Below are 67,972 nucleotides of genomic sequence, written 5' to 3'. Positions count from 1 at the left end.
AAGGGAGACGTCAGACCCCATGCTTTCCCCACTTCCAAACCACGAGTGACAACATGCATTGCCCGCTCCCGTGGGTCCAGCCGCAATGGTCTGTTTCTCCAGCAAGCCCCCTCCCAGCAAGGTCTCTGGAAGACCCCTCCCCCGTCCTCTAATCTTTGTCGTCACCCTGTGTTTCCACCCAGGCCTCTGAGTCTCCAGGAACCTTCAGATGTGATCTTGCTGTGTTATCCCAACAGCCTGTGATATTGGACTATTTCCTGATAGATGCCGTGGTGAATCTTGGGCTGGGGGAGAAGCGCTTGGGGGGCAGGTAACGCAGGGCTGCTGTGCGGGCCTCGGGGCTTGGGGTCCAGGCGCCTGGTGGAGATTAAGTGAGTGGAGTCTGCTGAGTGGTGTCTCTCTCACACACACACACACACACACACACACACACACACACACACACACACACACACACACACTGCGAGCTCCCATGCGTTCACTTAGCCTCAGAGGCCGGGGTCCTGGCTGCAAGGGCGACCTCATTCCTCCACTTCCTGTGTCTTCCTCAGACTGGTGCTCGCCTGTGCTTTTCTTTGCCAGATTCCATCTTTATCAAATACGTCCTGCAGAAGGGGGTCCACATGGGCAGTTGGCCTTGGCCACACTCTTACTGCCTGGGGTCGGTTTTCACAGATGGAGACAGAGCAGGTTTTCACAGATGGAGACACAGCAATAATCCTCTCTTTCTCCAGGAACACTGCAAATAAATAGGGTCAGGACACACAAGTGGGCACATAGTAAAACGTCAACTCCTGGGCCGCACTCTGGCGGGCGCGGGTTCCCTGAGCTCTGCTCTCTGCCTGGAAGCCCTCCTGCTCTGGTTTCTCAGTCGACCACCACGTTCTTCCTGAGCCCCACGCTCCCACTGATCTCGCCGGTCCCCGCTGTTCCTCTGAGACCCAGTTTGGGAGTCCCGGTGGCAGTCAGACCCTAAGCAGCGCCCATTGTCTCCGCCGCCTGCAGGGCTTGTGTGGACCCCGCCCCTCGAGAGCGACGGGCCTGGTGAGCGGACGGGTTGTCACGTCTGCAATTAGGGCCACGTGAGATCCCGGCGCCCATCTCACTCATCGCGGTGCTCTCCCTGCCTCCTTTCGACGAAGGAAATGTCCGTGTTGGATGGGCCCACGTGGCAGGACTGAGAGTGGCCTTTGACCAACGACCCGCAGGGACCTGGGTCCCACCGGCGACCATGTGAGTTTGGAAGCAGGTCCCTCCCGGTCAGACCTTGAGACGACACCCCCTCCTGGCCGACAACTTGACTGCTGTCTGTGAGACCCCAGAGCAGAAGGGCCGGGGGCACGCCCGGATCCCTGGCCCTGAGAAGCTGTGAGATGATGCACTGTGTTGTCTACACCACAAGTCTGTGACGATTTGTCACTCGGCAACAGATAACGAAGCAGATGCTGTCGTCAGGACCCTCTTCTCGCCCGGCTCTTCACACACTCACTGCTGTAGCCTCGGTCTGCTCGTCTGCCTCCCCCCTCCCGCCCCGGGGTAGGGACCACGTTCTCGGTGCCTTTCTTCTCTGGGCTGGCCCTGTGCTTGGCTCACAGGGAGAGTTCAGCGTTTGCTTAGTGCCTGAGAGTCTAGAATCTCCTGAGCGGATGCTCTGGGCTCAGTCCAGTGGTCCTGGGGGCCGCGTGAGGAGGCTGGGGCCTGGGGGTGAGGAGGGGCAGGTCTGTTGTCTCCCACGTGGGCAGCGCACCTTCTCTCGCCAGCCTGTTTAGCCCAGGACATCCTGGAATGTTTCCAGGCCGGAACGAGGTCCTTGGCCATTTAAAAGCATTATCCGTAGGGCGGAGAAGACAAACTCCTTGAAAAAGATGTTCTCCAGCACAGCAGAGAAGACGAGCTACTTTGCTGGGAGCCAGACCAGGCACCGGACTCCTCGTGCCACCAGGCAAGGAGGACACGACCAGCAGCCTCCTGTGGCTGGTGTGACAAGTGACCACACACGTGGTGGCTTGAAACGACAGAGGTCCCTTCTTTCACGGCTCTGGAGACCAGACATTCGAAATCAGCACGGGGCTGATGCCGGGCTGGAGTCAGGGCGTCGGCAGGGCCGTACCTCGGACAAGCCTACGGACAAGAATCAGCCCCTGCCTCTTCCAGCTTCCGGGGTTCCAAGGGTCCTTCGGCTGTGGCCCCATCACTGCAGCCTCTGCCTCTGTGGTCACGTTGCCCCCTCCTCCTCTGTCTGTAATCCTCTGTGTACCTCTTCTTACAGACACATGGCAACTGTTACAGCCCACCCGGATAATCCAGGGTCGTCTCCACATCTCAAGATCCCTAACGTGGTCATGTTTGCAAGGTCTTTGCCACGTAAGGTAGTATTCACAGGTTCCAGGGCTTAGAATGTGGACATTCTGGGGGGCTATCATTAAGCCTGCCTGGAGGGTGTGCCCAGGAGGGAAGAAACTGAGGCACAGACCATATTCTCATATTCTTAGTATCCTATTCTCACCCAGCAAGTGAGGCCCGGAGTCTGAACTCCCAGACCGACTTCCCTGCTGCCAACGGCTGTCCTCACATGAAGGGAGGTCGGGACAGACAGGGCCAGCCCTGCCTTCCCGTCCTGGCATCTCCCTGCTGTCTGCCCCCCACCTCCCCTGGCACCTGCGTGGGAGGCCCGGCCGCAGAGCCGGGCTCTTCTTTTCCTTTCCCCGAGAGCAGCATCTCTCCCCAGGGCAGGTGAGGTAGCCCGGCAGAGGCGGAGGCTGTTAAGTCCCCCCCCAGACCGCCCACGCCCACGGGAACACCTGGGTCCTGGGCACATGCTGTGGACGTAACCCTCCCCAGGCCGGCTGATGGCTCCCTGGGCCTGGGCCTCTGCTCACGCATGCGATGCTGGCAGACGGCCCCAGCGCTGTTTCCTGAGGGACTTAGAGCTGCCCACCCTTCCAGAAGCCAGGAAGGGCGCGGGCGCGGCTGGCGGGGACCCTGGCAGGAAGGGTGTGCCCGGGGCACGTGCGCCTCCTCTTCGGTCACCACCAGCACCCAGAAGGCCTTTGTTCAGGACTGAACTCTGTCGGGCTCTGGGAGGAACTGTGGACCGGCTGGAGGGACCCATCCTGGCCCCTCCTGGCCCCAGAGTGGGGCTGCTGAGATCTGTTTGCTCAGCCCTCCCTCACCAGTGTGTCTAGGGAGCTGGAATGGGCATCTTCGGCAGACGGTAAATCCTGTGGAGATGACCCAGGGGACGCTGAAGGTTTCCAGCTGTCCCAGATCACTTTCCCTCCCCACCTCTCTGTCGCTGGATCCGCTGGGAGAGTTATAATGGTCTGAAGGGTGTGAAAATGCTTGGTGAAGTTGGGACACTACCCGCCATGGGGGCCATTATTATTAGTCTCCAGGAGCTGGACCAGGACAGCCTCATCTCCAGGTGGCTGGGGAGGCTGCCTGCTAGCACGTGGACCATCGTGACGGTTTCTCCGCTGTGTGGCTGGTGAGCAGGTGTCACGGGGCTTTCATAACTACCATCGTGTTTGATCTTCCCACCGCCTGGAGCAGAGATGAGCCCTTCTCACTTTGCAGATAAAGAAACACACTCCGGAAACTCTGGGTCATTTGGTCAAAATCACGTAGCGCTTGCCCGACATTGGGTCGGAACTGGGGTCTGTGGGCCGAGAACGGGCTGGGGCAGAGCAGCAAGGGGACGCCGGGGGTGCCAGGGAGCAGGGCCGCCAGGAGGAACAGTGACAAACACTGAAAGCGGGACCAGAGTAAAGGATGGGAGTTTGCGTCCCTGCCTGGGTGACTTAGGTGGGCGGCTGGGCTATAATTACATCTTACTGAAGGCTAACGAGGGCTGGGACTCTGCTGGGTGCCCAGCAAGAACTGTAAATAATTCAATTAGCAAAGCAGCAAAGGAACACGGGTGGAACAGAGGCTGTGAAGACAGGGTGGGAGCTGAGGTTTTCGGGAGGGAAGGGGCCGGGGGCGGAGCCACCACGAGGAACAGAAGTGCTGGCTGGGCCCCGTGCTGGGGTGGCCCCGGCGCTCCGGGGGCAGGCGTGCGGTGTGAGCAGGCCACGGCCGCTCGGCCTGGCCCCATGGCCCTGATCTGCCCTTCCCGGAGTCACACGAGAAAGACAATAGTCCCAGAGAGACTCCTTCTGGGGACAGGACAGGCGGTGCCAGGCTGCCCGGCAGGACAAGGAACCCTTGTGCACCCTCAGCCCAGATCCTTCTCCCCCCTCCCTGGCCTTGGGCGGTGGTCGGAAGTTCAGATCCTGGGCTGGTGGAGGCTGGGAGCTCACGCCAGGGGCCGGTGCTGGGCTGGGTCCCCTGGAGGTCTGGGCAGCGAGCCGGAGGGGCAGGGGCTGGGTCCTGGTGCGGCTCGAGGGGGCCTGCCTTGACCAGAGAGCGGCCTGATGCTGAGCTGTGCAGCCCTTCCTCCTTGGCCCTCACAATGGCCCTGGACACAAAGGGGAGGGAGGCTTAGGCCCACCTTACAGATGAGAAAACAGAGTTCAGAGAGGTGGAAGGCTCTACCCGAGGTCACCCTGGGGTTCACGCCAGCGCTGCTGCGGGGACAGGACCTGGGTGCCTGTCTGAGTGTATCCAGAGGCGGAGGCCATCTGAAGGTTGGGGAGGAAGCCCTCCTCCCACCCATGACTCCACCTTCCCTCTGCTTCCCCTGCTGCCTCCACCTGGCCAGGCTCGGCCTCTGGGGCCCAGGCTGAGCCTGCAACACCCCGGAGAGGGGGCCAGGGTCCCAGCCAGACAGCTCTCATTTACTCAGCTTTTCCTTGAAATTCCACACACTCTGGGCGTTTGGCGGGAGCCTGGAATGCTCTTCATCTGAACAATCTGTCTTTCAGGGCGCCTGCATCAATCACCCCATTGTTCCTCCCGTTTCCTGGACCACTCAGGCTGGGGGGCACCCGGCGCTGGCGAGGGGGGCGCCCCCTGGTGTCCCCATCTGCAGGCACTCATTGCAGTGCCGGAGCTGAGCTGGTGACAGCGGCCTGAGGGCATCTTCCGACCTCTGGGAGGGGAGAACCCACGACGCAGGCGGTCAGGAGCTTCATGAAGAAGGGGTGCAGCTGTGAGAAAGGACACTCCCGGGGTCCAGGGCCAGGGTTCAGCCTGAACTGCCCCCAACATCTGTGCGGCCTTAGGTGACTCAGCAACCTCTCTGGGCCTCGGGGGCCTTAGCCGTAAATGAGAAGCTATCCTGGGGCTGGCGCACACGGTGCTGCAGTCATGGGCGGGGCCTGGAGACAGTGCACATGGGGCTGCAGTGGTGGGCGGGGCCTGGTGCACACGGTGCTGCAGTCGTGGGTGGGGCCTGGAGACAGCGCACAGGGGGCTGCAGTGGTGGGCGGGGCCTGGGGCTGGTGCACACGGTGCCGCAGTCGTGGCTGGTCTGAATCCCGGCTCTGCCACTTGTTGGTCAGGTGTAGCCGTTTGCCTGGACGAGCCTCAGTTTGTTGCTCTGTAAAATGAGCTTAATAACAGCCACTGCTCATTATTTGTGGAAGCCGTATTTGCAGATCAGCCCACTTGCTAAAATTTATTTGTAACCCCTGATCACTACCCACGGGGCCTTTATGGTCACTCACGTGCAGGGGGGTGAAAAGTGTCACCTGCGGCACACGTGCCCAGCTGGCGTTAAGCAAGACGACGTCTGCCTCCAGGTTTCCGTCTCATACTGTAAACAAGTATCTGGTGCCGCGGTTTTTGCATATTTGTGATTTTGTCGGTGATCCCGGTGTTTAAAATGGCCCCCAAGCTGATGCTGCAGGTGTCCTGAGCTCAAGGAAGCTGGGACGTGATTTTTGGAGAAAACACGTTAGACGGGCTTCGTTCGGGTGTAAGATCTAGGGCTGTTGGCCACGAGTTCAATGTTAATGAGTCTTCGGTACATATTAGATAAAGTGTCTTTAAACAGAAATATACATAAAACAAGGTCATGTGTTGACAGGTTGGTGAAAACGCTGTGACCAGAGGCCCCCAGGAGCCCAGCCCTGTGTGTCCCAGGCGCCATGGCTCAGGGTTTGTCAGGTGAGAGTTCGGTGATGCTGGAACGACAGGGATCAGTGGCAGGTCCCGCAGGTCCCTGAAGCCCTGAGGCTTGGCTGTGTCCGGTTGGCCAGTAGCTTGGCAGTCATTACTGGTCCATGAGGCCGGAGTCCACAGGTCCTTCTCCTGACCTCTGAGCCTCCTGTGGGGTCAGCTGCCTAGACGTGGGACCACCCGCCCCCCACTGCCAAGGGCACACATGGGACCCCACCGCCGGCTTCGCTCTGGCCTGGAGCTTCCAGGCAATGCTTACTCCACCTGGTTTCAGCACGAGGCCCTCAGAACTCTCGATGCCCACAGAGGCTCTCCTCGGACGTTATCTAATTTCATTCTCGTGACAACCCGTGATGGCAGCCTTTTTAAAAAAAATTATTTATTTTTATTTTTGGCCGCGTCGGGTCTTCATTGCTGTGTGCGGGCTTTCTCTAGTTGCGGCGAGCGGGGGCTACTCTTCGTTGCGGTGCACGGGCTTCTTGTTGCGGTGGCTTCTCTTATGGTGGAGCACGGGCTCTAGGCACGTGGGCTCAGTAGTTGTGGCACGTGGGCTCAGTAGTTGTGGCTCGCAGGCTCTAGAGCGCAGGCTCAGTAGCTGTGGCACACGGGCTTAGTTGCTGCGCGGCATGTGGGATCTTCCCGGACCGGGGCTCGAACCCGTGTCCCCTGGATCGGCAGGTGGATTCTTAACCACTGCGCCACCAGGGAAGTCCCCATGATGGCAGCTTTGCAGTCCCGCTTTACAGACGAGCCTGAATTTCAGGGAGCCTAAGTGGCCCGTCCAGGGTCACCTGGTCGGTGGGTCAGTTCTGCAGAGTCAGGAAGTTCCCTCCTCCAGGCTCCCCTGTTAAGACTTCAATGCTCTGGGCATGGTCAGGGCCACACCTGCTCACGGACACTTTAGTGACAATGAAGGCATTGAGGTCCCCAGGAAACTGGCAGAGAGCCACGAGATCAACGTCTAAGCACCCCTCCCTATGCCTCTGCCTCCGCCCCGGGCAGGGGGCTTATAGCCTACCCAGGTCACCCCACGACTCTGCCTACCCTTTGCCTGCAGTCCTGGTGGGCTGAGTCTGCAGCCCCACGGTCACCACGGCTACCTTCCTACACGTGATGTGTAACCCCCATCCCCCCTCCCACCCACCCCTCCCTCCCACGCCTTCTCAGTGAGTTTAGTTTTTATCTGGTTAAATTAAAAGTCTTTACATAATGTGACCATGTAAATACTTTTCACAGCAGAGCCAGCATAGTGTATTATGATTAATATCCCCTTTTTCCAGCACCACGATTTTCTCTGAAGCTGAGTTCTGCCTTGTTTGCATTTGCTGGGTCGTCTGTGTGTTCACGACTAACGAGCTTCCGTTTTTCTGGTGGCAGAGAGAACTCAGTTCATTGGAACCCACAGGGGATCTGGGAACATTTCCTGCTCCCCTCCCCCTCTTTCCTTTTCTTCCATGACTCCCCCGCCCCGCCCCTGCTCTAACCTGTGCTGGTCATGCTGGTCCTTGGCCACAGCTGCTGGTCACTGGGTACTTCCTCCCCACCGACCTGGGACTTCCCTTTGCCTCTGCCCTAGTGACTCCCTGTTCCCGGCACCAAGCCCTCCCCTTCGGTGGGTTGTCCCTTCATTTTGGTGAAACCCAGCCTCCAGCAGCTTCTTGAGAAAACAGACAGAACTCTGAAGCTTCGCATATGTACAAACATCCTTCCTCGCCCTCCAGGTCAGTTGATGGTTTGGCTGGGCACCTGAGGCATTCTAGTTGGAAATCTCCCGTAGGATTTTGGAGGCATTTCCTATTGCATCCTGGTTTCTGGTACTGCTACTGAGAGGCCTGTAGCTGCCCGAGTTTTCAGGCTTCTGTGTGTGACCCCTTTTCTCTCCGGAAGCTGGTCTGGTCCTCGGGTGTTTGGCCCTCATGGAGCTGGGCTCATCGCTTCAGTTCTGAGAGGTGCGGGCTCAGCGTCTCTGGTGACTGACTCCTAGGCTGTCTGACCCTCCATAGCTCCAAGTAGTAAAATACTGGGCCCCCTGGATGGGCCTTTAATTTTCTTATCCTTCCTGATCAATTTCTTTTTGTACTTTCCGGAAGATTTCTTCCACTTCCCCATCCAGCCCGTCTACTGAATGCTTTATGGTTGCTATCGTGTTGCTAACTTCCGAGGGTTCTTTTTACTTTCCGAGTGTTCCTTTCCTTTTTTCTAAAGCATTCTCTCCCATTTCATGGGCACGGTTATCTCCTCCATCTGGTTTTGAAGTTTTGTTCCGTTCCTTGCATTTTGTGCTTTCCCCAGATTAGTTTTGAATGTTTTAGCTCCCTTCAAGTCAGCCGTTTTCCTCAAATATCTGGCGGTCCCTCAATGTTCATGTATACAAAGGAATCGGAAGCACTGAAAGGCCGTTGGAAGCTCTGTGTGCGGGTGCGGCTGGGGTCCTGCGGTCTAACTCCAGGGGTCCCGCGGCCTCACTGCAGGCCTGTCAGACGTCAGTGCTTTCCTCGGGATGGTTGCTTTTCCTGGATCCGAATCTCCACCCTCTTGCCAGGGCGTCTGAGGCTGGCTGCCAGCGTTTCCGGAGCAGAAGTGGGAGGGGTGGCTATTAGCCCTCCGTCTGTGAACTTTGCTCCGTCCTCTTGTTTTCAGTGTGATGCCCGTATCCTGAGCTATGCCTGCGCCTGTGTCATTGACTGTGCCGACACCCGCTGTCTTCCCTGCCTTCTAGGGTATCCTGCTGATCTCGTTCTACCCACATCTCTTTATCTCCTCCTCTGAATTCCTTCCCCTGCCTGCCTTTGCACGTCCGCCCCCTCGGGGTGTCATCCTCCCCCTGTCTCCCCCCTCCCCCTCTTCTCCTATCCCCACACCCTGCCGGTATTCTCCAGGCCTTCGCTGGATGCACTGGTGATTCCCAGTCTGCCTGTCCAGGTACCATGTCCCCCTGGATCTCTGCACCGGGATATCCACCCCCCCACAGCTACCGGCCAGGCTGCTGGTCCATCCCCTGAGCATCTTGGGTGCCGTCTGTCCAGTGTGGACTCGTCAGCTTCCTCCCAAACCAGCTCTTCCTCTGTGATGTACTTCTGCTTCCAGTTTAAGGCACCATCCTGTTGACTGAGCCGATTGGCCTAGATTCTTTCCTTCACCCCCCACGGCCTCTGCCCCTCACCTCCCAGCACACAGCCTCGACAGCTAGAGCTGAAGACCATCCTCCTGACGGCCTCTTGGATCTGTTTTGCTCATAAAGAAATGTTGTCTGCCATTCCGGTAACAGCAGCCTCTGCAGCCGGGCCCCCATCCTGTGCCCTGAGGGGACTCAGGATGGAGCAAAACAGGATACTGGCCCTAGCGAGCTGAGATGCCTATCTCAGGAATAATTTCAGTGAGCCCAGACTCTGGCATCTTCCCATCCATAGAAAGGTCCCCAAATATAACGTAACTCATAACTTTTAGGTCGTGTGGCTTTCCTCCGTCGAAGTCTCTTCTGTTTCACGGCACTGCTGCTGCCTTAATTCAGGTCCTCCTCGGCAGCCACCCTTATTATTATTATTGTACTGTTGTATTTTATATGACTTATAGTTAAATTTTTCTATATTTGTTTATTATCATTATTATTGTAATGGCCTCTGAACTGGTCGCTTGGTCTCCGATTCTTCCACCCTCGGATCCAGCTTTTATGCTGCAGTCTGCATGAACTTGCTAAAATTCACATCTTCCTGTGTCACCTGGAAGTTCTACAGCGCTTTAACAGACCTCTAGTGAATGCACGGAGTCCAGGCTCCTTGGCACCTGGGGCGCAGACCAGGTCTGGGGACTTGTCATCACCCCACAGCCACTCCCACATCACCTCCTGCTTGTCCCAGCTTAGTCCTTTACACTCTAGTGAGAGCAAGCTGCCTATATCCCCCACCCCACCCCCATGCATTTTCCTGCCACCGTGTCTGCTCAGACCACCCTGGGTCTGTAATGCCCTTTCTCCTTGGTTGCCTGACAAACTCCGATGTTTCCTAAAAACCCTGGTCTCCTCTCAGAGAATTCATCACACCTCATCAGTACTACAGTGAAGCACATATGGTACGGAGGGTTATTACAATTGTTTGGGGAGCTTTTTATATATTCGTGTGGACAACAAAGCAGGAGGTGAAGGCTCCCGTCTGTCTAGATTTTAGTCTGAATCATGAAGAATTCACATTTATGGAGGTTGGGGAGAGGATAATAGGTGAGGTTTAGCAAGTGTGCGCTTCACCCCGGGCGGGACCCCCTGAATTGTGAGGCGATTGTCCATGGGGGAAGGTGTTGGTGAGAATGAATATCATTTTGCCACAGGCTCTGAAATACCGTGGTTCCCTGGCCTCCATGCTGCTCTGGAACCTTAATATCCTCAGCGTAAAAGCAGCAGGAAGTTTCTTCATACCTTTGCGTCTTAGGCATCAGAAAACGCCCACTCCCTGCAGACCCCGCTCAGCAGCGCCCTCTAGTGCCGGCCCTTCCCCTGCAGCCCTTTCTCAGCATCACCCGGTCACCCCAGAGAGGAGCCGGGCGCAGGAGTCCCCTCTCTGGAAGGATTGTGAGTCCTTGGGGACAGCTGTGTACACACGACTGGATCGGACCGCCCCCCCCGTGTGTCCTAGACTGGGTTTCGGAGGGTCTTGGAGCCCCCAGCCTTGATGTGCCTGTGAACGTGGATGACTTCCGAATGACGTGTGTGAATGTTAAGGATTGCAAAACTTTCCAAAGGAAGTTCTAAGTCCCCCCAAAATAAAGAACCCCTTAACCACTTAGATCCTCAGGGGGACTTTTAGACGCAGGTACCCTCACGTTAAGGAAGGTAAACCACTGTCAAAGCAGCTACATGGGGGTCACAGTAACTGCACTGCAAACGTGTCTACCATAAGCTGTGTTTGTTGGTCTCCGGGTTTAGCGCCGGGCTCAGCCCAGCTCACCTGTGTGGACACGTGTGGACAGCAGGGAAGGCTGAGCGGGTGATGGATTCGGACCCGACTGGGGACGCCTGACTGTGTATCAGCGGGGTGGGTGGGGAGGGATGAAGTGTAGAGAAGGAACACAAACGACCGTGTGTACGTGGTCGCTGGGTCACGAGTAAGTCACACACACACACACATACACACACACTCACGCGTCCCGTTGCGCCCTCTGGTGGCGATGATGAGAACTAGAATTTAGGCAGTTTTCTCGCCCAGAAGGACTGAAGTGAAAATCCCAGTTTCATGCTGTTCCTTATCAAAGTCTCCCTAACTTTAAGGCACATTTTGTGAAACCACAAAATCCCCAGGTTAGCCATGGCCAATCCACACACAATAACTGGGATGTTAAGAATTTCTTAATTATTCCTGTTTTTGGCTGCCACTAGACAGGAGCAAAAATCATACTTCACTTTTTATTGATCATTTTTCTATTTTTAAGCTTTATTTGATAGATAAAATAAATTAATCAGGATAATAACAATAATAATCTGCTAAAAACAGAACAGTGGTTCTCACACTTTTGGAGCTCAAGACCCCTTTACTTTACTGAGGGCTCTAAAAATCTTTTGTTTGTCGGTCATGATTACCAATATTTACCATATTAGAAATGGAAATGGAAAAATATTTCAATATTGATTGTTATTTAATAATTATAATAATAAGCCCATCTTACATCTTATTATGTAAGCCCAAATAGGTTTACATAATAAGCCTGTGTAACATAAAATATTTTTAATAATGTTATAAATAACAAATGTATAAATACAAATAAAATATATTATCATTAGTTACTATAAATAATAATTTTAATAATAAAATTACAAAGCAAAAATATCTAATAAGGGACTTCCCTGGTGGTCCAGTAGTAAATAATCTACCTTACGAAGGCAGGGGACAAGGGAACTAAGATCCCACATGCCACGGGGCAACTAAGCCCGCGTGCCGCAACTACCGAGCTCGCGCCTCAACTGGAGCCCACGTGCCGCAAACTACAGAGCCCACACGCTCTGGAGCCCGCGCATCACAACTAAAGAGAAGCCCGCACGGTGCAATGAAAGATCCCGCATGCTGCAACTAAGACCCTACGCAGCCAAAAATAAATAAAATAAAGAAATAATAAATAAATCTTAAAAAATATATATCTAATAAAAAGAGTGGCACTGTTTTACACTTTTACAAATCCCTTTAATGTCTGCCTCAATAGAAGACAGCTAGGTTCTCATATCTGCTTCTGAAGCCAATCTGTTGCAATATGTTTTGTTTGAAGTTCACAAAAAGTATTCAGACTTCCACATACGTAGTTGGAAAAGAGAGAAGTAGAATATTTTAATCACCTTTTCAGAGAATTGTGAATACTCTACTTGGGTTACTGCATCAAAACTCAACAGGCGGGAGTTTCTTGAAGGTTAGTTCCAATGTGGAATCTGAAACCATATCAATGAAGTCTTCATTCTTCAACGAAGTTGCACGAAAACCCACGTTTATCCTGCACTTTGAACGGATCTCTGACCGGGGTGATGCTGTAACACTACTCATGGGTCATTTGGAAGACACGCAGATCTTCCCAATGTGAACACAGTTCACACAGTACACAGTGAGTTTGTAAAACCCACATTCTTTGACATCACTGCCAATCTTATCAGAGAAGTCTACGTGTTTGGGAAACTGTCGCGCTCACAACGGCAGATACAGATTTTCCCAGATTTGCATTTGCTCCTGAAAGCTTGAATTTGTTAATGGACAGCTGTCTCCCTCGAGGTGACAGGCCCACTGTGTTCCCTTTTGAGAGACAATCTACCAACATTGAAGTCCGACTAACTATAGTTTTCAATCAAGTGAAAATGACACGCGAAAGTGGCGCTTCCACGTCCTCACACCTGCAGGCAGGCAGAGGACCAGCTCCCCGTGTACCAGCTGGATGCAACAGAGCTCCCTTAGCACTTTCTTCTGCCTCATCAAGGGCACTCTCACGTGAAACTGGCTTTTCCCCAGTGAGCGCGTCGTGGGCAAACAGTCTGCTGCCGCGACCTGGATTCCTGCTGTGGCATCAGCAGGTTTACCTGTGCCTGCCTTTGCTCCACCTGTTCGAAAGTCCACGATGGGGAAGAGATGGGTCTGCCGGCAGGATCAGGTTCCCCTCTGCCCTGCTGGTTTCCTCAGCCTCCATCGGGGTGCAGGTCTGTGTCTGCAGCATCGTGTGCCCTGCTGGACCGGCCAGGAGCAAGGCGAGGGCAGGACTCTGGGCTGTGGACCCTCCTACACACAACCCCTCTGACAAGGAGAGGAAACATGGGTGGGGGCCGTGAGCGGACCTTTGGCTGGGTGTCTGCACTGGTGGGGGGAGGGACACACAGAAGGGGCCTCCGCTTTCCCGAGGCCGCTCCCACCCCTCTGCCCCAGTGTGGAAAGTGCGGGGCCCCCGAAGCCGGCCCCAGAAGGAGGTGCGGGGCTCTGGAGAGGTCATCTCGCTCTGGCTGGGTTTTGAGGGAACTTCCTTTAGAACCTCTGACCTTGAGAAGGCCCCTCTCTAGCCAGCTCCGCCCCAAGGTGCCTGCAAAATCCTCCTGGGGTGAGAGTGGTGGACAGAGAGAGTGCACGGCCCTCTGCTGCGTTGGCACCCGTGTCCCCGCGGCACTCCTGGCCCCGGCCTGGACGCGAGGGGGAGGGGGGTGGGCATAGCCCACGGTGACCTCTGAGGGCTCAGTTTCACATCCACAAAGGCCCAGCTGCCCAGCTGCTGTCTCTATGTCTGTCTGAGCTCATTGTTGGAGCGGAAAACGGTTCATCACCTGTGTCAATGTCAGCGAGAGTTTGCGGCTGCCCCTCCCTGGGGGAGGGGGCAGCTGGGGCCTGGACACTCCAAGTGCCAAGAGCTTGAACGAGAAGCTTCCCAGCCGACCCTTCCCCCGGGCCCCTGGCCATGGGCACTCCGACCATATTCCAGGACCGCAGGAAAAAGCAGGATCCCTCCTGAGCCCTGAGAGGCGAGTTCCTGCACTGTCTTCGGTCAGAAGGCTCCTCTCCGTGTTTCCGTCGGTCCTTTCCTTTGCTCCACGAGCACTGATTAAGCACCTACTGTGTGTCAGGCACTGTGCCGGGCGCTGAGCATACAAACAGGAGTACGACGTGGGGCTGACACTCAGGTTTCTCCAGACGATGAAACAGATGACGTCAACGGGCTAAGTGCAGGGAAAGACGGATGCACCGGGGCCTGGAGGAGGGCTCCTAGTCCAGTCAGGGTGGTCAGGGCAGGCTTCCTGGAAGAGGCAATGCTCCACTGATACTTAGAGGCGGGTGGGGTGAGAGAAGGGCCTTCTGAGAAGCATCTGTGGCTCCAGGAGCTGCGAGAAGAGGTGTGTGGAGGCGGGGAGGCTGAGAGGAGGCCACAAAGGGCGGGGGAGCCCCCTGCGGGGTTTCCGTTTCATCCTGAGGCCACGGCTGGAGGAACTGGGGACGGGACCGTGTCCTCATTTTAGGAGGGTGGTTCAGGTGGCCGCAGGATCCCGGAGAGGCTGCAACGAAGTTGGCAAAGTGGGGTGGCTGAGCAGAGACGGCAGAGGGCAGATGGGGGACTCCAGGCAGGGAGCAGGGCAGAGCTCGGAGCTCCGCTGACCGTGGGGCGGGGGCGGGGGTGGCCCTCAGGTTTCTGGTCTGGCGCCTGGGCGTGGCTATGACATTTTCTGTGCCGTGGTGACCAGAGGAGGCGCAGGGGCCGAGGGGACGTGTGGAATGGCCGCTGGGCACAGGGGCCTCACCTCGGGGCCCCCGGGCAGGAGACACAGGTTTAGTGCCAGGGAGGCTGGAACTCTGTCCCCACTGACTCACCCTCCCCTCTTAGCCCTGGGACTAAGTTCGTCCCTCTGACGAAGACGAAAATCATTTCTGGGAAGAAGGACCAGAGTGAAAGCGGTGAGGGGGGTGTCAGGGCACCCAACAGCACCCTCTAGGCCCGGCGTCAGTGGGGCAGGGCCCCAGGCTTGCTACGGAACCCCAGGCCTGGGTCAGTGCCTGGGGTGCAGGGGGCCTCCCGCAGGTATGATGAAGGAATCAACGAGCGAACGATGGTGGGGAGTGTGGGCGCCCCCAGAGCTCAGGCTTTGGAGAGTCGGGGGCAAAGGCAGGCGATGGGTCAGGGCAGTTCTCGGCTGGGCTGTCTGTGCCCGGCTCATGGGCTCTGTGGCGGGCGGCAGGCGGGCAGCACAGGCTGAAGTCCAGACCTCCAGCCCCGGGGTTGAGTCTGCCGGGGGGTGAGGTTGGGGTTGCCGACCTGGTTTACCTACGGGGGTTCTTCAGGTGTGGCCCCCAGACCTGCAGCTCTAGTAGTATCACCGAGACCTTGTTAGAAATGCAAACTTCCAGGCTCCACCCCGGATCTGATGAATCAGGAGCTCTGGGCCACGGACCCCACATCTGCATTGACCGAGCCCTGCAGGAGTTCTGATGCCCTCAGTCCACGGGGCCAGCGGAGGCGTGGGCTGCTGCACGCCACGCTGTGTCCTGAGGGGACAGATATAGGTTAGGAGCCCCATCCCTGGGGAGGGGGCGGGATGGAGGGAGTTGGGTATGGGGAGGTGACATGGGGGGTGCGGGCTCTGGAGGAGAGAGTGAGGAATGCTGACGTCCAGCTGAGCAGGGACTCACCCCCTATCTCCCGGCCCGTCACCGGCCCCCCAGGCCTCCCGGGAGGGGAGGGAAGGGCCCCTTCTCAGGCGTCTCAGCACTGAAAACTGTCTAAAACAAACCTCTTACGATTTGGTGGGAAGAGAACCAGTGGGTAATTCGGAACATCACTTGTGGTTTTCGTGCGGGAATGAATTATACGGGGCTTGGGAGCCCAGGGCTGGTCCGCTGCGGCCAGCACGCTGGCTGGGACAACACATTAAGGCGGTGACGGTGGCTCCTGTCTATCGCCAGACGTCGCAGGGCGGGGCTGGCGAGGGAGCACAGAGGCCTGGGCGCTGGTCTCAGCTCTGCTTCCGCTTCGCTCTGGGGCCTTAAGGGAGCTGCTCAACCCTCCTGGGCCCCGTCTCGTCATCAATAAGATGGGGCTCATCGCAGCCCCTGCCTCAGGCCGATCCTGGGGGGCTGCCATGAGAACATCCCGGCTGACGTTTGTTAAGCGTTTGCGAGGCCCTCTGTACAGACGGCCTCATTAAGCCTTGCAGGGACCCCCGAGGTGGGCGCTCTACCCCCGTTTCCCAGGTGAGGAAACGAGGTGCAGACACTACCCTGATGGGCGTCCACGTGAGTGGCAGAGCCGTCTGCCTCTGCGCTGCGCGTCCACTCACTGCGTCTCCAGTGTCTTGGGGGGAGCCTGGTCTGCGGCAGAAAATTGAGGGGCGACTCCTTTTCGGTTCTCCGTTCCTTCTGCCTCACCTCCTCTGAGCTGGCCCTGGGCTGGCGGGTGGGCTCAAGACAGGGGTGGGGGTGGGTGGAGGAGCCAGGAGGGGCTTGCGGGCTGTCCCTGAGGGGCCCCTGGCAGCAGGGAGGCAGGTGGGCCGGGCCTCGGCCCCTGCTAAGCTGGGCTCCTCCGCCTTGCAGACCACAGCCAGGCTGACGGGTGTCGGCCATTGAGGGGGGGGGCCATGGCCCCCACCCACGGCCCCACCAAGCTTTGCTCCCCTGGTCAGACACTTCCTTCCTCACCTTGTGGCCTCCCACCCTGGGGGACAAGAGCGACACTGGAAGACCGCGGACCGAGGCTGCACCCCCTGTGGGTCACCTCCCTCCCCCCGCCCTCCCGAGTGGCCCCTCCCCCTGGTCCTCAGCCCTTTGGTCTGACAGTTGGGCCGCCAAGTCACAGATCTGAGAGGACCCCGGTCACACAGGCCCGGCTTCTGGTCGTGGCTGCCGCGGACTCCCCCTGGACTTTAAAAGGAAGCCCAGGGGAGGCTGCCAACCTCACCCCGAGGATGCCAGGCCCGGCCCGGGCACCGTACATGGTGAACCCAGTTTATGGATGAGGAAGCAGGGGTTCGGAGGACCCCGTGCAGCTGGGTTTTAGGGTGTGGTGTGGACGGCCTGCAGCTGCGGGTGGGGTGAATGTTGGGGGGGAGGGAGCTGAGGCCCGCCGCCTACCCCGGGCCCAAGCAGGGGTTGATGAGGCTGGAGTGGGCACAGGATAAGCTCTGTTTCAGCATCTCACACAAAACAGCACAAAATGGATTTCTAGAGGGCAAGGGGCCACCTCGGGGGACCAACAGAGGGACGAGGTTCTAGGGGTCAGGACTGGGGCTGCGGTGTAGACGCGTGGATTTCTCACCTTGCGGAACAACCGGGCAGGCCTGAGAGGGGCCGAAACGCTGGGTACTGGGTGCAGGGTGGGGGGTGGGGGCGGGCGGGGTGCTCCACCCACAGGGAGGGGTCTGTGGACCGTGGAGTCGGTCAGGTTACAGCGTCAGGGTTAGAGGAGGAGGTGCTTGGGTCAGAATTGGGCTAGAGTTCAGGTCCAGAAGTGACCGGCTTTGGGGCAGTGTGACAGGAGCCTGGGGCTGGGGGTTGGAAGGCCTGGCCCCCGCCATGCAGCCTCTTTTCTCTGGGCCGCTGTCCGTCTCGGGCACAGTGACCGGGCTAGACGGTCTTCCATCCTACGATCCTCTCGGAGGTACCAGAGCTGGCCAGGGGAGGCCAGGCCCTGCGGGGGAGCTGGATTCTGGCTGGGAACGTGGGAAGTCACTGGGCCTGCGTAGGCTCTGCTGTCCGAGCTCCCCGAGCCCACCTGAACCGTGACCACGGGCCCTGCCCAGCATCCCAGAGGGTATTCATTTCCTATTTCCAAAGCCACACAAATTTAGTGTCTCACATTTCTGGAGGCCAGCAGCCCGAAGTCATTCTCACTGGGTGAAAGATAAGGCGTCGCAGGGCTGCTCCCTCTGGAGGCTCTGAGCGCGACTCTGTTTCCTGCCCGCCTGGGCTGCGGCCCCTTCCCGCTCACACCAGCATCCTCCCTTCTCTGGCCTCGGCCTCTTCTGTCGTCCCCTACCGCTGACCCTGACGCTCATGCTTCGTCTCCTAAGGACCCGTGTGGCTAAGTGGGGCCCCCGTGGACGATCCAGGAGAATCTCCCCGACTCAAGCTCCTTATTTAAGCAGATTTGCCAAGTCCCTCTTGCCTAGAAGGTGACACAGTCCCATTTTCATTAGGACATGACATTATGGTTTTTTGGGGGGCGGGTGGTGCATTGTCCAGCCGGCCACGGGGAATGCTGCCTGCGCCTCTCCAGGCCACGGACCCTGATTCTGGCTCTGTGTCTGGGGAGGCGCATCTGTACCAGACTCGGCCTCCTAGCCCCGGGGACGGCTCCTGTCCGCAGGCAGGATGGGAGGGATTGACCTGGCCCCTGGGCAGATGAGCTCTGAGGTGGGGGGACCTTTTGAGGACAATTTTAAGCAAGCGCAGGGGACAGGCTGCAGAGGCACTGGGACAGACAGCGGGGTCTTGGGGCTGCTACTTCCAGCGGGGGGCCTCACAGCTGGGTGTGGGCAGCCTGCAGCCGGAGATCGCGGGCCTGTGGGTGGGCTCCGGGGCCTCTGCGCCCACCCCACACAGAGGAGCAGGTGCCAGGGCAACAGGGCCTAACAGCCCCATGTTTGAAGGCCAACTCTGGGCAGAGAGCAGGAGAGGCCCGGGAGAGGTGGGTGGGCGTGAGGGCACGGGCTTCCTTCCCTCTGTGGCTGAGCGGGGCTGCAGGCCCGTGTGGGTCTGAGGGTGGAGGCAGGTGGGGTGAGGGAGGTGTGGGCGGAGTCAGGACACGGGGGCCTGGGACAGGGGTCCCCATGCAGCCTGAGGATGAATCGAGTCCCGCCGAGGCCGCGGTTCCTGGTGGTCCCTGCGGAGGGGAGTGTCCGCTGGGGGGGGTCCCAGTCACCATGTCTTTCTGAGATCATCTGCTCGCCTACTTTTTAGGTCCTTTTGCCCCTATTTCACTCTTCTATTTGTCAATCTGTTCTCTTCGTTTTTCCTTTTCAAAAAGCGGGATACTCCACGCAGACGATTCATTTTGGTTTTGCACATATTAAGGTTTTGTAGGAAAGTTATTGCAAACGTTATAAACCTAATAAACCAATGCAATTAACTCCCACAGACTCATCCCCAGCCCCTGATTCCTTCTCCGATCCCCAGCTGCTCCTCCGGTTTCCATCCCAGCCCCTCCGGCTGGGATCCTGTACCGCCCCCCAGCACCCCCCGCCCCCCATAGAACCTCCCAGACCCCGTTCTCCCTCCCTGGCAGCCTTCTTGCATGGAGGCTTCCCAAAGGTGACCTGACCAATGCCAAATCAAAGCAACTTCTGCTGGCCCAGAGGCAGGCACCTCTACCCCTCCCTGGCACTTGGGTATGTCCCCTGAGGACAGCCCTGTCCACGAGCTCTGTTCCCACCCGACTGACACTTGGCTAGAGCTCCCCAGCCTCTTGCTGCTGACAAGGCCTTTCCTGGCCTCCGAGAGGGGTCAGCGTCCTGCTTGTCCTGCCCCAGCCTGGGCTCCCGGCCCATGAGATGACCAACAATAATAGCGGCTGGATTAACATAGCAGGCATTGTCTTCCTCTGACCATAGGGTGGGTATTAGGTGTTCATCCCTCATCCTAAAAATAGCCAGTGAACAGGTGCGGCCCCTGCACACCAGCCCCCCGGATGCTGTTGGCATGTGGCCGGTGACAGAGGGTGGGCCAGGGGACAGAGGGAGTTAGTTTCACCAAGTTCCAGGCACGGGGTGCGGGGCGCCGTTTGGAACCTGGGAAACCCACCAGGAGAGGGTGCAGAGCATCTGCGGACCCTCAGACGCCACGAGCTTGAAGGCCAGCTCAGCCCCAGGACCCTCACTGGACCCCCTCAGCACTGTTTACGTCACCCCCAGGTCCAGGCGTCTCCCTGGCGCACGTGTACCAGAGCCTCAGAAGATGCCCGAATGTCAAGCCTTTTGCCCTCTTGGAGCCTGGGCTGTGGGGCCTGGTTCCCGCATTCCCTTGCGAGAGATGCAGGGCCAGCGAGCCGGCCCCCCTTCCCCCGGGCCTCCCGGTGCCCTGGCGCCATCCCTGCTGGGAGCCCCATCCAGTCTGCTATCCATTCCCCCTTTCCGGGGCTGCCGTCTCCTAGGTGGTGGCCGCTGTGTGCAGAGGCGCCGTGCCCTCCTGAGCCGGGCACACGTGTGTGTTCAAGCCCGCCGGCTGCTGTGCACGCTGCCGTGTCCCCTTTGTGAGGTGTGTGTGTGGTGGGCGGGGGGGGGGGAGCGGGGAGGCGGGAGGGGCTGCGTCTGTTCTATTTTTACCCGCCAGTTGCTGTGGGCCGTAGTTTTCATAGCTTCCCCTCCACTTGCCCCCTACAGTCTGCAGTCAACCGCAAGGCGAGACCATCTCACCCACGGAGACCCAGGAAGGTGAGTGTCCACCGCCCGGGCAGTGGAGCTGGGGCTCCGGACTCAGGAGCAAGTGAGGGCTCGGATGGCGAAGAAGATGGTCTTGCCTGTGCCACTGGGTTTGTTGGTGGACGGTCCTAAGACAGTCCCACAGCATTCAGTCCCGTAGGGCGGCCTCTGCCTTGCAAGACTGTGGCTGGAGGGGAGGCCCCTGCCCGTTCGGAGCCGTGAACAGGATTTTCCAGGCTGCCCAGGGAGCCCCCGGCAGAGCCTCGAGGATCGTTTTCACACCGCAGCCCAGCCGTCCCAGGAGGGAGAGGGGCGCGTTGGGGACCAGAGGGGGCAGAGGGGCTGCATTTGGAAGTTGAGGGGGAGCTTGGTGAGCAGTGCAGGGGGCGACGCCCGGGTCAGAGGAGGAGGAGGGAGCAGGGGCAGGACTCGGGGGCTGGAAGGCTGCACCTACGCCCGCGCCACCGACCAAGGAAGCCGTCCTGCCTCTTTGTTCTTTGTCTTTGACAACTCGCTTGGCGCCCTTTGCTGTCTGCACAGTGGACAGAGCAGGTGCGGGCAGAGCGCCAGCCAGCCTCCTGGCTCTGGCGCAGAAGGGGGGCTCTTGGGGGAAGGCGGGGGGACCGCACTGGGATGGGAGCTCGAGAGCCTGTGAGCACATCAGTGAGGACCCGAGGCGGGGGTGGGGCGGTGGAGGGGGAGGGTGGCGGGCGGGGTGGGCTCTCTAACGGGGGGCGGGGCCGGGAGACTGTCCCCAGCAGCTGTGGGCGGGCTTTCCTGTTCAGAGCTCAGGGCGCTGGGGGGTCCACAACTGCAGCCTTGGGAGCACAAGCCTTGTCAGCAGTCAGTCAGGGAGGACCGGGAGGCCCTTGAACTGAGGTCCAAGATGGGGGTGCGGGCGAGCAGGCGGAGGAACACAAGCCTGAGTAGCAATTTGTGGTCCCTTCCCTGCTCACACGCAGTCACGTACACACTCACGCTTACATCCCTGCTCACACGCAGTCACGTACACACTCACATCCCTGCTCACACGCAGTCACGTACACACTCACATCCCTGCTCACACGCAGTCACGTACACACGCTTACATCCCTGCTCACACGCAGTCACGTACACACGCTTACATCCCTGCTCACACGCAGTCACGTACACACTCACGCTTACATCCCTGCTCACACGCAGTCACGTACACACGCTTACATCCCTGCTCACACACAGTCACGTACACACTCACGCTTACACACACAGGCCCACACACAGCCTCAGTCTCGGTCTCACGGCCTGGCTGGCCTGTCCCACCCATGGGGCCTGGGGGAGGGCAGCCCAGGGACCCCCACCTCCCACTGTGGGTCCCGTTATCTCCCTCTTGCTGTTGGGGGCCGGGAGCGCGGCTCTCTCACCCTCTGAGCTGCCCACTCCATCCTGAGTTCTTATCTTGTCTCTGCTTGTCTTCCAGGGGACCTGTCGAGGGGTCCCGTCTGGTGGGTGTCAGCGCAAGGCTGGGACCCCTTGGCCTGGTGATTGTCAGCGGGCGGGCCGGGGGCGGGCCCGGAGCTCGGCAGGACGCCTGGCCTGGCCGGACAGGTAGCGGCTGTCTAGGGGGTGTGGACATGGCCGGAGGCCCCACCCCCAGCCCCGCCCCCGACCGAGGACGAGCACGTCCCTCCTCAGAGAGATCTGTGCCCCCGGGGACCGTGCTGCGGGGGCTGGGGGTGGGGAGGGCTCTTCCCCAGCTGCCCTTCCTTTCTGGACCTCCTCGGTGTCTTCAGAGGAGTGCGGCCCTAGAATAAACAGCTGGCGATAAAATCTAATTGCAGCCAAGCATCTCGGGAATGTGTGGACTGTTTCTACTCCCCTCTGTGCCCCAGGGTGACAGCTGAAGCTCTGGGTCACACTCCCTCCACCGGGCCTCGCCCTCCCCCCACCCCCGAGGCGGCGGCAGATGGGGCGTGGTTAAGGCTTTCGGATGGGAGATTCAGGCGGGGTGGCTGAGCCCCACCCAGGCTTCCCAGCAGGAGGGGAAAGGGTGGCGTCGAGGCGGAGGCGGAGGCGGCTCTGGAGGAGGTGACGGTGGCCACTTTGCACGTGTCCTTCAGGGTCAGCCTGCCCCTACCCACACCAGGCTCTGGACCAGATCCAAACCCCTGGCCCTGTGCTCAGCTCTCCCCTGGCTCCACCCCCTCCCTGATCCTTCACTTCATAACCCAGCTCGGGCTCCCAACCCCCGCCCGCACACCGGCTCCCACCCCAGCCGTGCCCCTCCCTCCCCGTGTCGTTGGCACAGTGCCCACCTCCTGCACTGGAATGCTGTCCAGCCCGGGCCAGAGGGTGGTCAGGCCTGGCTGTGGAGCATCCCCCTCTACGGCTCGAGGACCTCCTCCTCCGTCTGAGCCCCAGACTCTCGGACTAAAAGGGGTCCCAGGGTCACACAGGTCAGGGGGCTTCATACTGTGCTCCACGGGCGCAGGACCTCACGGAGGGGCATGGGGGTCCTGGGCTAACGCCCCTTCCACCAGGGCCAGCCGCTCTATTGATTGGACTTGCTTTGAACAAAGGGTTCAGGACCAAATATTAAATGGAAAACAAGTTCTCTAACCCCTGATTTTGCAGAGGGAAAAGCTGGCCCGGGGAGGGTTAGGGTGAAGACCAGAGTGGGACACGGGGTTTTGCCCTGACTCCTGGCCTGACCCCCCTCAGGGCCCCTCACGGACCTGTCCCAGCCCATCACCATCCCCGTGAATGGCGCCCCCTGGCGGTGTGCCCTGTGGTGGCTTCCTGTGGCCTGCACTCACTGTTCCAGACCCTGCCCTCTCAGACCTTCATGACCACCCACTGCCCACAGGACAGCCTGCCTCACCCTGTCATTCGAGGCCCCGTGAGCGAGCACCCACCCCCCCAACTCCAAACGCGTTTTCTGTGTATCCCATTCTGTTCCCCACAGGTGTCGGCAAATGTTTTCTGGAAAGGGCCAGCTAGGAAATAGTTTAGGCTTTGCAGGTTACATAAGGTTCTGTCCATAGTCTTCTTTGCTTTACCGTCTTTTAAGCGAACAGTCCAGTCCTGGCCTGTGAGCTGTAGTCTGCAGATCCTGGTCCTACACACCTGCCCAGCAGAACCACTTTTGATCCTCATCTTGTTTCTTTGCCTTTGTAAGGTTTCTCTCCCCTGTGAATGAGTGAGTAAATGAATGGAGAGAAAAGAGTAAACGGACAAGTATTTACCCCATCCTGACCCACTGGAAGGCGATACGTCTGATTTCTCCTTTCTGCTATCGGACCTTCTTTCCCAGGCTGGGCGGCTGACACAGCCCCACGGCCCAGCCAGGTCGGGGTGAGGGCAGGAACTGTAACTCTCCCTCATCCATGGTTCCTTCTGCCCCAGGTGCCGCCCCACCGCCGCCATGCCGGAAGTGTAAGTAGTATTGCCTCCCCCCTCCCCGCCCCCCCAGCCCCGCCCCGGGGCCCACCTCCCCGCCCCCTGACCCCGCCCCGGGGCCCACCTCCCCGCCCCGGGGCCCAGGAAGGCATGCGCCATTGCTGCAGATTTCAGACCATCTGTTCGGTCCCTGAAGCAGTTCCCCGGGAGACCAGATCCTAAAACAGGCACAGTCCTGAGAGCCGGGGTCCCCAGGGTCCACGTGTCCTCCCAGGCTTTGGGCAGAACTGGCTCTCAGTTTGTTGCTGGAAGACCCTCTTGGCCTGTGTCTCAGAGTTTGTTTGCACTGATCAAATGGATGGATCACAAGCCCCAGGCCATGATTTAACGTTACCCAGTAGATGAACAAGCTTTGGGGAGGTACCTACTCGCCCGGGAAGGAAGTTTTCACAGCCTGGGACCCCACCTTGAGGGTTCCATGCTCCCCAGTGTACAGTGGCTCGTGTCTCCCAAAAGGGCCCCCAGTAGCTCACGGGGCCTGAGGGTTTCTGTTCTATTCTGCGTGTGCTCGAACTGGCCCCCCTGCACGACGTCTGTCTGCTTTCTTTCTGGTGTGCTGTCACCGCGCCCCTCCCCCAGCCTGTCCACACGGTCTGCTGTCGCACGGATGCTGTGCACTGTTCACACTCACTCTGTCTTCTGCTCTCCCCCCCCCCCGCCCCCCGCCCACCCTGGCCTTCCTGTTATGGATGCCTGCAGCGAGGTGAGTAAGACTGGGGGTGTCTCTGTCCTGGCGGACGTTAGACAGGTGGCGGTAGGGTGGGCATTTGAGGAGAGAGAGCTTGGGTCAAGGTCTGGGGAGGGGTGCTCAGCGGCTGCGCAAATTCCCTGGAGAATATAAACCTTGGGGGAAGATTCTGGACTTGGGGCTCCTCAAGGTCCAGGGAGGAGGCGCCCCAGTGCATCACGTCCCTGGAAGGTGGTCCTGGGGCTGGGACCAGACAGAGGCGGTGCGACTCTGCACCCATGCTGACCACCGAGCAGTTCTCCCTCACCGGGTCTGAGAGCGCGTCCAGCTCTGGGGGGCCGTCCTGTCCTTGCAGATCGACATTGGAAAGGTGGGAGGGAATCATCCGTGGGTTATTCCAGCCCTGCCCACCACCGGACACGGAGGGAGGAGCAACAGGATTCTTGCCCTCCCCTCGGGTCTTAGCCCTGCCCCCGATGCAGCCCAGGTCTGTTTAGACTGCTGAGGACACACACAGCCTGCGTCCCGCCTCGCCCGGGGTGGGGACTGCTGAGGACACACACAGCCTGCGTCCCGCCTCGCCCGGGGTGGGGACTGCAGCTGGGCAGCTGTGGACTCAGGACTGGCAGGCTGGGAGTCAGCAGCACGGATGGAGGGGACACTCGGCAGAGATTCTGTTTTTCCATAGTCGTGTGAATCTCTAAGTTTCACTGAGGCTCATATGAAAGTGAGTCCCTGGTGACTGATGGGCAACGAGGTGGCCAAAATCTCCCCCGGTTGGTGGGGAGATGGTGAGACATCTCCGTGGGTGCATGACAGTGTAAACCGCGGCTGGTGAGGCACATAGCAACAGGCCATTCCCTCGCAACCACGCGGACCGGACACACAGCAAAACCCTTGGCTTTCGGAGAGGAAAAGACAGAGCACCCTGAATAGCTGGATTAGAAGCAGGTTCCAGGCACGAGAGCCCCTTCGTTTTCTCCCACAGGGACGGCTCAAAGCCGATTGCTTCTTCTTTACGCACAAGAATAGCAAACCCAAGCTGTGGCCGGGGCTCTGCAGAGTAGCTGCAGGTGGGGGATGGGGGGCGTTCACCAGTAGCTCGAGAACTGACCGCCTGTGTCCAGGAGGAGACAGGAGCCCTCGGAGTTAGGGATAGAGCAGACCCCTCTCGCTTCCCTGGGGGACGCTGCCACGGGGCCAAGACCTATTAGGACGTATCTAGTCAGCAAGAGATGTCAAGCATGTTTAATAAGAAGAGAAAATATTGTCTGCATAACTGAGAGCAATTTACATGGATTGTGTTGATATCAAGAAGAGCTTTGACGTCTAAAGAGATGGAGCGTCTTTACTGAGGGAACTCAGGGCTTACTCTGGTGACACAACGTTGCCCCAGCGCGCCAGGCCGCGTGCCTCCGGCACGCTGTTCGAAGCCGGTGCTCACCCACCATCTCATTCTGTCTGTAGTCCCTCTGTGGACCGGGTAAGGTGGGTCTCAGCATCCTGACTCACAGATGAGGAAGGGGGTGCCCAGACCCTGTGACCCACGCAGTGTCTTGCAGGATTCAGCCCCTCGGTCAGGGAGCTGAGTCTCTGAATCTGAGGGGTGCAATCACAAGATGAGCTTTTAAGGGACCCTGAGGTGAGGATTCTGGGTTAGGATGGTGACAGGCTGGCGCTCATCCCGGCCTGGTCCAGATTTCTGGTTCTATAGCCGCCACCTCACCCATCTCTCCTCCTCTTTCTCCTCAGAGAAAACCCAAGATTACTGCCTCCCGCAAACTCCTGCTGAAGGTGAGCGGGGTCCTGGCTCTGGGGAGGTGTCCGGAGAGGTAGAGGGGTGCAGTGCACCTCTCCGGGGGAGGGTCATGAGAGGTCAAAGAGGAGGGAGACCAGAGTGGGGAGGAGGTGGGGGATGAGGAGAAGGGATGGAGGATGAGAGGGGATGGAGGAGGAGGGGATGGAGGACGAGAGGGGATGGAGGAGGAGGGGATGGAGGAGGAGGGGATGGAGGATGAAAGGGGATGGAGGAGGAGGGGATGGAGGAGGAGGGGGGAAGGAGGACGAGGGGATGGAGGACGAGAGGGGATGGGGGAGGGGATGGAGGAAGAGAGGGGATGGAGGAGGAGGGGATGAGGAGGAGAGGGGATGGAGGAGGAGGGGAAGGAGGAGAAGGGGATGGAGGAGGAGGGGATGGAGGAGGAGGGGATGCAGGAGGAGGGGATGGAGGAGGAGGGGAAGGAGGAGGAGGGGAAGGAGGAGGAGGGGACGGAGGAGGAGGGGACGGAGGATGAGAGGGGATGGAGGAGGACGCGGCAGAGGGAGTCTGGCCAGAGCCTGGAGCCTGTGGTCAGAGGGCGGGAACCCGGAATTCTGGTCCCGGCACCTTCCCAGGGCTTGGCAGGAGGCGGGGCCATGTTCAGGGTGGGACCCCTGGTGGGGGCAGAGGGCTTGCTTTATTTTGGTAAGAGATTCTTTCTTAGGAGCTCTGGGGCCCAAAAAGATGAGAAATGGTAAGAGGAAGATTGAAGGACAGTAAGGTCCGGGGTCCAAGAGCGCGGGTGCTGGTGTGTGGTCCCCCGGGCTTTGGCGTCACGGGGCCGCGCACACACTCCCACTCTTGGCGGCTGCCTGGGCGGGGCCTCGTCCGGGGCCGGGCTGGCGGTCGGGGGCCCGCCTCCCCTTCGGGCCCCGCTGCCGTGGGGGGCCGGGGCCGCGCTCACCGGGTGTGTCCTGCGCAGAGCCTGATGCTGGCCAAGGCCAAGGAGTGCTGGGAGCAAGAGCACGAGGCGCGGGAGGCCGAGAAGAGTCGCTACCTGGCCGAGCGCATCCCCGCGCTGGAGACCCGAGGCCTGTCGCTCAGCGCCCTGCAGGTGGGCATGGGAGAGGGGCTCCCGAAGCGGCGCGCAGCCCCGCGGCAGGGGCTCAGACTGGCTCGGCCCCAAGCTCTCTCATTAGTCTTCACAACCCCGTGGGGCGGGGGCGGGCTGGGGTGGGGCGTTGGGTCCCATTTTACGAACGGGAAGGGAGCCTCAGCAGGGAGGAGGGTCTTGCTTGCGGGGGGTGGGGGGGGCTGAGCAGGGACCAGGTCGCGTATCGGAGCAGCGTGCAGAGCGGGGAGCTGGCCAACGCTTGGGAGGGCCCACTTCTCCAGACCTGCCCGTCCTTCCCCTGCAAATAGGCCTTTAATGTTTTTATAACATTGATAAGAGTTTAAACACCAGTAACTGCAGAGTGAAGGGCCCGGAAGGAGATACAGATCTCCTTTGACTTACGATGGGGTTAAGTCCCAAGAAACCCATCGTCAGGTGAAACTGTCGTAGGTCCAAAGTGCACTGTCTACGCCTCACCCAGCGCACATCACAGCTCACCTGGCCCAGCTTAACCGTGTGAGGACCCCACTCACGGTAGCTGAAAGTTGGGCGAAATCAACTAACAGAAAAGCCTATTTTATAATAAAGAGTTGAATATCTCATGTAATTTACTGACGATGAAAAAGCAGATGGTTGTCTGGTACATAAGGGTTTTACGTGTGTGGGTGGCCACCCTCACGAGCGTGGGGCTGCCTGGGAGCTGGGGCTGCACTGCCCAGCACCGAACATCACTAGCCTGGGCAGGATTAAAATTCAAAATTCCAAGGATGGTTTCTACTGAATTTGTATTGCTTTCTCACCATCATAAAGGCAAAAAAGATCATAAGCTGAGCCATCGTAAGTCAGGGACCATTTTTTTAAAAAGACATTTATTTAATTATTTTGTCTGTGCCAGGTCTTAGTTGTGGCATGCGGACTTCTTAGTTGTGGCATGCATGTGGGATCTAGCTCCCCGACCAGGGATGGAACCCAGGCCCCCTGCATTGGGAGCTCGGAGTCTTACCCACTGGACCACCAGGGAAGTCCCACCATTTGTAGACCAACATGTCACCGATGGTTACCTCCAGGCGGTAACCTATGTTATTACTGCCTGGTGGTAATAATTCCTATTTTATTATTAATTAAATAATAATAATTATTATCACTAATTATTCCTATTTTTTTATTATTAGTATTTTTTTGTTTGTTTAGACTGCACCGTGCAGCATGCGGGGTCTTAGTTCCATCGAAACCATGTCCCCTGTATTGGGAGCACAGAGTCTTAATCACTGGACCGCTAGGGAAGTCCCCTTATTTTATTATTTTTGCTTAATATATAATTTTCAAAATTTCTACAATTAACTTACATTCTTTTTATCATAAGAAAACTTTTTAGTGATAAGTACATTCGGAAAGGACTTCCATTCAGAGCGAAGGGGTCTATCAGCCCCTTCCACAGCTCAGGTCTTGCCGTGGTGGAGGAGGGGCCGGGCACCCGGCTGGGAGGTGGAAAAGGGGGGCTGGGGGCTGAGCGGCTCCCTCATCTCCCTTCCTGACTCCCCTGCTTCCCCAGGACCTGTGCCGGGACCTGCACGCCAAGGTGGAGGTGGTGGATGAGGAGAGATATGACATCGAGGCCAAATGCCTGCACAACACCAGGGAGGTGAGCCGGGGCTGGGGGGTGGCAACACCAGGGAGGTGAGCCGGGGCTGGGGGGTGGCAACACCAGGGAGGTGAGCCGGGGCTGGGGGGTGGCAACACCAGGGAGGTGAGCCGGGGCTGGGGGGTGGCAACACCAGGGACGTGAGCCGGGGCTGGGGGGTGGCAACACCAGGGAGGTGAGCCGGGGCTGGGGGGCGGCAACACCAGGGAGGTGAGCCGGGGCTGGGGGGCGGCAACACCAGGGAGGTGAGCCGGGGCTGGGGGGCGGCAACACCAGGGACGTGAGCCGGGGCTGGGGGGCGGCAACACCAGGGAGGTGAGCCGGGGCTGGGGGGCGGCAACACCAGGGAGGTGAGCCGGGGCTGGGGGGCGGCAACACCAGGGAGGTGAGCCGGGGCTGGGGGGCGGCAACACCAGGGACGTGAGCCGGGGCTGGGGGGCGGCAACACCAGGGACGTGAGCCGGGGCTGGGGGGCGGCAACACCAGGGACGTGAGCCGGGGCTGGGGGGCGGCAACACCAGGGACGTGAGCCGGGGCTGGGGGGCGGCAACACCAGGGAGGTGAGCCGGGGCTGGGGGGCGGCAACACCAGGGAGGTGAGCCGGGGCTGGGGGGCGGCAACACCAGGGAGGTGAGCCGGGGCTGGGGGGCGGCAACACCAGGGAGGTGAGCCGGGGCTGGGGGGCGGCAACACCAGGGACGTGAGCCGGGGCTGGGGGGCGGCAACACCAGGGACGTGAGCCGGGGCTGGGGGGCGGCAACACCAGGGACGTGAGCCGGGGCTGGGGGGTGGTAGGGGCACAGCTGGAGCAGGCAGGCTGGCTGGGACAGGGTGGTGTGTGAGAAGGTGGGCGCAGCCAGTGCAGGTCAGGTGGGTGACGGGTGATGTCTGGGGGTGTCGGGTGGGCACTGACGTGGCAGTTGTGGACCAGGTCCCCCTCCCACTGCCGGGTCTGGGGAGTGGCACTTAGGAAGCTCTGGTCCCTGCACTCCATCCCCCAGGGCTGGAGTTGGGCAGAGAGAAGGTGATGCTTTTCACACAGATGAAAAGCACAGACTTCATCCAACCTATAAGGTGGGCTCTTCAATGGAAGAGAAGCCACCCCTTTTATTCACCCACACAAATAATCGTAGCCTGTTAATAACACCTTACCTTGCAAACGGCTTTCATGTGCCTTGTCCCTTTGATCCTCCCTGCACGCCTGTGGACGAAGTGGGTGCTTTTGTCTGCACCTGACAGATGAGCACACAGGTTCAGAGAGGCTGAGAAACTCGGCCCCGGTCACACAGCAAGTGGACCTGGGATGGGCCTGGCCTCGGACCCTCACTCCAGTCACTCAGCACTCCCCCGGCATGGGGCGCGGGGCGTCAGCTCCACCCAGACCCAGCTCTGGTGCGGTGGGCAGAATGCGGAGGGCAGGGCTCCTGCTGCTGGAGTGGGCGCCTGTTCCAGCAGAGGGGTGGGGAGGGACTAGAGCCACTTCCCTCCTTCCCACTCCTCCCCAGCAGGAATGACGGTCTGTGGGTTCAGGGATCCCCCCAGAATTTCCTCCTGAGGTTGCACCCTGGAAATCCCCCAGGGGGCTCGGACATGGGGTTTATCCATCCTGCTGGACGAGGGCTGTGCCCTCAATGACCTGCTCTGAAGGCTCACTGGGAAGGGACTGGTTAGAAGCGGGAATAAGAGGAAGTGGCCCGTCCCACTGCAAACAGGGCTTCCGAATGACACTTCTGTCTCTTCCCTGCATGGCCGCCACGGCTAACCGAGTTCCCTCTCGGAGTCCCACTCACCCCTGTACCAATTGAATAGGATAGAACGAAGGTGGCTGTTTGCAAGGTGACAGATAGTGGATCTGGGCGTCCCCGAGGGCCTGGCCTGGAGCCTGGAGAAGTGGGGCCTGGCTGGGGCCCGGAGCCCTGAGCTGCCCCCTCCCCGCAGATCAAGGACCTGAAGCTCAAGGTGCTGGACCTGCGCGGGAAGTTCAAGCGCCCCCCCCTGCGGCGCGTCCGCGTCTCGGCCGACGCCATGCTGCGCGCCCTGCTGGGCTCCAAGCACAAGGTGTCCATGGACCTGCGCGCCAACCTCAAGTCTGTGAAAAAGGAGGACACGGAGAAGGTGAGCCCCCGACCTCACCCGACGCGGCCTCGGCCAGCCCTGCACCCCCCACATGAGCCCCGCCAGCTGGCAGCACGTTCCAGGACCCCTGTTCTGGGAGGAGGGCTGGGATGTCCCCCCTCTTAGGGGAGGCTGACTTCCCATCACCCAGCCGCTCCCGCGCGGGGAGGGCCTGGTGCTAGGTGTCCCCTGTGTGGCCGCCCACAGGAGCGGCCCGTGGAGGTGGGCGACTGGAGGAAGAACGTGGAGGCCATGTCCGGGATGGAGGGCCGCAAGAAGATGTTCGACGCTGCTAAGTCCCCGACCTCCCAGTAGAGGTAGGCGGAGCCAGCTCCCCGCTCCCAGGCCCCAGCTGACAGGGCCGCAGGGACTCCAGGACGGCGGCTGGCGGGCTGGGCAGGGTGGGCGGGGAAGAGGAGCCCTGAGGTGGCTCAGTCCTGGTCCCCCGAGACCGTAGGCACATCCTTCCTGCTTCGGGGCCCTTCACTCCCTCACCTGCAGCATGGGGTTGCGTCAGCTCCGTGATCCCCCAGGTGTATCGCCTGGGGCGCAGATGATCTGGCCCCTCCCAGGCCTGCTGGATCCGAGCCTCTGGGGTGGGATCAGCCCCTGGGTGACTCTGATGCCAGAGCTTAGAACCCCTGGATTCCATGACCCCCGGGGCCTTCCAGCTCTGACTTTCCAAAAGTCTAAAGCACTTTTAACTGCCTCCTGGGGAATCCTGCAAAGTGCCCAGCACTGGTCGGGGGGCTTCCATTCAGAGGAGACAAGGCCACCCACTCTCCGAGGAAGCTGCTGGAGAAAGCAGAACGTTAGGACACGTGAAGCCCTCTGTGGGCGTGCGGAGGGCACACGCAACAGGGCAGGGTCTGTCCGACAGCCCTGTCCGTCTGAGAAGCCTCCTGGAGGGGCAAGCTCTCCGAGGATGTGATGGGGTTGTGGGTGCAGGAGGGCGTGTCAGGGGCTGATGGTGCAACCAGAGCTCAGAGGTGGGGATTAGCCACGCGTGGGAGGATGCCCAGGCGGACGGGTGCGAGGAGCCCCGTGGGGAGGAGGGTGGGGAGAGCTGAGGCTCGTAGGAGCTCCTGTGGACAGCAGTCCAGCCTGGGTGCCGGGGTGAGAAGGGCTGGGAACTGAGGGCTGCTGCCTCTCTGTCCCGCAGGCAGCTGGCCAAACTGTGCTCCGGGTGCCCTGCCTGCTCCTTCCTGCAGCCCCGCCCGCCGGCCTCTCAGCATACCCCCCTGCACTGCAGAGCGCGTCCCCTGCTCCCACGTCTCCCCTCCAGCCTGAGCGCCTTCCGGCGGGACTGGGATTAACAGACACAGAGGGGAGGAATGGCAGCGTCTGAAGACATCGCCTGGCTGGCGGGTGGGCTCCCTGGGGCTCCAGCCGCTGTGGGGCAACCAGGCCTCGAGGAGGCATGCACCCTCCACTCTGTATGTCAAGCGCCCACGGGCGTCACAGCCTCTCCATTAAAACCAGTGTCCTGCTCACTTCTGCAGCTCTGGCTGTAAACACCTGGGGGAGGGGGAAGGCAGGGAGCCTGTGAGGGAGGCTGTGCTCGGCTTCAGGCAGCAGCTCGGGGCAGCATGGAGGGCCACCTGCTCAGGTCCTCCTGGTCCCCCTGCCATCTGGTCCGGTGACACCACACAGCACAGCCTGACCGCCAGGGTGCTCAGCTCAGCCCAGCCTGACCTGCGGCTGTCAGGGGGCCCCTCCATTCCCAGCCCCTGGCCCTGCTGCTCTCACGGGGCCGTTCCCCCGGCTCCCCTCTCCCGGGTGCCCTGGTGTGCCTGACCCTCGGGGTGAGCAGTCAGGTCAGTGTCCTGGCCCAGCCAGGGGGATGCCCTGCAGTTCCACCCCGGCCACCAGGCAGCTCCTTGTTCACGCCTGCCCTGGGCTCTCCCATCGGGTCCTGGGCCAGCCCTGTCCACCTGCATCCACCCTCCCTGACTGTCTTTCCTTCACACTCCTGACGGACCATGTCCCCCAGGACTGATTCTGTCCCAAGGTGTGGCAGTCAGTTGTCTGTCCTCCAGGTCAGGTCCTTTCTCCATCCCGCTGACATCTGGGCCAAAGCCCGGTGAGGGGTGCAAGTCTGCTGGGGTGGAATGGGGGGCCTGGGGGCACCCCTCCACACACACGGAGGGCAGCGGCTCCCGTGGAGCAGAGACCAAAGTCTGGGCCAGAGAGGCTTTTCCGGGCCTATCTCAGTGTCGTGTGACTCCTGAGATATGCCTATGAGGAAGCAGCTGGTCCCCGGCCCGGCCCTTGGCTTTTTGGCCGCCCGGCACTGGCCCCAGGAGAGGCTGGGCTGTGTGAAGAGCCCTCCAGCTGCCTGTGAGTCCCTGTTCTGCCCTCTGCTCCTAGTGCATTATCCACCATAAATGCCAGAAGCTGGGAGCAAAGTGCAGCACCAGGGGCCCCTGGGCCGGGGTCTGGCTCCCGGCCACGCAGCCGCCAGCCCCTGAAGGACCAGTAACCCGAGATGTGCTGGGGGAAGAGCAGTCTGCCTGGGTCCTTGCTGCAAACAGCTCAGTGGGCGGAGAGGTGGACGTGCTCAAAGAAAACAGCTCCTAGAAACACGGAAACTCTCAGGCGCAGACACACCCAGACACACACCCAGACACAAACACACACACACACACACACACACACACACACGCAGCTGGAGAGCCCGGCGGGGCTGGGCCAGGCACAGAGCCTGGCTTGGGTCTCACGCCTGGCAGCCACACACACGCCCCCTTCCCTGACGCACAGGTCACTGCGGCCGGCCTGAGTCTGTAGCGTGGCCTCCCCCCTCTGCTTCCTCTCAGCCCTGGGAGATCCTGGCCCCGAGTTGCAAAGGCAGTGCTCGGTTCCGCCCCCCAACTATTGACCTGGGGCCCAGCACGCTGGGGCCCCCACCCTGCCCTGCAAAGCCAGGCCTGACTCAGAGCAAACGCCTGGCGCAGAGAGCCCGTGGGAGGAGGGCCCTCTGGGAAAGGGCCCCTGCCCCACCCAAAGCCCTCCGGGAGGATGTCCAGTCCGTTCTGCTTCCTGGCAGGGCCAGACCTAGCCTACCCCCGTGCAACGGAGCCCTGAGTGGTGACGGCCAGGGGGCTCTGTCACAGGGCTCCTTGGGGTGGCAGTGGGCGGGGCTGGCTTGGTTGTGGCCACAGCAGGGCCTGGGCGGGAGGCGTGGTCTCTGGAGAGAGAGAACCACGATTCCACCCGGTCCCCACTCACCACGCAGGGACCCAGCCTGGACACGAGCAGGGCAGAGCCTGGAGCTGGGCCCCACTGAAGACCAGTGGCCGCAGCACTCACTCCACTCTAGGCACTGCTCTCTGCACCTGAATTAGCTCATCTAACCTTCACGACACCCCATGAGAGAGGGACCACAACCACTCCCATTTCACAGATGGGAACAGTGAGGCACAGAGAGGTTAACACCTTTCCATGGTCACACGGTTAGTGAAAGAGGGGCCAGGACTGAACTCAGCTGGTCTGTTAGAGCCCGGACTCTTAGTCACGACTTAATAACATGCCTTACCAGAATCACATCATTACGTTCTCACCAAAACCTAAGGGGTACCTGTTATCTCAGATTCATTGACACATGAGGAGACGGAGGTTGGGAGAGTTGAAGTCACTCACCACGAGTCAAGGGCTGTGACAGCTGCAGGATGGGGACAGGGACCTGGGTCAACCTGCCTTGGCGGTCACCCTTTTCTGGGATCAGACTTGCCTCAACAGAGCCCGACCTGTAACTTTCCAGAAGGGATGTGGCCGGGGACCAAGGGCAATGCATAAGCACCTTGGAGTTTGCCTGTCCCCAGAGAGGAGAAAACGTTCAAATGAGATGCAAATGCACCCAAATGGACAAAGGGGCCGACTTTCTCCAACAGCAGGGACGCGGACCTATAGCAGCCGCTGGAGGGGGAGCTCCTGCCTCCTGGAAGGAACGACCAGGGCAGAACGCCACCTGCTACACCCCTGCCTGCCCCAGAGCCTGAGGAGGCCGGCCGCCCCCCAGGTCTCTATATCCACGGGGCAGGAGGCCGAGCCCACTGTCTGTCTGGGGCCCACCTCGCAGCAGGATGGTCAGGGCAGGCCCAGGCTCAGGGCTGCAGGGACTGGAGTGTCCCGCCAAGGAGGGAGCCCGTTAAACATTAGCCCCAATGGCCCCCCACGAAGTGAGTCAGGCTCCCCGCAGGGCTCCCGGCTGGCCAGGTTTGTTCCAGGTGGGTGACCAAGCTGCCGAAGCCTGGGACAGGCCGCTGGGGCCAGTGCGGACGGCAGCCGCCTTCCTGACCCCAGCAGGGCTCCCTCCTCAGCAGCCCGAAAGCCGGCCAGCAGGCCCTCCGCTGGAGGTGGGTGACGGGCACTCTATCCCGAGACACACTCCTAAGCGGGTCCCTGAGGCTACCGCTGAGCAGCGCAGCCCCCATCTGCCCATGGGCCTGGTGCACGGGGCTGTAGCCGGCTTCTGGAGGCCCAGAGAGGGAGACTGAATTGCTCAAGGTCACAGCCCTAACCAGGGGTACAGAACAGGGCCCTGGACCCCCTGCAGGTGGACAGAGCTCTGGTCTCCCGGCCAGAGGCAGTGGGCCGGGGGCCTGAGCGGGTGGCCCACCTCTGGCCCCGGGTCAGCACCCACCTGGCTCCACCGGTTGACACAGGCTGGGTGAGCCCCACCCTCGGCTCTGGGCTCAGGAGAGAAGTATGGCCACACCTAAATGCCAGGGCAGGTTTTCCAACCCGGGAGCCCCGGGGAGGAGCGTGTGTGTGTGTGTGTGTGTGTGCGCGTGCGCGTATGCACTTGTGGCCGTCCCTCGGAAGGGGTGAGTCTGGTGTGTGTGCCCGTGAGGGTGGTGGCTTGCTTGCCCTTGAGTGCCATGGATGCCCACATGGCCCTCGTTTTAGAATTTTCCAGATGCAATTCCCCTGATTGGATCTCTGTGACCCAACTTTCTACTCCACTGCCCGCTGAGGAAACCGGGCTACTGCAGTGAAGTTTCCATAAAGCTACGTGCATTCAGTGAAAAGGGTTCTCCTTTTCTCAAGTATGCATGCCTTAATTCTATTATTTTAGTATCAAGATACCCTGTACTTATGGGGTGGGAGCACAGGAAGTGGTAATTGTCTTCTAATTTCTTCAAAAAACAAAATGGTGGGGCTTCCCTGGTGGCGCAGTGGTTGAGAGTCCGCCTGCCGATGCAGGGGACACGGGTTCGTGCCCCGGTCTGGGAAGATCCCACATGCCACGGAGCGGCTGGGCCCGTGAGCCATGGCCGCTGAGCCTGTGCATCCGGAGCCTGTGCTCCGCCACGGGAGAGGCCACAGCGGTGAGAGGCCCGCGTACCGCAAAAAAAAAAAAAAACAAAAACCCCACAAAATGGTGGCAACACGATTTGTGTATTTATATTTTAAAAAGTATTATTAGTTGGTGAAACCCAAAGCCAGGGAACCACTGCCCTGGATTCTTTAGGGTGTGGGTCTTACCTCCCAGTCACGGTCAGGCTGTGACTTCCAACCCCGCTGGCCTGGGGCCGGAGATCCCCTGGTCTCCACTCTGGCCTCTTTGGGGGAAAGGAAGCTGCCTTATGTCCTGTGTAGACAGGGGTTGGGGGCCGGGGAGTCCAGAGCCCAATGTCTTCCTTGGGAGGGGAAGAGAGAGGGGGCTTCCTCCTCCCACTGGCTGGGGAGTCAAAAACTCCCCTCCTGGACCAGGGGATTCCCAGGGTGATAAGCCCTGCCTTCCTGGATTCTCCCCAGGGGAAGTGGCCAGCACAGGCTCACAGTTACTAACATAGGCACACAATTATACGGTGAACACCTCTGTGTGAACCACTCATTTTAAGAACTAGAGAACTGCGATTCAGTATCTTGTAATTATCTATAACAGAAAATAATCTGAAAATAAGGAAGTAAATAATTATATAAGTATATATGTATAGCTGAATCACTTTGCTGTACACCTGAAACTAACACGATATTGTAAATTAACTATACTTCGATTAAAACAAAAGAACTAGGTTATTGCAAATGCTTTTGAAGCCCCTGCACACCCCTCTCCAACCATGACACTTCCCCTCCAGAGCGCTGAGCCTGCGCTTTAGAGCCCGCAAGCCACAACTACTGAGCCCACGTGCCACAACTACTGAAGCCCGTGCGCCTAGAGCCCGTGCTCTGCAACAAGAGAAGCCACCGCAGTGAGAAGCCCGCGCACTGCAACGAAGAGTAGCCCCCGCTCGCCGCAACTAGAGAAAGCCTGCGTGCAGCAACGAAGACCCAACACAGCCATAAATAAATTAATTAAAAAAAATTGCTTAGCACTCCTCCACTTGCGAATAGACTTGAGACAGTAGGTGTGGTTGCAGTTGGAGAGGATCCTGGGGCGGCGCTCGCTGGGGCTGGCTTTCTCGTAGGCCACCTCCATGCAGATCCCACACACCATGTCCTTGCTGCACTGCACGGCAGACGAGAGCTCCATGTCCTCATGGGCCTCAAAATGCATGCTTCTGCTTTGGAGTTCATTAGAGGTGAAGGTTGCAAAATTCACCCCTGTGAAAGAACGAAGTGATGAAATACCACCATTTACTCACCTTTTCCCTGTGAATAGGCCTCTGGGTGGTTTCCGGAGTTTTGCTTCTATAACCAGTGCTACCGGGGATGTTCTGAGCTCCTGCTTGGTGCCCGTGGTCAAGGTGCCGGGCCGTCAGCACTTGCTGGTTTCCAAGTACACTCCCGCAGCAATCTACCATCAGGGTGACCCAGATCCTGGAGAAGAAGGGTCCTAGACGCTGAGAGGCTCCGACCCAGCCTCCCAGGTAACACAGAGGGGATCCCGGGCTGTCTGGGGTTTCCTGTTCTCCTTTCCAAAGCAAGTTAGTGCAATTCTGTAAACCTACCATGCCAAGCGCTAGTGTAGACACGGGGGCGAATGAAACACTCCTGCTCTCCCCAAGACGCTCGGGGCGTTGAAACACGGGCACGGGCACCCTGAGCACCACCCCTGCCCTTGTGATTGTCCCCTTCTCCCGCCCGCCCTGCACAAGCCCTCGGGTGCTGTGGAAAACGCAGGCCAGGCTGTCCTGAGCCCCGCCCCAACGTCCAGCCATGTGCTGGACAGCTCCCCGGGCTGCCCTTGGGGCCCTCACATTCCCGTGGCTCAGGCCAGGGCTGCTGCTGACCACCTCACAGGGTGCAGACAGCCCCACGCCAAGAGCTCTCAGGCCCCAGGGGTCAGTACTGAGGCTGAGGCCCCTCGGGCTGAGGTCACCGGCCCCTCAAGGTAGCAAGTGGGCGTCACCTGGCCTTCTCCCCTCCACCCAGCAGCCAGCCCCATGACCACTCGGCCTTCCAGACCTCCGGCCAACCCCTCCTCCCCCTCCTCTGTGCTCCCGTCGCGGAGCACAGGCTCCAGACGCGCAGGCTCAGCGGCCATGGCTCACGGGCCCAGCCGCTCCGCGGCATGTGGGATCTTCCCGGACCGGGGCACGAACCCGCGTCCCCTGCCTCGGCAGGCGGACTCTCAGCCACTGCGCCACCAGGGAAGCCCAAGTCCTTCTTTTTTTTATGGACGTAAAAGTGGTCCCCTCGGTGGTGGTCTCCCCCTGAAGCCTGGTCAGTGTTGCTTTCAAAGTCTCGGGGGCCTTCCCACTCAGAGGCCATTTGCCTTGTCATTTTCAGCTATTGGGCAGGGTCATGGCCAAGTCCTAAGCTCAGGGCAGCATGAGGACCCCTTTCCTGGTGCCGTGACGGGCACACGGTGCTTCGGGCGCATGAGCCCTCTCCTTGCGGAACCACCTTCCACTCGAGACCCCACATCTCCGTTCACGCCCCATCCTGTAGCGGGTCCCTCGCCCCATTCTCTGATGAGTGAATTCCACTCAACGTTCAAGCCCAACCCAGATGTTCCCTCCCCTTGCAGGCACCCCCAGTCCCTCCACTAGAATTAATCTCTCCTGATGACAAGTTTCAATTTTCATCACAGCCTGTCTTGAACACGGCTTGTATGTAAGGACGCTTAGGAGTACCTGTGTGTACCTATGCTTATGCACACGTGTGTGTACCTATGCTTATGCACACGTGTGTGTATGCTTATGCACACGTGTGTGTACGCACGATTAGGAGCACATGTGGCTGTGCACCAGCACGTGTGTGCCTCCACTGCCAAACTGGGACTGTCTTGGGGTCAGGATCTGAGTCCCCACCATCTTGGTGTCATTGAAAGCCAGCGCTGTTTGCTGATTGTAGCAGGTGGAATTATGTTCCCGCCCCAAAAGAAAGGTCAGTCCCTAAGCCCTGGTAGCTGTGAATGTGACCTCACTGGGAAATCGGGTCTTTGCAGATGTGATCAAATTTAAATGTGGTCGTATTGGATCAGGGTGGGGCTGTAACGCAAGGACTGATGTCTTGATAAGAAGAGGGAACTTTGGACGCGGGCACAGAGACACCGGGACAGTTCCCTGGGACTCTGAAGGCAGACATGGAGTCACGTGGCGGCAGGCCCAGGGTTGCCACCAGCAGCAGCAGGACGACAGATGCAAAGAAAGGTCCTGCCCTAGAGCCTCTGGAGGGAGCACGGCTCTGCTGACGGACTTCTATACAATGCCTGCCCTCAAGGAACTTTTGGGGCACTAACACGCACATAATTCACCTTTCCTTACTTCTGGAGTTGTCTACGCACCAATCTTCCGTGTCTTTGGGTTTTGTGTCCATAGACAGGGTGCTGGAGTCTGGGCTTTTAGAGACCCCGCTGACTCTCTGCTGGTTTCATGAAGTGTCCCTGGAAAGGCCAGGCTTCAAATGACTGGGGTCGTTTGTCCTTCTCTGTTGAGATGTCACCACTGACAAACCATGGGAAGGACATTCTCTAGGTCCCCAGGGGTCAGCAGGCTCCCCAGGAAGTGCTGGGCCCCAAATCCCAGCATCCAGGGACCTGGGTTCTCACTAGCCCCTCTTCCTCTTTCCCTGGAAGAGCCAGTGGCCCAGGGCCTGCCTTGGCCTCTGCAGGGGTCTTGTCAGCTCTCCCGCTGCTCACCCCAGGATCACCAGCACGCAACCACGGACTCGTGTGATCCCCACAACCTGGGCAAAGTATCATTCTACGCACATGAGGAAACAGGAGATTTGCCCCACGTCACATGTTTCATACATGTCAGAGCCCAAAGCCCCATCTCCAGGCTCCCAGTGCAGCTCTCATTCCTTGAACCTCACTCCTCACCTCCTTTGGCCAAGAAGGAAGGCTCCCTGGAGGAGGGGGCATTTGGGGATGGAGATGCCTTAGCAGGCTAGCTGTGTGTGTGTGTCCCAGCTTCTGCTTAGCGGCTGGCTTGCCCTTTACTGGGAGATATCAGAGCTGGAGGGTATTGTAGAGACCACCAGCTCTGGATCAGTGCCATGGGGAGGCCAGGCTGGTCAGCGAGACCCAGCAGGGCAGACGCTGTCAGTTCCGCCTCCCTCTTCTCCTGCTGGTGCCTGGGGCTGCAACAGTTCTGATGCGTCGGGATGATAAGACTCCACGACTTGGGGACTGACCATACCTGGTCTCCCTGAGGCCGGCTCCCAGGCGGGCAGCGCGAGTGGCACCGGCAGCCGGATGCGCACTTAAAGGGAGCCAGGTGGTGCCTCACTTGCTCCAAAACTCCATTGCTAGTTCCCTGTCCACTGCTCCCTTCCGGGGAAAGCCGAGCTTCCCCCGCCTGGTTCCACACCCAGCCCCCTCCAGCCCAAAGTCCAGACCAGCCTGCGAGGAGACGCCTCCGACGTCTTGGCGTTTTCAGAGCCGGAGGCACTCCAGGGTGTGCAGAATGGAACCCAGGCTCTCCTTTCGGGAGGGGTGGGCTTTGCCCCGGGCGTGCCTGCAGTTTTGCGCGCGGCGCAGAGGAAGCGCGCCCCGCGCTCTCCCGGGGTCTCGGAGCGGCGGGTCGGAGCTCAGAGTCGGGAGGGCTCTCCAGACTTCAGACGTGCGCCGGCTCCCACCTACCCGCCCGCCTCCCGTCTGGGATTCTCGGGGCCGAGCCGGTTGGCGGGCGGAGAGCGGGTCCGTCCCCGGGCCCCGGCCCCGGGCCGCGGCACTTGTGGGCGGGAGCGGCCGGGCGGGCTGGTCGGACAGGTCCCGAGCAGGAAGTCCCCACCCCCGCCCCGCACCGCCCCGCGCGGCCCGGGCTCTCGTCCACCCGTCCGTCCGTCGGAGCATAGGTGCGGCGGCCCGTCCTGGGCGCGCGGCCGGGTGGCCGGGGCGGGGACCGGGGCGGCTCCTTCTGCGACGCGCCTACCCACAGGCCAATCCGGGGCAGCAGGCGGCGCGCGGCTGCGCGGGACGCAGGCCGGGGGGATAAGAGGCCAGGTGAGCCTACCTGCGCCGGCGGCGGGCGGGTTGCGCGCGGGGCGGCGCCGAGCGGACACGAAGCACGCGGCGGGCGCCCGGGCTCCGGCGACATGTCAGTCAGCAGGAAGAACTGGGCCAAGCTGTCCAGGTGAGCCCGGGGGCCTGGCCGCCCCTGGGGGCCACAGAGTCGGGGCCACACCTGGCAGCTCGCAGGTGTTCCGCCTGCCCCACCGCCTCTTTCCTCCCCTTGGGAGCTGAGGCACAAGCAGGGTGCCTGGGGTGGGCTGTCGGCCCCTAGAGGCCGGTTCGGGGCACTGGGGAGGCGTTCTGGAGTTATGGCCCAGCCTCATTTCCCGAGAAGCCCCCCTGACGGCCCGCGTTTCTCTGTAGAGAGTTTGAGGGGCCCCGCCCGGGGAGGAGGAGGGGGAGCCGTGCCAGGAGCGGGGCAGCACCACCGGGGAGCGTTGGTGAACAGCACCGGGGCGGGGGGGGGGGGGGGGGGGAGACAGATGCCCTCCCACTGATGAGGCTCGCGTTCCGAGTGTGGCATTTCGGGGTGGGGTCTGGGCTGGGTGACCTCACCACAGCTTCTGCCCCCCTCTGGCCTTCAGCCTTTATTTGTGAGCTTATCCTCCCCAGGGCCTGGGCACTGGGTGTCGTATCCCTGCCTGCGGGACATCTGTCAGGGTCAGAGAAGCCTGGGGGCGTGTCCAGAAGGCAGCCCCCTCATGTGGTTGGTGACCCCTGAACCCCTTGGGGCCACCCTGCACCTCCCCCCAGAGGTGCTTCCATGAGCATCTTCACCTGCGACACCCCCCCCCGCACTGCCCCCTCAGGAGACAGGCCCACGTAGTAGATGGGAGCCCGGAAGGTTCTAGCGGGTAGAAGCCGACCGCTCTCAGGTGGGCGTGTGGGTGGAGGCCCAGGCTGCCTTTACAGGCACGGAGCTGCCCCCCCAGGCCTTCCCCAGCAAGGCCTCTGGCCTCCCCACCCCCTTCCCAAGGGCTCCAGAGCTTCTCCAGGGCCGCGGGCCTCCCAGACCCTCAGACCTCACTGCTCTGAAGCACAGTTGCCTGGTCACCCCGCTGCAGAGGGGCCCGCGGGGTCTAGAGAGGGGAAGGATACGCCCCAAGCAAGGAGGAGCTCGGTGCCCTAGACAGGGGCCCGGCCGCCTCAGAGGCTGGACACACCCAGGGAGGGTCTGTACTGTGGGTGGAGCTGGGGGTCAAGGTCTCGGACTCTGCGTGTGGGTCACGGTGCCGGCGTTGACGTGGGAGCGTCTCTGCTTCCAGGCGGGGCCTGTCTGTTGGGGTGTGTAGTGTGGACACGTCTGGGTGGATGGTAAGTTCTGACGTTGCCGAGTTTGGGCCTTGGGAGTCCGAGTCCATTTGGATGTCCATTGAAGACCACAGCTCAGGGCATTGGGCTAAAAACACAAAGCAGGGCTTCCCTGGTGGCGCAGTGTTTGAGAGTCCACCTGCCGATGCAGGGGACACGGGTTCGTGCCCCGGTCCGGGAGGATCCCACATGCCGCAGAGCGGCTGGGTCCGTGAGCCATGGCCACTGAGCCTGCGCATCCGGAGCCTGTGCTCCGCAACGGGAGAGGCCACAACGGTGAGAGGCCCGTGTACCGCAAAAAAAAAAAAAAAAAAAAAAAACCAAACACAAAGCAGACATGGCTGAGTCAGGAGCCCCCGGTCTGCTGGGATGTGTGTGACTTTGTGTCTGAGACATGCCCGGATGTGTGTCAGGGTGTGCGCCAGGTGGCAGTGGGGCGCTGGAACTTTTAAAGTGCGAGCAGGGTCTGGTCTTAGCTGGTCCCCTGCTCAGATGGCCCCAGTCTCCCGTGGCTGCAGGGGGTGCCGGGGCGGGGTTGAGGCGATCGCCAGGCAGCGGGAAGCCCCGGGGACCAGCCCTGGCCCCGCCCCCTGGCCCTCCCCAGCCCTGTGGGCAGACACAGCTGTGGCCAACGCTCGCCCCTGAGGCAGCTGGAGCCGAGGACCCTCCCGCCCTACTGCTCCCTGGCGAACAAGCCTCAGCTGGCAGGAGGGAAGGGCCGTGAGTCACTGTCAACGGAGGCTCCCGGGCCGTCCCGGGGTCGGGTTTGGGGGTGCGCTGAGGAGGGTGCGAGGAGCGTGGCCCCAGACGGGGCCCAGGTGGGCAGCTGAGGGCCAGCCTGCCGCCTGTCCTTGGCGAGTAGAAATTCAGACGCTCTAGCCCTGGGGCGGGGCCGTGGTGAGCTGCCTGGCCGGGTGCCCTGGTCAGCAGCCTTGCCCTCTCCTCCCTGGGCTGGCCTGGTGAGGGTGAGGCTGGGCGGGCTTGTCGGCGGGGGCCCAGGGGTGGGTCTGGAGCAGCGGGGGGAGGGGGGCGGGATTAATCATCTCCCTACCTGGGTCTTGAGCAGCCCTGCCACCTCCCGAGCTGCTCAGTTCTCCCTGACACCTCTCCCTAGACCAGCAGGGCTAGAAGTGACCTCATGGACCACCCGGCGTGGCCCCTCGTCACGTGGAAGGCCTGTCCCCCCTCAGAGGCTGCAGACTGGCCCAAGGTCATGCAGCTAATCACAACTGCGTCTCTCAGCCCGGTGCCAGGCCTGAGCTCCCTTTTCTCCTTCCAAGTTCCGCAAATCCTTGCTCTTTGAGCCCCAGGCTTCCACAGAATGCTCTGGGGCAGCCTTCACACCCTTCCCCTGCTTTAACCAGGGCAACTGAGCCTCGGTCTGTCGTATAATGGGTTCCTATGTGCGATTCAATTGGGGAAAGAGGGTTCTCCTGGTAAAGCTGCCAGCACTTACACCCCTGCACTCAGCTGCTGCTGACCGCGAGGATGGAGCTCAGGAAGCGTGGCCCTTGGGAGGGAGCAGAGCCAGCTCTGGCCTGAGCAGCAGGGCAGAAGGTCTTCCAGAACTAGTTAAGGGAGAAGGAGGTCCCTTGCCCTAAGAATGGAGCCGGTGAGGTCCGGAGTAGGGCGGCTAGCAGACCTACCTGGAGGCAAAGAGAGGGATGTGTGTCCCCAGAGGAGGGCCAGGAGGTGGAGGAAAGGGCTGTTGAGAGGGAGCTGGTGGCGGGACGGCCGCCCAGGGCTGCGGCATCAGCTGGTGACAGTGGCTGGGACTCCCCGGGGTGCGGGACCTACACGGTCCACCCTGGCCTGGCCCTGGCGCCCGAGAGGGCGACGTGTTGGCGGCTGGGTTTCCCCAGCCCTGCTTCCCCAGGCTGCGCCACGAGCTCGGGCCTGTGCTGGGCTGGAGGGTCCCACACTTTCCGAGGCCGTCCCGGACCCCTTGCTCCCCCTGCCTCTTCAGCGGCTGGGCTCCCGAGAAGGTGGCAGGACATCCTTCCTGGCCTTTAGCCGTGTGCCTAAGAGGCTGGCCTATGTTGGAAGCTTCGTTCCTTCTTTTACTGGCTGGCCCGTCCTGGGAACGTTATTGACCCCCATGGCCTCAGAGTCCTCACCTGCAGAATGGGGGTGACCCGCCCGTCCCTCAGGGCTGCCGGGGGCCTCTTATCAGAGGTATCTGGGAGCCGCTGGGAGCAGCGCCCAGCGTTGTGTGAGCACATGTCAGAGCCCGCGCTCCTGCCCTTATTTATTGATCGGTTAGTCACCGTAGTCAACAGGTACTTGTGTGCTCCTGAGTGAAGCCCTTCGTTGCTGCTTGTTTGTTCCTGGGGCTCCCGTGGAGCCGCCCAGAAGCCTGGCCTTCACCCCTCCTGCCCTCTCCTCCCCATTTTCTCCTCTTTAGAGGAGGAGCTCTTTGCTTGGTGGAGACAGCGTTTCTCCTGGGGTAGGGGTGAGGGGTGACCACGTCCCCTGGGTGAGCGGCGGGGTCTTGGGGCAAAGCTGGGGGTCCCTCGAGGACGGGCCCCGAGACCCTCAGGGCGAGGACCCGCCTGGGCTGAGTCACTTCCCGAGACCAGGCTCTGACGGATCACACACCGCCTTGTCCCAGGTCCCACAAACAGGTGGCTCCCCTGAGGGCTGAGCGGCCTGTGCTCAGGCCCAAGGCATCCTGGGGGCTCCAGCCCAGGTGCGCCTGGCGGGGGAGGTGCCCCTGCTCGGTGGGCCGGCCTCCCTCGGGGCGGTGGGGTCCCTCAGCTTTGCAGGGCACGGCTGACCCCACACTGTGCACTCAGTTCGGTGGGTCCAGAGGAAAGCGAGCTGAAGTGGACCTTTCTCATCTGGACCCGGGCAGCGAGGAAGGGGTGGGGCATTGGGGCCTGGCCAGAAGGAACCATGGGTTCCCGTGGAGTGAGTGAGTGAGTGAGGGAGTGAGTGAATGAATGAATGATCACGGAGGCCCTGGGGAATCTGGTTTAAACCCCGTGGTCAAGGCCGTGGGTCCTAGATTGGAGCCCTGCCCCATCCCCACGCAGGTGGAGTACAGACCTGAGGAGCAGGAGGAGCTGAGGTTTTCACCAAGAGCTACCCTGACACCAGACTTGGGCGGTTCTGGAAGGTTGCCTGGGGCGATGGGCGGATTGCCGTTCGGGGGTGCCTAGGCTTTGCTCCCCCTTTGCGCTCTTGCTTATCGAGGCGGAGATCTGGCGGACCCCGCCCACCCAGGGAGGGGGAACGCCCTGGCCTCCGAGGTTGACACTTGCACTCGGTTCCACATTTGGTGGCGCCTGTGCGGTCCGCGTGCCGTGGTGGATGCGCCCCGTCCGGTGGTCTTTTCTCTCCCTGCAGGGCAACTTCTTCACACTTTCTTTTCAAATCTTTCGTACCCTCTCCACTCTGCCTCACTTGCCCATCTTGAAAAAGAAAACATGACTTAAGATCTGTGTGTTTACTGTATGTAAATGACACCTCAATTAAGACAGCAATCTTGGCTTCCACGTCCTCCTCCAGGTACCGTCTCATCTTGGTGTCTTTTCTTCTCCTTAAACCTTCTCAGCAGAGTTGCCGGCCGTCACCAGCTCCTCTTTCTCGGGTCCCCTTCTCCCCTTACTTGTCCAGTCGGGTTCTTTCTAAGGGTCCGGAAGCCTCTGTGCTCAACACTGCCTCCTGGTGGTCTTGCCCTTCCAGCGGTGTGGACAGGGCTGGCTCCTCTCCAGCTCAGCTCCTCCCGGGTTTCCTCCCGCGGACATCTCGCCAAACCCCTTCCTCCCTAATGGTCCCCAGCCTTCTAAGAGCAGGTACCAGGAACTGCTCAGGCCAGAAAATCTAGTTTTCCTTGATTTTTCTCATTTCCTTGCCCCTCATCCCCATCCAGCCCATCAGCAAACCCAGTTGGCTCTGTCTTCAAAATGTGCCCCGAATCCATCACTTTTCCCATCTCACGGTCACCACCCCAGGTAACATCACCGTAGCTTGCGCCCTGGCAAGGCCCCCAACCCCCACCCCCAGCCCAGTCCCTCTCCTTTGCCTTCTGCAGTCCTGTCACCATACAGCAGCTGGAGAGGTTTAAAATAGTGGCCATAATAAGTCTTACCATGTCCCCCTCGGTGTGAAACTATCCAGTGTCTCCCCACACCCTGGAATAAACCCATGCTCTCCCCCGTCCCTTCTGCCCTGGCTCCCGGCCCCTGAGCACAGCCATCCGGCCGAGGCCTGTGCTGTGCTACCCCCTCACCCCGGAACGCTGCCACCAGACCCAGCCCCTCTGGTCCTTGGGGCCCTCTCCGCTCCAGGCGCCTTCTCTCGTCCTCCGTCTCTTCCTGACGTTTTGTTCACGGGCGGGCTCCTTGCTCCCTGTCTGACTCCCCCACCTGGCACGCACCCCAAAGGGCAGAACCCCGTCGGGCTCCTTCCCGGTCCCCGGAACCTGCCTGCCTGTAGACAGTGCTCAAAACGTGTGAGTTCAGTGACGATCAGATCAGCAGATGTGATGCTGGACTTGGAATAAAAGATCAGGGCCGTCGTGTGGGTGCTCCTCTTGGGGAGGAACACGGAGGCAAGGAAGGGACCTGCCTGCGGGCAGGAGGGCCAAGCAGAGGCCCTTCTGACCGGTGCCCCAGACATCACTGGGGGGCCATCCCAGCCCTCACAGCCTAAGCTTCTCCTGCGGCTCTGGGTGAAGCACGGCCTCCCTGCCCTGCAAGCCCCCACCTCTGACCACCAGGCTTGCTCGTCCCTCCCCTCTGCCTGGGCCTCGGGTTTCTCCCGGCCCTGGCCTGTCCCCCTTCCTGAGATCCAGCCCACGTTCAGGCTCTGCTGGGGCCTCTGCTGACGCTGCGGCCCCAGTAACCCTTCCCTCCCTGCGCAGAGCTGGGGGGCTACTGGTGGACACACTTGTCTTTCTCAGTATTCGGCAGGTGTCTCCGAGGCAGGGGCCCTGCCCTGGTCTGTGAAGCCGCAGTTTCCGACGGGGCGCTGGCCCAGCACATTTCCTTTGGGATATTTGCTCTTTGGTTGGGATGGAGGGTGGGGATGGATTGGGAGGAGGTAGGTGGATAAGGATGACGGGTGGGCAGGGCAGGGCGGTGGAGGTGATGGGGAGGGCTGTTTGCAGGGACAGGAGGTTGGGTGGCTGCGTGATTGACGGCGGGGGTGGCTGGCTGGTAAGCCCTGTGATGCAGGAACAAAAAGCAGGGTGTGGCCTCTGCCCCCGGCACCCGAGAGCTGGTTCTCGGGAGCCAAAGAGGCTGCCGGGGCTCCTGGGAGGTGAAGGGAGTGCTGCCGGGCCCTCCCCGGCTGTAACCGGTCTCAGTGGGGAGACTCCCCCTCTGGAGAGCCGAGAAGTCCCACGGGGAGCTGTGTAGCTGAGGTCGTTTCTCTGTGATTGTCCACTGAGGGATGTCATCTAAGTCCCCGGACCAGAGAGAGAGGGCAGCTTGTCAGGTTCACCCACCTCCTTCAGGCAGAGCTGCACCTGCCCTCCCACATCCCTGGGCGCCCCAGAGCAGGGGCCCCCATCCACCTCGGGGGTCCAGGGTGGAGTCCAGCCCAGCGCCCCCCTGGGGGTGTCGCTGCGCAGGCTGGGGTGGCGGGCCATGTGGGCTGCACTGACCCCTGTCCCCCCCTAGCCTGGCCAGGCAGTGGACCCTGGAGGACGAAGAGGAACAGGAGAGGGAACGGCGGCGGCGACACCGGAGCCTGAGCTCCACCGCGGACGACCAGGTGGCCCAGCCGGCCCAGGACGGAGACGCGGCGGCCCCAGAGAGGTGCGGGGGTGGGGAGGCGGTGTCCCGGTCCCGGATGACGGGCGGGAACCAGGCTGGACTTCCGTGGGTCCTACCCTCACCAGGACAGCCAGTGAGACCAGTGTTCATGAGACGCGCAGCCTTTGCTGGACGTTTTGTGAGCGTAGCTCAGTCCTTCCAGGCTCCCGAGAGGGAGGGTCCTGACCCATCTCACAGGTGGAGAAGCTGGTCAGAGAGCACACGGGTTGTCCACCCGGAGAGCGGGGGCCACGGGTGTCGTCCACATCTGTCGGGCCCCGGGGCCAACTCTCTGCGTTCAAGCCGGCTGCCTCCCTCTAACCCAGACCCTCCGTGGTCCGCCTCTGACCGCAGGAGCGCGGGGGCCGGTCTGGCCACCAGATCTGAGGGTCGAGAGGGGAAGGCAGAGAAGGGCCTTGTTCACCGGATGCTCCTGTCTGTCAGGACGGCGCCCGCTCCTGCCATGAGTCTCCTCTCGCCTCCGAACAAGCCCAGTCTGCAGGCTGGGAAACAGCCTCAGACAGTGAACTAACCTGCTAACCTGCTCCAAGTCGCACGGCGAGCAGGTGGTGGGGACGGAAGAGGCTCCTTTGCTGGAGGCTGAGGGCCCTTGTTCCCCTGGGTCCCCCAGAGGAGGGACCACAAGGTGTGCATCCTGAGCTGCACGCAGTGGCTGACAGGGGCCGGGAGGCACGTCAGAGGCCTGGGTTCTACTCCCAGCTCCACCGCCCATTAGCTGTGTGACCTGTGCCAGCTCCCTGGCTGTCTCTGGTCCTGATCTAAGCCGCAAGGGGCGGGGCCTGGCACAGATGAGGTGTTTGTTGAGTGGGGCTGAGCATGGAATGGTCGCACCTTTCAGGGGTTTATGCATTTCTTTGAAAAGCATCATGTGCTTTGTTCAAAGGATACCTCAGAAGCCCGATGCGTAAAGCAGATAAAAGGGTTCCTGATTTAAGCGATGGTGGTTCCGGCGGGGCCCTCGGCCTTCCTTCCTCGCACCTCCCACGTGGCCCCAGAGGCATCTTCACTGGGTCGGAGGGCACCCCAGTGTCTCTCCCACCTCTGCCGGCCTCTGACTCTGTCTCCCGCCCCATCTCCCATCTTTCAACTCAGACTGCCGAGCGTGGAGGAAACGGAGGTCTCCCCCCAACCACCCCTAGACTCCAGCGGTGAGGACGTGTGGGCCGTCCTCAGGGCACGGCAGGAGCGGAGGCAGAGGCAGCGGGAGGCGGACGTCGCACAGGCCCCCGTCCGGGAGCAGCTGGACACAGAGGAGGAGGATGGCGCGGGCACTGGGCAGGCGGGGCAGCTGCCCCCAGCGCCCGAGAAGGAGATGGGGCTGCTGCTTCGCCGGAGACTGAGCCGGGAGCGGCAGAGCTCCTGGGTCCGGGAGGAGGAGAGCTTGGTGGGCAGGGAGCCGGGATGCAGCAGGAAGGGGGGCTCAGAGAAGCCCTCTGCCCCAGAGAAGACATTAGCGCCCGAAAAGAGCCTGGACTCCAAGGAAGTCTCCACCTCCGGGAAGACTGCCAGCCCTGAGAAAGTGTCTGTGTCCCAGAAGATTGCAGTGTTGGAGAAAAGAACCATCTTGGGAAAGACGTTGGTTCTGGAAGAAACAAGTGTCTTGGAGAAGCTGCCCTCCCCAGGGAAGACGTCGGACTCAGAAAAGAGACTGACGTCTGAGAAAGCAGCAGTCTTTGAGAAGACCCCGGCCCCTGAGATGCGGCGGGCCCCAGCTAGGGCGGCGGCCCCAGGGCAGCCCCGGGCCCAGGAGCGGCCAGCCTCTGCGCAGAGCCCGTCCACCCCCAAGGGGCAGGGGAGGGCCGGCCCCAAGCAGGAGCCCCCGCCCTTGGCGGGGCTGCGGGGGCAGGGGGCAGAGCGTCCGGCTGGGACTTGCCACCTCCCACCCATCACTCTCCAGGTTGGCGGTGCCCCTGCCCTCCCGCCCCCCGCCCTCCGCCCTCCCTTCTAGTCCTGTCCTCCCGCCTCTAGGCCGGCCTCGGCAGTTCCCTCTCCCTACCTGCTCCACCACGGTCAGGATAGCGGACCCGGGGGCAGGGGCATCAGCTGTGCACCGGGGAGCACCTGGTACCCCGTGCCGCATCCTCAGCCAGGGCCCAGACTGCAGGGCCTCGTGGACCCGTGGGAAGCCTCAGATCCTTCTAGAAGTCCCCCTGAAAGCCCTGCCTCGTGGCCTGGCCCCGGGACTGGGTCCGCCCTCCCCACAGCAGAGGGGCAGGAGGCACGGGACTGTCTTGCTACCTGCTTCCCCCTGCAGCTCCTGGGATGGGCCAGGCCAGTGGTGCCCCGTGGCAGCTCGGGATTGGGGTGCCCTGGCCTTCCGTGTGATACTCCCTCTTCTCCATTCAGTTGAAAATCCCCAGCAAGGAAGACGAGGCGGACACACCCTCGCCCACCCAGGCCACCTACAGCAGCTCCCTGAAGCGCTCCAGCCCCAGGACCATCTCCTTTCGGGTGAGGCCCGGGTCCCTTTGTCTCCCGTCCGCTGGAGGGCATGCCGAGGAAAGCAGCCCCCGTTACGGCCCAGGGCCCTGGGTTAGACACCAGGGACGTTGTAGCAGACACAGGGCTTTTGGGTGCCCGACGGTGGCCGAGAGCAGATGCGGTTGGATCAAGTGAAGCACCGGTTAATGGCTGGAGGCGGGTGTGGACGAGACCCAGCAGCCCCAGGTGGTGGGTACAGCTAGCCTGCAGGAGGGCGGCGCAGGCGGACTGCGGGGAGAGCCCCTCCTCCGGGAGGGCAGGTGGGGGGAGCCATGGGCTGTCCCGGTGCCTGCCGCCCTGCCTTGCCCCAGGAGTACAGATCACGTGGACCGGGGCTGGTCCTGTCGCTTTACGGCAGAATTTACTCCTGGTTTCTCTGTTGACTGAGTCACTCACTCACTTTTTGACGGTCCGCGCGCTGTGCCAGGCCCTGGGGAGAGGCGGGAGACATGCTGCCGGCCGGTGCCTGTCCCTGCCCTGCCCTACGGGGCTCGGGGTGGTGGGGATGCAGGCAGGAAGCAGGTGGTTGCAGCTGCCCCAAGAAGACCTGGGGGCGTCAAGGAGGGGCTGCTGACCCGGCCTGGTGGGTGGGGCCGTGTCCCAGACCCTTTAATGGGGGTTGGACTGGGGGTTGAACGGAGGTGGGGGGGAGGCCCCAGGAGGGGGATGTGTTCTGACAGCTGAGCCCTCCCTTGAGGAAGCCGAGGCTGACCCCACTCGTGGGCACCTTCCTTCTCGTTTCAGATGAGCCCCCGGAGAGACCACTCAGAGGCAGCCTTAACCCGCAGGTCAGGGGCCCGGAAGCTCTGTCCTCTCCCATCTGCTCCATCCTGCTTGTGCTGCAGGGTTAGCAGGAGGGACTGAGGCCCGAGATGTGGCGCAAGGGAAGGGATGGGGGGAGCTGCTTGGAGGAGGCGGGGCTTGGGCGGGGCTGTCCCGAGGCACAGGGGTGTGGAGGGAGACTGACCAGTGCAGGAACGGGATGAAGCCGCTTCAGCAGGCGGGGCGCCCGGGACTCTGCAAGCTTGACGAGCGCTTCCACCTCCCCCCTACCCCTGCCTCCGCCCACAGCGTCCATGCAAGCAGCTGGAGGACTGTGTGTTTTTCTAAACAACAACAACAACCACAAATGGGGTCTGAAGAGTAGCTGTGCTCATGCGTTGGGAGTTTCATGCTCATGCATTTTGCATCCGTCTGCCCCCAGACTATCTCTAGGGCAGCAGTGCTGGGCGAGGACTGGGAGTGGGGATGGGTGCTGGGGTACAAGGTGGATGAGACATGCTGCTGCCCTCGAGCAGCTCACATCAGACATGAAATGTGCAAGAGCCCCACAGCACGGAGGTGCCGGGACGGCCATGGGAACGGACGGCTGGAGCCCCTCATGGCTGCGGGAGCTCGGCCCTCAGAGAGCTGGGGACTCTGTCCCAGAGCGATTGGCATCTGAAAGGACTTGAACTAGAGGGAGATTTCCCAGCAGGAGGAAGCTTTGAATCGAGGGGACAGCATGAGGAAAGGCATGGAGTATGACCCACACGGTGTCCGGTTGGCCGGCTCCTCGGCGTGGTGTCAGGAGGGCAGGCGCCGCCGGGTCATGAGTCTTGTACGCTCGTCCGGTGGCCTGAGGACGGGTTGGGGTTGGTCGGGGGTGGGGCAACCTGGTGGCCGGTGTCCTGCTGAATGGACTGTCTCTAGGGAGGACAGGGGAGTCCCCGGAGTCTGTAGATCGTCACTTTGGCCGAGTCATCATGGTCTCGCTCGGCGACTGAGGCCACATGCCGAAGCGCTGGGGGTGTGGGCGCAGGCCTGGTCTCCCTTGGGGCGGGGGGGGGTCTCACCTGGCTCGTCTTGTCCTACCTTTCCGTCCCACAGCAGCAGCATGAAGATCCCAGCCAGCTCCTTCACACTGGGCCAGAAGCTGGAGAGATACCACACGGCTGTACAGGTGGGTGGGGCCGGGCGCCTGCCCTGCGTGGTGGGCGTGGTCAGCGCCCATCCTCAAGGGTCAACGGCTTGTGCTCTCTGCTTTCAGAGCTCGGAGTCAGTCAGGTCTCCGGGCCCCTCCCACGCCGAGTTCTTGGTGGCTCCCGTGGACGTCGCCAGCAAGCGCCGCCTCTTTGAGAAGGAGCTGGTGGGTCAGGGCCGGGGAGGAGCAGCCTCCAGCCGGAAGGTGAGTGGCTCAGGTGTCTGCAAATCCCGGCCCCTGGTCTGGGCAGTGCCACAGCTCTGCGTCTTCGTGCGTCAGTTTGGGAGAACCTGCCGCTGACTTGAGTTCCCTGCCACTCGTGAGCCCCCGTCCCCCTGGCTGTGCGCACAGCCCCAGTGAGGGGGGGGCGGGCCCGGCGCCCTGGGCTGGATGGGTGTGGGCAAGGTACAGGCCCCTGGAGATGCCCACCCGACCCCGACACGGAAGCTGTCTTTTCAGGAGAACTTGCGGCTCTCGGGGGTTGTGACATCGAGGCTCAACCTGTGGATCAGCAAGACTCAGGAGTCAGGAGATGGGGACCCGCAGGTACCCCCTGAGGCCTCACCACGGGCCCTTTCATGGCAGAATGACCTGCCAGAGGGGGGGCAGCCCCAAAAGTAGTGGACGTATTCTGGGCGTGGGAACGGGGTTGGATAAGCCTGCGGGCTGGAAGGCAGAGAGGAGGAGGAGGGTCTGGGGTCCTCCCTTGGGAGGGGGAGGGGTCTGGGGACCCCTGTGCCGTAAGCCTGAGCCTCTGGTCTCCACCCTGATGCCTGCAACGAGGAGGAGCAGAAAGAGTCGGCAGCCGCCAGGAGGATCCAGTGGAGGAAGAAAGTGGACTCCCTGGATGCCAAGGTGAGGGCAGGGGTGGCCGCCCTGCGGAGACGCCACATGCCCAGCGCCACTCACACCGACTGGCCTGTGTTTGCACAGCCCCGTTCTCAGGCTGGGTTGTCCCAACCTGGGGAACGCTGGCTGCACCCTCCGCTGGCTTCGCTTCCCCACAGCTGTGCAAGCCCCTACCCCCCTCAACCAGCAGATCTGGGGCCTCTGGCCCAGTGTGGGCGCGGGGCTTGGGGAAAGGGGTCCTTCCTGTCCAGCCCTAGGAACCCGTCTTGTGCTAATAGCCCTTTGCCCTGTAGGTGTGAGAAGCCTTGTCTCATCACCCCGCTCCCTTTCTGCCTTGGACCTGGGACCAGGAACGTCGGGGGCACTCCGCCAGCTCCTTCTCTGCCCAGCCTCTGGGGCAGGTGTGCCTGGCCCCTTGTCCTGCTGTGGGCACAGCGGATCCTGGGCCCCAGCGCCGGCCTAGGCACAGCACGACTCTCGTCCGCACCTCAGGCCTCGGCGTCCTGTCCAGAGACAGCTTTTCCTGCTGGCCCTTTCCAGGGACAGGGGCACCGTCCTGCAAGAAGCCCCGGGTCCCTGCCTGGTCCGAGCCCAGCAGGTGTCTCCGTGTACCTCTCAGAGGCTGGTCCATCCACTTCGGCCAGGCTGGAAGCATCGCACTGTCTTCCTGGGCCCCGTCCCCTGCTTTGTTCTCCCTCACATCCCCACCTGGTGCTCTGGCCAAGCCATCGTGTGCTCCCCTCCCGCTGTTCTCAGGAAAGAGGTGATAAACTCATTCACTCTCAGGTGTGAGTGACTGATAATACTTTAAAAACGCTTCCTTCCCGGAGGCTTTGCTGTTAATGGGGACCGTCCGCAGTGTGCGGGGAGGGCTGTTTTGGCGTGCAGGGGGGAGGCGTTGCCCTCATCACTTGTCCTCACGTCTAAGGGGGTTGCTACCCAGTTGTCTAGCATGGTGACTTGAGGGGGGCAGAGCTGCCACAAACAGTGCCAGGCCTGCAGTCACATCCCAACACACACGATCCCCAAATCTGGTCCTCTGTTCCTCTAACGTCATGGCTCCTGTGGACTTGGCAGACACCGGGCCAGCTGAGAATCTAGGACAAAGCAAACTCAGAAAGCCTGGTGCCTGTCAAAGCCTTTTGTGCTGTAGTGATAAAGGTAGACGTGTGCGGACAAGCATACGTGTATGTGTGTGTGTGTGTGTGTGTGTGTGTGTGTGTATTTTCTTTTAATCGTTAGAACTAAATTAGAACGCTGTTCCCAAGTGCCCCGGAGCCAGCTGCGGGAACACGGGTGCAGAGCCCACGCCCCCTCTACCCCCGGCCTAGGCCCACCTGGGAAACCCCAGGGCTCCTCAGAGCACAGCTGGAAGGGTCACCAGGCCCCCCAGCCTGTGGGGCAGACACGGCCAGCCTTGTCCAGCCTCTGTGATTCTGAGTGAGGCTCCTGTCTTGCATCCTGGGGTCCAGGGCACAGGAGGCCCCGTCCGTGACCCCAAGCTGGCCCGCCTCCCGCTGGTGGGCTTCCTGTGGCCGGCCCTGTGCTGCCCGGAGCCGGGGGGCAGCAGGACCTGGAGGGCCTGCCTGGGACGCCGCACCCACTACCGACTCGAGTTCCAGGACGAAGCTGGGGGCGGGGCAAACACTGCCCAGAGACGCGGGCCCTGCCAGGAGCTCGGGGTTCAGACAGGCGACCTGCAGGTTTTTGAATGCTCTCGTTCTAGACTTGGGAAAGTCCCAGCAGGTGAATTTGCCCAGCACAACTGTCCTCTAAACCCTCCCTCCAGCGTGGAGACCCGAGAGCGGGCCGAGGGGCTCCGCTTGGCCCTGGGGATCTGGGTGTCCAGTAGCTGTTGCCCTCGGGGGTGGAGCCCTTGGCGCCCGCGCCCGCGCACTGGGGTGCCCATCAAGGGCCGACTGCCGGGCAGTGTGTGGGGGACAGCACCCCACGACTCCTGCCCCCTTGCACGCGTGCATCCCGCCCACGAGGACCCTGCACGCACCCTTATCGGGGGGTGGATGCATGCCCAGGATGACTTCAGCTGGCGACAGTGTGAGGACAGAGTGTGCAGCCTGGGGGTGCCTGGGTGACAAGGTGGGGGGAGGCCCCTCGAGGAGGTGACAGCCCACTCCCTCCCACCCACACTCCGGGCCCCGCCTGCCTGCCTTCCTGCCCGGAGACCCGGGACCTCACCAGCAGCCTCTCCTGTGGGTCCTCACATGTGCAAGCACTGTAACCAGCATCTGCTTCTGCCAGTAAAATTCTGGCCGAGCACCATCTGTTTTCTCTTCGTTCCCCTCTACCGTCAGCACGAGGAGGTGACGTTACATCTGTTTGCAGGGACGGGGCGTCCACGGCAGGTCGGATGTGGTGGCTGGAGGGTGGTTAGACTCACCGGCTGAGCGACTGCCACCCACGGTCCGAGTCAAATTCCCACCTTAGGACACTTACTGAGAGCCTCACACAGTCAGTCCACGGATGCCAAGAACCTACCAGGTTTTCCCTGTGGGGATTCAGGTGGCCAGATCTCTGTCCCGGGCATCCGTGCAAGCGAATTACGTCCCACTTGAAGGATTGCTGAGCTCACAAGGAACGCACTGAAGTAGCTCAAGTTAAGGGAGGGCTTAGGAAAAGCGATTCCTAAATTCCAGGAGATTCCAGGCCGGGACACAAGACGAGGCTAAGGTCCTGGTGGGCTGCACCAGGCGAGCGGGGGGTGGGGCATCCCCCCTCTCTCCCGAGGGCTTGGCTGCACTCACTGTTCCTCCCTGATCCCCGGGAAGCCGGCAGCAGGCTTGTGGCTTCAGCCTGCCCCGCCCCGGATCTGCTGGCAGCGTAAAGGGCCGCATGGCAGGGATTGAGCCTGGAGGTGGGGAATCAGACCACTGGGCTCAGAGGCCACCGGGGACCATGGAAGGACAGTTTCAGCTGAGCCTGATAGCACAGTGGGGGCGGGGCACGTGGAGGACCCTTTCAAGGGCGTCGGCGGTGGACGCGGCATGTGGCTCCCAAGGCAGCCACGTATGTGCAGGCAAACTCCAAAGCCCTGGACGCTGGCCTCGCGGACCTTGTGATCTAGTGGGTTTAGCAGATGATAGTCCCGTGTGGCCTAACTTTAAAGCCATAGTGGCGTGAACTTCAACCGTCTTCCCTGCCCCTCCACTCAACCAGCTGCCTCTTTGAGGAGAACCCTCATTCTTGGCTGGATGTCCGACCTTGAACCTGACCTCCTGTATCGGGTTTAACCCCTGCCCAGTAAGGAGGGCTTGCCACGTGGCTTGGGGGTCAAGGAGAAGACCCGCTCTGCAGATGTGCTCACTGAGGCCAGCAGAGCCTGCCTCCCCCACAAGGCTGCTCGTCCTGCTAGAAGCGGCCAGTAGCCTGGAAGGCGCCTTCATCCACAGCATCACTTCAGTCGAGCTGCAGATGAGCCCCGCCTCTGCTCCCGAGACCCCCGCCCAGAGACTGACCAAGCGCCTTGCGCCCCCGGCCCTGCCCCCAGCCTGCCACCCCGCCGCTGGCATCCACTGTATTGGGATTCTCAGGAGGGACAGCTGGTTTGTGTTACATGCCTGCTGCCTCCTGTCCCCTGCCTATCTGTCCTGGTTTTAAATAGCTTATCTGAGCAGCTGGACGACCACATGGGCTTATATGGCCTGGGGTGCCTGTTCCCTCAGCCCTGTCCCCGGCACCTGCCAAAGTAACAGCCAGCAGCCCCCCTCCCCCTGCCCCCGCCGCCCCCCCCAGGGTGTCTCCTGCCGCACATTCCTCCACCGCGGGGCTTGGCTCCCGGCCGACCGCGTGTCTGCTTAAAGCCCTCTCCATCCCCTGCCCTCGTCCAGACCCTGCGAGGCTGCGGACACCGCAGGACCGGTCTTCGGCAGCTCCTGCTCTGGGTAAGGCTCGGGCAGACGCTGGAGAGCGGACGGGTGTCCTGTGGCCTGGCCCTTCTGTCTTGAGTCCCCGAGTCCTCTCTGAGAGGGTGTCAGAGCTGGGGGAGGCCCCGTTCCCCTGGGTGCTTCCGAGGAGGTGTTGCAGGGACAGGACTCTGAGACTAGTTTAAAGGGCCCTCAGGGAGAGGTTGGAGGCTTGGCTTTGAGTCTGGGATCTGTCAACGAAGGTGGTTTTGCTGGAAAGTCTTGGGTGAGCGGCTTTCCTTCCCCGGGCCTCAGCTTCCTCATTGGCAGGAGGGATAGATAATTGCCAGGCCTCTGAACACCTGATGCTCCAACCCATGGGGACGCCCCCTCCAGGCAGAGGGCCCCTGAGGCTTCCCGGGGAAGGGGTCCCTCTCGACCCCCAGAGAGCAGAGCGAGGCTTTGTTCTCATCAGTCAGAACAGTCCTTGTGGCCGAATTCTCTTTTCCCGGAATTCAGACACCGTCCTGAGGCAGCAGGGGCCCCTGGAGGCCCCTCCAGGCAGACACGGGCGGGGTTCATCCGCCCTCCCAGACCCAGGACTGCACCCCTCCCCAGGCAGGGCACGGGCTGAGCAATGGGGAGAGACCCCCTTGGGAGACCCCTTCATGGGGGGTGAACCCAGCTCACTGGGTTAGAGGGTTAACCCTGAGTCCAGCTGCCCCCCACGCCAGGGTCCCTGCGAGTGTGACCCTTGCCCCATCCACCTCCATACACCCCGGGAGAGCGCTTGCTCTAAGCTCCTCCGGAGGGAGAGCCATTCCCTCTTCTCCTGGGCAGGCTGAAGACAGACTGGGAAAGGGGCTGCCTGGAGCGCGGGGAATCTCAAAGCACATTCCTGTCCTAGTGCAGCTGGGAAGCACCTGACCTCCTGAATTCCTCCTCTGACCCGGGTCTTGGGTCTTATAGGGCAAGGCCTCGTTCTCTCCTGGCAGAAGAGGAATCTGAGAGGATCAAGTTGCCCACTGCCCCTGGCCTAGCTCTGCTGGTGGGCTAACAGCTGCAGGCTTAGGAAGGTGCCAGTTGAATGCTGGGGACAAGGGCTGAGGGATGGGACCCCCATTCCTCTGTTTTATAGACAGGTTAACTGAGGTCCAGAGAGGTTAAGTGACTTAACTAAGGTCACACAGCAAAAACTGGGTTTTAAACCCAGCTCTTTTGACCGCATGGCCAGCATCCTCTCTGCCTTCTATCGTTTTTGCTTTACTCCCCAAGAAATGTGCCCCCACTCTCTTGGCCGTGAGGGAGACCGGCTAGAAATCAGCCTGCGGTGGCAGGTGGGGGCCCGGGCGTGGGCATCCTGGTACCTCGCCTGCCGGGTTCTCCACGGCCTCCAAGCTGGAGCCCCGCCCGGGCCCGTCGCCTTCCTGTCCCCAGTCCCCTGAACAATTGTCTTGGCTGCCTCCTCTGCTGAAAGCCCCCCTCCCACACCCCGTGGCCGGCAGGCTATTTTTAGGAGCTGGACAGTGCTCAGAGGAGCAGGGGGCGGTCTCCGGGGCTGTGCCCGATGGCTCTGAGCCGGTGGGCGGGCGGGCAGGAGAGGAGAGAGAGACCCCAAGCCCCAGTCTGGCCACGCACCTTCCCTGGGAAACCTCCCTGCGCCAAGGTGACAGACTCCACCCGGGGTTCAGGGAGGGGCTCCCCAGTTCTCGGGCCACTGATTCTGGCTACTTCCCTGGGGCTCCAGGCAGTGCTTCATCTGCCAGACCCCCACCCCCTCTGGGCTGGGGGCTCTTCCCCTGCCACTCTCCCCGCAAGGCCCCATCTGAAGACCCTCTGGGGTATGTCTTCTCAGGACACCCTACACATCTGACATCTCCTCTTCTCACCCACTGCCACCCTCACCCGGGGGAGCCAGCTTCTGTGCAAAGCTCCCTGTGCCCGGCCCCGCCCTCACTGCCCCACCGACTCCAGCGAGGGGGGCTGGCCCGCTGCAGCGCTCGCCCTGACCCAGCAGGACTGGACGAGCTGAGCCGGGTTCAAAAGAGCAGCCGGTCGGAGGCTGCGGCGGTCTTCCGCCAGAGGGGCCGCGGGGCAGAGGCTCCTTCAGAACTTCTCGGCCTCGGAGGGGCTGCCTTGCAGTGGACATCACGCCACCCGCCAGAGTCGTGGCTCACTGCGTGTCCGCAGATGGGTGCCTGGGGCGGGTCTCGGCCGGGACAGTGGAGTGTGCAGGGACAGGTGGTGTGGGTGTGAGCACCGCTCTCCGTGCCGCTGTCACCGCAGGCTGAGTCGGAAGCTGGTGGCTGCAGCGCCGGGTGCCAGGAGCAGCCTGGCATCACCCCTTCGGGGAAGAGGGGACTGAGGTGTAGGGAGGTCAACGACCTTTCCAAGGTCACAGGCAAATGTGAGGCGGAGCCAGCGTTCAAAGCCAGGTCAGCCTCCCAGTCCCGTGAGGGCAGTCTCCACCGCTCCCTTGGCTTCTCCCCGTCATTGCGGGGAAGTGACGGTAAAACGCTTTCCTCGGTGTCAGCGTGGTCCTCACAGACCTCTGGGCTGGGCAGCCAGGATGCGGCCACTCTGCGCTTTGGGCTGGGCTGGGCAGCCAGGATGCGGCCACTCTGCGCTTTGGGAAGACTTGCCCCAATGCTCAGCTGACAGGAGAGTCTTGATTTTCTGTTCCTAGTGTAGTAGGGGGAGAATCTCAAAACGAGAGCTTCCCCAGAGAAACTCCATCGAGTTGGACTTTTTACTGAGCCGGGGTAGATAAACACGCTGCCGTGAGACCCACACCCACTTCCCAGTGCCCCCCGCGGGAACGCTTGCACAGCCAGGACCACATCACAGCGGGACGTGGAAGCACCATCCGTGATCTACACGGATTCCCCGCTCTCCTTCGACTTTGTGTGTGAGCGCGAGGGTGGAATTCCCTTCCGCTTTAGCCCGTGCAGGCCCGAGGATCCACCACCACAGATACCGAGCAGTCCTAGAGCCACAGACGTCCCTCGTGTGCCTTTTCCTTCTACGCCCACCTCCCTCCCAGCCCCCCACGGCCACCAATCTGTTCTCCATTTCTACAGCTTTGCTGCTTCGAGAATGTTCCATCTCTGGGTGGAACCACGTGCCTCGGCTTTTCCTCCCCCCAGGGAGAGTAATTCCCGGGAGTTTCGGCTGGTGTGTCGGCTGCACCCCCGGTTTGCTCCTTTCTGTTGCCTAGTTACCGTCCATGCCACGCTGGGCCACTCCCAGGGGAGACTGCGTGGATGGGGCAGAGCTTCTCCCCTGGTCGCTGGGCAAGGCTGGCAAGGCTGGGGAGGCTTAGAGCTGGGGTTCAGACGGTCACCACGTGGTGCAGGGGTTGCTGTGCTCCCTGACAGAGGAGGCAGCGGGCTCTGCTGCCGTCACAGGCGGATAAGGGGCGGGTGGTCAGCGTCTCGGGTGGACTGTGGGCCCAGCGTTCCTCGCAGAGCCGGGAGGCCAGCCCTCCGCCCGTGCTGACTGTTCTTCTCTCCGGAGGGAAGCGGAGACCATGTCGGACGCGGAGGAGGCGGTGGACAAGTCCGAGGGGTGAGTACCGGGGTCATGCTGGGGGGCCGTCCCCTCCGTGCACCTGGCCTGGGAGATGCCCGGTTGTGGGCTGGGGCCGCGCCCCTCTGGGGGCCCCGGGAGAGCTGCACCCCTTCGTTTCCAGCCCTGTGCCTCTGGGCTGCCCCGCGGGGTTGGCAGTAAAGAGCCCATTCCCGGGGCAGTGGGCTGCTGCTGGGAGCTGGGCCTCCCGAGAACGGACCAGAGAGGTTCCATGAGGACCCCGAGGCCACAGAGCGACCGTGCCCCAGGAATCCACCTCAGAGCCCCTGTGATCACTGCCCCGGGCAGCCGCTGTTCCTGCGCTGCACTGTCCCCTGCACTGTCCCAAGCGCCGGGGAGGGGGCACACACTGGTGGCCAGTCACCTGCTGTGGGGAGTGGGTGCACAGGAAGGACACGAACGCCGGCATGGCTTGGACCCCGTGGACCTCCCTCCTGGGCACGGAGCGTGGAGGGCCTGGGGGGGCTGCGCCTCCTGCGTGGACTTGGACCCCGGGTGGAGTGGGTGGACAGAGCGCAGGGGACCAGCAGCTGAGCCAGGTTTCCTGGGGGTGGTCAGAGGTGGCGGGACCGGAGGCTGGGCCAGACCAGGCTGTGCGGGTGGGCAGAGCGGGCGGATGCCAGTACCCAGTGCGGAGGGCAAAAACTGGGGTCATCTTCAGGAAAAGGCCAGGGTGTGGTGTGTGGGTGTCAGGGGGTGTGTACACGTGTGTGCAGTGTGCCCTGTGCTCCTGACAGCATCTCCCCTCGCACCGCAGGGAGCAGGAAGGTAAGCGCGTGCCCCACGCTCACTGCGCAGGACAGCCTGCTTTGAAACTGATGGTCTCTTCTCTCCTCTCTTGTGGCCGTGTCTCATCCCCGGAGCAGAAGGAACTGTGGAAGGTATGGGGGACGGATGGGCGGGAGAGGAGGGGTGGTGTGGAGGGAGCGCATGGTCCCCACCTCCCACTCTCAGCTGAGCAAAGACCCTCCACCAATCCCAGCTCCTAGCTGGGATCAGCCCGAACCCTGGTGCTCAGGTCTTGGGGCAAAAGGTTTAAACCTGTCTCTATCGCCCACCAGGTGGTTCACACGGAATCACTGCTTTTTTTCCAATTAATTAATTTTGCTTTTTTTCTCTAATTTTTTTTTACCACGTAAAGTTTTAAATGCACATAAAAGTGGCAAAAATAGAAAAATGCACCCCCATGCACCCATCACTCAGCTCCACAACCATCAACTTACAGCCCATCTTCTCTCACTCACTCTGTCTCTGCCCAGTATTTTAGAGCAGACGAATCCTCGCCAGACATCTTGACATCACCCCATGCTTACGTAGCTCAGTATGAATCTCTAAAAGATAAGCACTATTTAGAAAACGTAGCCTTAATAGCATGACCACATCTAAAGGCGTTCCGTTTAATGCTTTTTCAAATGAGATTATGAAGGTGTCCAGGTATCTGAGACACGTCACGTAGACACGAAGACTTTGTCACCTGGCGAGGGTCCACTCTGACCCTCGGATCTTTGCCCTTTTCCTACTTGTTGATCATTTTCATTATCATGGTCTCCTCAGCGTGGTGCCCCTTCTCCCCGCAAGTACCTAACCTTCCCTTCTTCCTGAGCACTTGACACATGCCAGTGGTCACGAGGCCTCTCTCTGTCCCTACAGTGCCCCCAGTTGGCCCAGCATGGCCCTGGGGCCCCTCAGGCTTCTGCCCCCGGGGAAGGGTGGATCCTGCCCCTTAGAGGCTCCTCAAAAGCAGATCCTCAAAAGCATCACGTCAGCACGTCGTGCATGGACATTAGGGGGAGGGTCTCTGGGAGGGGATGTCGGCCTGCAAGTGTGCATAGCTGCAGGTGAACGGGGTGGGGTGGGCGGGCACAGACTCGGACTGATTTTTAGCGGGAACTTTCTGGTAGTGACGTCTGAGGATGTGGGGGCAGCTGGGGCGTTCCCCTTGGGGGTGTTGGGCGCCCACTGGGCGAGGTGGGAACTGAAACATCAGACGGGGTGGGAGAGGTGTTAACAAGATGGCCTGAAGGTGGACCCCACACCTGGCCATGTCCTTGCTAGCCAGCCCTCCCCTCTCACCCCTTCTGGAAGGATCTTCTTTGAGGTAAGGGTCCTGCAGGGATCAAAGAAGAGGACTCGGGCTTCCTTGGTGGCGCAGTGGTTGAGAGTCCGCCTGCCGATGCAGGGGACATGGGTTTGTGCCCCGGTCTGGGAGGATCCCACATGCCGCGGAGCGGCTGGGTCCGTGAGCCATGGCCGCCAAGCCTGCGTGTCCACAACGGGAGAGGACCGTGTACCGCAAAAAAAAAAAAAAAAAAAAAAAGAGGACTCTTCAGGCCTCAGAGAGGACTCAGACCTAGAACAAGAGTGGAAGCAGGGGGTGTGGAGGCCAGGTGTGGAGGTGGGGGTGGAGGCTGGGGGTGGAGGCCAGGGGTGGAGGCCAGGGGTGGAGGTGAGTGTGGAGGCAGGGGGTGGAGGCTGGGGGTGGAGGCGGGGGTGGAGGCTGGGGGTGGAGGTGAGTGTGGAGGCAGGGGGTGGAGGCACGGGGTGTGGACATTTCCGTGCTGGCCTCACCTCTCCCCCAGCTCCAGGCTTTCCAGCCCCCCGCCAGGAGTCCACCACATGTAGAGCCTCAGTCAAGGTCTTCATCAGCACCCCCTGCAGGCGGATCCCCGTGCCTAGCGCCACGCTGTCGAATGTGTCTATCCACTCGGAGTGCCTGACTGGGGCGGGGTCTACACCCTGCCAAGCAAGTGGATGAAAACAGAAACCCCCTGACTCCTTGGACCGTACATACGTCCACATGCGGGGCAGCTCCTTCCCCCACACGCAGTCCTGCTTTGGTCTCTTTCAGATACAGATGAAGGGTCTCCAGGGTCTGAGCCCGGGACAGGCGCTCCCCTGACCCCTGTGGTGCCGCACCGGGGGACGGGATGGGGAAGGGGGGCTGAGTCGACAGAAAGAGCCCGGTAGACAGCCCCCACCCCTTCCCTGGTGCTGCCCAGCACCCCCCTAGCCTTCCCAGAGGCCTCCAGGTGCAGAGCTGGTCTCCAGGCCCCTGAGAAGGAGCTGATAGTAAATGTTTTAGGCTTTGTGGCCACCTGGTCCCTGTGGAAGCCGCTGAACTCTGTTGTTGCGTGAAAGCAGCTTGGGCCGTGCTCCAATAAAACTTTTAGAAACAGTCTGGGGGCCAGATTGGGCCACAGTTTGCGGACTTCTGGTTTAAACCAAGAACAGAGTAGCCCCCGTCTTGTCACATCAGTCACCCCCAAATTCACGTGGAACCTGGATGTCGCTGGCCCCCTCCCCACACCTCCGCCCCGGGCTCTGCCTGCCAGCATGAGTGTGTTCACTGTGTCTGGTTCACTTCTCCAGAACAGGAGGAGGAAGTGGAAGAAGAGGCTGGAGGCGGGACTGACGTGGAGGAGACCAACACAGAAGGTGAGGCTCCGCCCAGGCTGAGGGTGCGAGGGGCTCTGTCCTGGAGCCCGGGGTGGCGAGAGCCCCAGAGCCACTCCTACAGCAGCAAGAAATCCGCCTGGGCCGCACTTTGCAGCCTGGGCGGCCACTCGTCCTGTCGGGGCTCAGCTCTCAGCCGCCCTGTCAGTAAACGCTGGCCACGTGCCCCTCTGGTGCCCGGTGGTCTGGGGCCCAGGGCAGGTGCAGACAGACAGCTCCGGACCCCAGACCCCCACAGGGCACAACTGGCTGAGGACCTGTTGCGGGGAGGCTCCTGGCAGGGGTCTGAGCTCGCAACCAGGACCTTTACTGATTTCTCACGTTCTCTTTAGAAGGTGGAGAAGATGAAGATAAAGAGGCTGAAGGTGAGGCCTGCTGGGCGTTGGGAGGAGGCGCTGGGGGGCCGGGGAGCCCCTCCAGCAGCTTGGGGGAGACCCCAGGGAGGCGGGGGAGGGGCTGGGGAAGGCAGGACACAACTCGGTGACCATGCGTGTTTGGAGGTCGGGCTCCTCCTTGCAGAGAAGCTGCCCCGGTGGTGCCCAGGGGAGAGGGGCGATGTCCAAGGGCCCAGGCAGGGCAGGGCAGGGCAGTGGTCACAGCCACGTCCACACACGAGGCGCCTGGAGCCCAGCTGAACCACTCGAGGGTGGGGAGTCTGGGGGAGGAGATCCCAGGCACGGATGGTCGTGGGGTGGGTCACTGCTGCAGTCACTGTTGGCTGGCGGCCTTCCCCAGGGGCGCAGGTGGCCCCAGTCACGCCTCTGGAGGGGCGCAGCCGGTGGGTCTCAGGGTCACGCCCCATCAGCTTCCTGGTCCCGGGCCGCCAGGAGGTCTGGGGGCAACCGAGGAGGCAGAGGCTCGGGAGGGAACTCTGGGGCCAGGACCCCCAGGGACCGTGCCCTGGACCCCTCCTCACCGTGAGGCCAGCACTGCTGAACGAGAGGGCCGTGCGTGCGTGCGTCTCCCGAGGCTCCCCCGGGGAGCAGCCCCGAGAGGGAGTGTGGGGTTTGCAACCCTGCGGCTTATTTCTTTGGGTGTTCCTGCAACCCGGGGCCGGGAGGGACTCACAGGTGGATGGGGAAACGGAGGCCTACAGGTGCCCGGCTCATCAGGGGCAGAGTGGGACCAGATCCAGGCCTCCTGACCCCGTGGCCGTGTGCTTCCCTTCTCTCCAGATGGCCCAGTGGAGGAGTCCAAGCCCAAGCCCAGGTGAGTGGCGAGGCCCTGGGAGCAGAGGGCTCATGCGGGAGGACAACTGGGACAGGACCGCAGTGCATGGTGGTACAGCGAGCAGAGACTGCCACGTATGGTTTTACAGGTTGTGCACTGCACAAGGGTCTCTGCCGTCTGCTGCCAGGGTGTGTGCGGTCGGGGGGGGGAGCGATGGGGGCTGAAATCCACCCACACTCCATCACCAGTTCCGGGCCCTGCCCCCGTCAGCACTGTGTCCATCTAGAGGAAAATGATGAACTAGCTGTGGCCCTGCGTGGACACCTTGTCCGACCCTACAGGAGAGCTAGGACTCCAATCCTCAGTGGCTGAGGTGGGGCCGGGGGTGGGGGGAAGAGGGAGGAAAATTCGGGGAAGCCAAGCAGTGAGTGTGCGTCAGCCTCGGCGTGGGGTTCAGAGCGTCACCAAGGGCCACACAGGGCAACTTGTTGCCACACACGCGACACTGCCTGGGAGCTCTGGGTGCTGGGTGGGATGGGGGTTTCGGGAACGCCAAGGCCGCCAGCTGACGGCGCCTCGGCACACGCAGGCATCTCCCTGCGGTGCCTTCCGGCTCGAGTGGATGGTCTGAAACTAGCCCGGCCCGGAAGTCCAGCCCCTTCCCCGTTCCCCCGCTGCTCTGAGCGCTGCAGTGTCTCGGTTCAGCCCCACACAGATGAGGCAGACGGGAAACCCAGGCCCAGCGCCCGGGGCCTGGAGTCCCACGCGAGTGTGGGAGGGGGTGGGGACCAGCGTGGCCTCCTGGGCTCCTGGGGAGGTCCCGTGGGTCAGCCAAGCTGTCACCTGTGCAGCTTCTCTACTTCCTGGCTGGTGGTTTTGAGCCAGGCGCTATGTCTCAGAGTCTCGGCTTCCTTGAGTGAGATGAGTGGTTCCTGCTCTGTGGGTAAACGTGAGGGCACGTGCAGGCGCCGTGGACCCTGGTGCTGAGCGGCCTGGGGGCTCCTGTACGCACGCCATGCTGGTGTCACCGTGCTGGTGGCTGCGCAGCGGCGGCCGCGTTTCTGCAGGGAGGAGAGGACCTTGCCCGCCCAAGCACTGCAGCCCCTTGGTCCAGGGAGGGCTTGGTGCTCACGTCTCCTTCTGCCCACCAGGCCGTTTATGCCCAACCTGGTGCCGCCCAAGATCCCCGACGGAGAGAGAGTGGACTTTGACGTGAGTGGGGGCTTGGGGAGGGCAGGCCCCCTGGGAGAGAGCTCAGGACCTCCTGGCGGAGGGGAGGTCATGGGCGGGGGGCACACAGTGCCCGACAGTGTCCTGGGTCCGGCCCCAGCTGCTCTCCTGGACCCAGGCCCCTCCCCCCTGGCATGGGTGCGGTGGGCAGCCTCTGAGCCCCGCCCCCCCGCAGGACATCCACCGGAAGCGCATGGAGAAGGACCTGAACGAGCTGCAGACGCTGATTGAGGCGCATTTCGAGAACCGCAAGAAAGAGGAACAGGAGCTGATCTCCCTCAAAGACAGGATCGTGGGTGTCGGGCGCCTCCCGGGGCCGGGGGTGGTCCAGCAAGAGCCCCTGGGGCCCCAGCACCCTACCCCCGAGGGCTGGAGCCGAGTCATCATCTCTGCCCCCCACCTCGCTCCCCCCGGGCCCCCCCCCGCCCCGCCACTCACGGAGGGGAGATGCGGTGACCTCCGGGATCCCAAAACATTCTCCGGGGGACAAGAGGCTGTTCGCCTTCCTTTCTCCCCTCTACCTCCCGTGCTGCTTGGCCGACGGCAGGACGTGGCCTCTGCCTCCAGCACAGGGCAGCGGCCGGGGCGGGGGGGGGGGGACACTCAGGGGACACGGAGAAGCCCACCGACACTTTTCAGACGTTGACGTCAGTCCCACAGCGGGCGCTCCCTCCGCAGGAGGAACGGCGGGCAGAACGGGCGGAGCAGCAGCGGATCCGGGCGCAGCGAGAAAGAGAGCGGCAGAGCCGTCTGGCCGTGAGCGACCCCGCCCGGGCCCT

At 61.3% G+C, this 67,972-nt stretch overlaps 2 protein-coding genes and 1 long non-coding RNA gene across 5 annotated transcripts; 2 read left to right on the top strand and 1 right to left on the bottom strand.

The window, feature by feature from the left end:
• Positions 1-25,769: 25,769 nt before the first annotated feature.
• LOC138414060 (uncharacterized) lies at positions 25,770-32,137 on the bottom strand. Its single transcript, XR_011246455.1, has 4 exons — positions 31,653-32,137; positions 31,011-31,131; positions 30,195-30,274; positions 25,770-26,126 (listed from the first exon to the last, which is right to left on the bottom strand). It is a non-coding gene; the product is annotated as an uncharacterized lncRNA (long non-coding RNA).
• Positions 27,254-32,638, top strand: TNNI1 (troponin I1, slow skeletal type). The gene is made up of 5 exons (XM_060011408.1): positions 27,254-27,400; positions 28,953-29,042; positions 30,981-31,157; positions 31,365-31,474; positions 32,320-32,638. Exons 1-4 carry the CDS (start codon positions 27,275-27,277, stop codon positions 31,470-31,472), a joined length of 501 nt encoding a protein of 166 aa, XP_059867391.1. The 5' UTR covers positions 27,254-27,274; the 3' UTR covers positions 31,473-31,474; positions 32,320-32,638.
• Positions 32,639-41,497: 8,859 nt separating this feature from the next.
• On the top strand, positions 41,498-54,677 carry LAD1 (ladinin 1). Of its 3 annotated transcripts, none has more exons than XM_060011403.1 (10): positions 41,498-41,626; positions 48,444-48,581; positions 49,692-50,496; positions 50,946-51,050; positions 51,825-51,868; positions 52,953-53,022; positions 53,110-53,247; positions 53,503-53,589; positions 53,827-53,898; positions 54,186-54,677. In XM_060011403.1, exons 1-10 carry the CDS (start codon positions 41,589-41,591, stop codon positions 54,189-54,191), a joined length of 1,503 nt encoding a protein of 500 aa, XP_059867386.1. In that variant the 5' UTR covers positions 41,498-41,588; the 3' UTR covers positions 54,192-54,677. The 3 variants fall into 3 exon arrangements, with proteins under 3 accessions (XP_059867386.1, XP_059867378.1, XP_059867370.1); XM_060011395.1 differs by having other exon boundaries at positions 52,950-53,022; positions 53,830-53,898; XM_060011387.1 differs by having other exon boundaries at positions 52,950-53,022.
• Positions 54,678-67,972: the final 13,295 nt, after the last annotated feature.

The sequence above is a fragment of the Delphinus delphis genome, chromosome 1 (genome assembly GCF_949987515.2).
Source record: "Delphinus delphis chromosome 1, mDelDel1.2, whole genome shotgun sequence".
Taxonomy (NCBI): domain Eukaryota; kingdom Metazoa; phylum Chordata; class Mammalia; order Artiodactyla; family Delphinidae; genus Delphinus; species Delphinus delphis.
This window is presented reverse-complemented; position numbering and strand designations above follow the sequence as displayed.

Excerpts from the sequence above, each read along its gene's own strand:
- TNNI1 (XM_060011408.1), top strand. The coding sequence starts at position 27,275 with ATGCTGGCCAAGGCCAAGGAGTGCTGGGAGCAAGAGCACGAGGCGCGG. Across the intron at positions 27,401-28,952 it reads TGTCGCTCAGCGCCCTGCAG|GACCTGTGCCGGGACCTGCA; the intron begins GTGGGCATGGGA and ends CTGCTTCCCCAG. Across the intron at positions 29,043-30,980 it reads GCCTGCACAACACCAGGGAG|ATCAAGGACCTGAAGCTCAA; the intron begins GTGAGCCGGGGC and ends CCCTCCCCGCAG.
- LAD1 (XM_060011387.1), top strand. The coding sequence starts at position 41,589 with ATGTCAGTCAGCAGGAAGAACTGGGCCAAGCTGTCCAG. Across the intron at positions 51,051-51,824 it reads CCAGGACCATCTCCTTTCGG|ATGAGCCCCCGGAGAGACCA; the intron begins GTGAGGCCCGGG and ends TTCTCGTTTCAG. Across the intron at positions 51,869-52,949 it reads GAGGCAGCCTTAACCCGCAG|CAGCAGCATGAAGATCCCAG; the intron begins GTCAGGGGCCCG and ends TCCGTCCCACAG.